Genomic DNA, 51,252 nt, shown 5'->3' on the forward strand with positions numbered 1-51,252 from the left:
CTCCTCCCCTCCCGGGCGCGCGCGCGAACGAGCGAGCGCGGGGGCCGCGGCTGTTGGGGGCGCGCGCGCGACGGTTGGGCGGGGCGGGGCGGCGCGAGGGGAGCGGGCACCTGCCGCCGCGCCGACTCCCGCGGGGAGGCGGCGGCGGCGGCGGCGGCGGGGCGGGAAGCCGCCGGCTGGAGGAGGGAGGTGGCGGCGGCGGCGGCGAGGGCACGGCGGGCGCCCCGCGGCGAGAGCCCTCCCTGGCCCGGGGCCGCCGGTGCCTGTCAGCGGGAGGCTGCGGCGAGAGAGAGCCCCCCGCTCGGCGGGTCTGTGCCTGTCGGAGGAGGCTCGGGTCCCCGAGGTTCGTGCCCGTGAGCTTTCGGAGGGGTGGCTCTTAGCGGGGATCTCCCTCCGAAGGAAAACCGTCCTCTCGTCCTCTTTCTGTTTGTCTGTCTGAAGCACGGAGACAGTGGAGAACGAGTAAGTCTGGGTTAAGAGTACTGAGAAAAGTTTCAGTCGGGACGCTGGCGAGGACTGGTTTGAATGATGCGTCTGTGCTCGAGGGGTTTCCTCCTGGTGAAGCGTCCTCCCTGCTGGGGGCAGCGAGGCGCGCTGCGAAAGCCCTGCCTGCCCGTGCCTTGCGGCGTTCGAGCGCGGAAATAACGTTAGGAAACTTTGCAGGCCGGCCCGAGCTGTATGGCTTTCCGCTAATGCTTCGGTGTATTCCTTGTTTTAAGCATTCCTGGCACTACAGGTCGCCTAAAGTATCCTTAGCTGTAGGAATGACAGTCTTTGCCATAAGCCGAAGACTGCATTACGGCTTTAACCTTTATATCCTAGTGCCTGTTGTCTTCTTTAATGAAGTGAGTTAATCCTCATGACTGTTCTTTATAGTATAATTTAGGATGTTATATATAAGGATAGGATGTATAGGGTTAGGGTGTATAATAATGTTATGCTGTTTTAACTCTGTTACTTTGCTTTGATGTTTTTCCTGAACAGCCCCCCCAACTCGTGTTTTTTTTTTTTATTGAAATTTCCTCTTTTGAGTCAGCCTTTCAATCTGACTTCCCATATTATTGTGAATTTTCTTCCTTGCCGCTCTTTTTGCCCAGCTATAATAGATACTGTGTTAATTTCTCTTAAACGAATGTTATCGTCATAAGTTCAATTCAGCTATTTCAGATAAATGGACTTGTAAGACTCTTAAGAAGAACCTTAATAATGAAGTCAGATTCTTGATTAAGAATTTGGGTTTATTACTTAAATAAGAAAGTAGAGAAAAAGGCCGCAACAACAATTCTCGCTTTTTTTTTTTTTTTGAAATTTCTCTTGAAAATATTAGTCTTGGAACACACCTGCAGACCAAGCTACATTTTTAGTATACCCATGGATTCTTTTTTTCAGTCGGTAGCTTTAATATCAAGTGGAGACTTGTCTTAATGCGTGGCTTCCTCACATCACTGGGTACGTCCAAAGAAATACAAACTTTGAGTGTGTGTTTTTCTTTCTTTTTGGTGGGTGAGCGCTACCCTCTCTCCCTCTTTGGAGGGTGTCCTCTCAAGCCTTCTTCTCCAAGGACTAGGTCTCTGAAACAATGCAAGGAGAAAGATGGTAGTGCCCAGCGTGATTGCTCTGTATTGCCCACTGCATGTGTGTGTGTGTGCCAATGCATGTGTTTAATGACGTCCCCTCTTTCTGTAAGTCTGTGACCTGGAGTTAAACTGGCAGTCTTGTAGAAGTGGGTGTGGTAGAGGTTGTTCCAGGATCAGTAAATGAAACTCATTTGCTCTGTGAGAGCAGGAAGTGCTGGGTTAGAGGAGATGAATCCGTTTCTGTTCCCGTGCTGTGTTAATGCAGAGCTGTGGGTCTTCCCAGAGTGGTGTGGGAGTTTCCAAGCTGACAGTGAGACTTTGGGTGATGGATTGGAGTGGAAAAATGCCATCCCTGGAAACGCAGGTTGAGCTTTGTTGTAGAAGTCATTATGCTGAAATTTCTGAGACCTTTTGGGCCAAAGAGCTTGCGTATAGCAGCTTGCTGAACTGTGCCCATGAAAACCCCTGTATCAGACAGTGCTGTATGTAGGTATGTGTGTAGGTATGTGTATTTGTCCATGCCTATATAAATACCATTCTGTCTATGTCCCTGCAGACATGCCCAGGTTGCTAAACTGCTGCATGTCTGTAAAGTGAGTGTGCTGCAGAAGCTGCTGTAGAATTTGCGGGAGAAGGACTGACTTAGTCCTGCCTCTTCTGCCAAGCTGCTGGTCTTGCTAAAACCGATTGCCTGTGGTTTAGTTTTGAGCTGCCTTGAGAGGCACAAGTAGCAGTCTGCAGACATAGGACTCTTCCAGCCTGGGAGGGTCTGGTGGCTGGTGTGAGTGTTGGTGCTGCGTGCTGCTGCTCTGTGAGGTGCTTTTGGCCTTTGGGAGCAGCACTGGGACGAGTGTCTTTGGTGTGTGTTCTGCTTGGTGGGAAGATGGGGTCCAAGGAAGACGGCTGCTTCGACCTTTATCTGTGGGCAGATATGGACTGGTGCTCAGGAGCGGGAGAGCTTGATCAACACTGAGTCAGTGTTGAGTGTGTTCTTACAGGGAGATCTTTGGACTGCTTCTTCAGAGAGCAGCATGGACTGACTTTGTCTGGCCTGTAGCACCTACCTTTGAACCTCTTTGGTATTTTACACCTGGAGCTGGCTTAACCAAAGAGCTTCATTAAACCCCCAGCATGCCCAAGCCTGTAAGTTCCCATGGGTAGGAGATGTGTAGTTATTTTTAAAACCTGATTTGAACAGGTTGGTAAACTACCCAGCTGTGCAGGGAGAAAGTTCTTGCTACTAGGTAAGGCAGAACTTTGGCACGTCCTGATGCAATGTGAGAGTTGCTGTCAGCTGAAGCAGTGGCCTGGGCGAACCTTTGAACAGCTTTGCTGTGGTGTTTGTTTCTCTGGCCAGGATTAGGGCCGAACAGTGAGGCTGAATTTTCTGGGCTTTGGTTTGTTTGTTCTGCTGCTGCGTGAGGATCCCGGCGCTCAGTAAGCAGGGTTAGGCTCTGCTGGGTTTGCTCTGTGAAGAGCCGAGTGTGGAGGCTGGGCACTGCGGGGTAAGCTGTGGTGTGAGCTTGGCTCCTGGAGCTGAGGTGCAGAGCTGTTGGCATGTGGTACTGCAAGAGAGCTTCCCTTGAGGGCTGAGCTGCCTTGCCGGAGGGTGTTTGCTGCATGGTGGGAGCGTGCGAGGGGAGAGGGTAGTTGTGGTGGTGGAGCGAATGGGTCTTGGTGCCTGGTGAGGTGCTTGCCAGTGCTGCTGAGTGTGGAAAAAGGTGAGTCACCGAGCAGTGGGTTCCTTGCTGGTTTGGGTAGGCAGGCCGGGTATTAAAGCAGGCGCTGTTTGTCTGTGTGTGTAAAAATACTTCTTTCTCTTGTTTTGGGGTGCAGGGGGTGTAGGTGAAGATGCTGGAGGCCGACCTTGTTGCAAAAATGCTGCGAGCTGTTCTTCACTCCCATAAAAATGGTGTACCCTTGGCCCAGCTTCAGGGCGAATACAAGTCGCTGACTGGTGACTGGATTCCCTTCCAGCACCTAGGGCATCGCACACTGGAAAGCTACTTGGAGAGCATCCCAGGAGTGGTCCGAATTGAAGAGAATAAAGTGGGAGAGGTAAGAAGGTGTGAGCCTCAAGGCAAGTGTGGCAGGCTGGAAGGAGTAGTGGCTTCAGCACGAAAGCTTTTGTGTTTGTGAAGTGTGCAAGGTTTGTCCCCTTTACTCTGCCTGTGCCATGGGTTTTTGTGAAGTGGTGCTGTTGTGTGTGTGTGAGGCCCTAATGCAGGGAGCGGGGGTGTAGCCCAAGCACCCATTGCTTTCCTGCCGGCAGAGTGGAGCGTGGCATTTGGAAAGAGTGGATTGTTGGAAGGCATTGTCCCCGAAAGAGAATGCCTGGTTGGAAAGAGCAGTTTGTGTGACAGTGGAGCTGTGTTACCTGTCTCAGCTTTTCTCCCTCTGTGGGGATATTGCAGGGTTTGTCCTGGGAACTGACAGAAGGTGAAGCCTTGTGAGTGTGTCTTGACTGTGTCTTCAGGGTGGGCTTAGGCTTCTTTTCTTTGGCCGCAAGGGGAGCGTGGTGGACGCTTTTGCCTAGCAGTGTGCCAACGCATGCTTGGGGCTTGCTTCCAAGCAAGGGGTTCCTGTGCTGCATTGCTGCAACTTCACAGGCTTGGCCTTTTGCAGCAGGTAAGCAAGCTTGTGAGTGGGGACTTTGCTTGCTTGCTCCAAGCCTGTGTGGGCTGCAGCCGCATCAGTAGTGTGAATGCAGATTGCTCTGGAAAAGGTTTGTGCTGGTGCTGTTGAGTGTGTCCTGATGGTTGCTCTTTCAAGTAGCCCTTGTTGTCTAAGTTGGGCCTTTCAGGATGCAAAGGGAAAGGAATCCTCTTTTTGCCTTGAGAGCCTTGTTGGTCACATCCTGTGGTGCGATGTGTGCCCTGCAGGGCATGTGTGGCTCTTGAAGCTGGGGCTGACTGGAGAGGGAGAGGAACCCATGCTGCGAGGTAGTGGAGGAGCAGTTTGGCAAGCGAGGTGTGTGGCAACAGCAGGGAGCATGTTGTTAAGTGAAGAGGGCTGCAGGGGACGCCTCACAGGCGTATTCCCTTTAGACAGGGAAGTGCCAGCTAGGCAGAACTGTGGGAAAGCTCTCCTAGCCCTTCTGGGAAATCAGCCCAGCTGGGTGCCTCTCTGCCGTGCCTGTATGCTAGCGCACGCAGCTTGGAAAACAAACAAGAGGAATTAGAGGTCTGCGTGCAGTTGCTGAGTTAGGATCTCATTGGGATCGTGGATATGTGGCGGCATAGCCCACGCAACTGGAGTGCTGCCGTTGATGGCTACAGGCTGTTCTGGAAGGAGAGGCCGGTCAGGCAAGGCGGGGGAGTTGCCCTTTATGTGAGAGAGCAGGGGGACTGCGTGGAGCTCTTCCTGGAGACGGACGATGAGTCAGTGGAGAGGTTATGGGTGAGGATTATAAGTATGTCGGGTGATGTTTTTGTGGGTGTCTGCTAGAGTCTGCCTGCTCAGGGAGTAGTAGTAGCTGAGGCTTCCTTCAGACAACTGCGGGAAGTGTCCCGCTGCAAGCCCTGGTTGTCACAGGGGACTTGAGCCACCCGGGTATCTGCTGGAGGGACAAGACAGTAGGGCAGAAGCAAGGCAGGAGGTTCCTGGACTGCATTGATGGTAATTTCTTGACTGAGGTGCCTGAAGAGTGGGCAAAGGGGGGTGCTGTGCTGGGCCTGATACCAGTGTAGGTGGAGGAAGGGACAAGTGACTGGGGGACTGCAGAGCCACTGTGTAGACATGGGGAGATGGGGTTAGGAAAGCCAGCATGCCCATGAAGTTGAATGTGGTGAGGGATGTGAAGGGCAACAAGAAAAGCTGCCGCAGGTGTATCAGCAGGCAAAGGAAGGCTAGGGAAAACATGGGGCCACTGCTGAATGGGAATGGCTGTGCAGTCATAACAGACCTGCAGAAGGCTGAGGTACTGCCTTTCTCCCTTGCCTCAGTGTTTCTTGGAAAGGCTAGTCTTCAGCAATCCCAGGTCTCTGAAACCAGTGGGAAGGTGCAGGATAAGGTAGACTTGCCTCCTCGGTGGAGGAGGGTCAGGTTAGGGAACACTAAACAAAATGGGACCTACCTAAGTCCATGGATCCTGATGGGATGCACCCAGGAGTGCTGAGGGAGCTGGCCGATGCTGATGGCCCTGCGAGGTGACCCTCCTTTATCCTTGGAAGGTCGTGGTGATGGGGGCTGTTGCCAAGGAGTGGAGGGAAGCAAATGCCACTGCTGTCTTCAAGAGGGGCAAGAAGGAGGACCTAGGGAAGTACAGGCAAGTCAGCATCACCTTGATCGCTGTGAAGTTGATGGAGTAAATCCTCCTGGAAACCGTTTCCAAACAGGTGAAGGACAAGAAGGTGACTGGGGGTTGTGAGCCTGGCTTTATGAAAGGGAAATCCTGTGTGAACAACTGCTAGGCTTCTGCAGTGAGCTGACTGGCTGATGGGAGAGCCATGGATGTTGTTTCTCTTGACTTCAGTAAGGCTTTTGAGACTGTCTCCCAACAGTACCTAGTTGACAAACTGATGAAGTAGAGACTAGATGAGTGGAGAGTGAGGTGGACTGAGAGCTGTTTGATCTGCTGGGCTCCAAGGGTTGTGATTAGTGGCACAAAGTCCAGGTGCAGGCCAGTGATGGGTGGTGCCCCCGGGGTGAGTGCTGGGTGCAGTAGTGTTTAAGCTTCTCATGAATCACCTCGGGGGTGGAACAGAGTGGCCCCTCTGCAAGTTTGCAGCTGATACAAAACCAGGCAGAGTGATTGATGCACCCAGTGATTATGCTGCCGTTCAGAGGGACCTTGTGAGGCTGGGGAAATGGACTGAGAGGAACCTTGTAGAGTTCCTCAGAGGGAAATACTCAGTGGTGCCCCTGGGGAGGAATCACACCTTGCATCAGGTGTAGAAGCTGTGGGCCAACCAGCTGGAGAGCAGTGTGGCCGAAAGGGCCCTGGAAGTCCTGGTGGGCAACAAGTTGACCCTGAGGCAGCAGTGCACCCTTGCAGTGAAGCATGCCAATGGCACCCTGGGATTAGGGAGAGAACAGGCAGGAGGTGAGGGGAGGTAATGCTTGCCCCCTGCTCATCACTGGAGAGACCACGTGTGGATTGCTGTGTCTAGTGCTGGGCTTGCCAGTATGGGGAGGACATGGGCATAGCGGAGCGAGTCTGGAAAGGGCCACAAAGATGAGGAAGGGATTGGAGCATCTGTCATCAGAGAAGATGCTGAGAGAGCTGGAACTGTTCATGCTGGAGAAGAGAAGGCTGTGGGGGGGCATCTCCTCACTGTGAGTAAATTCTTGATGGTGGTTTGGGAGTGAAGAAGATGGAGCCAGCCTCTTCTGTGATGCCCAGTGACAGGACAAGAGGCCATGGGTGCAAACCAAACTATAGGAGGCTGCATTTAAAGAGAGGAAGCAATCCGTTTCTGGTGAGGGTGGTGGAACGCTGGACCAGGTTTCCCAGAGGAGTTGTGGAATCTCTATCCATGGAGCTAGTCAAAACCAACTGGGCTATATCCTGAGCAACCTGCTATGGTTGACCCTGTGTTTAGCGATGGGGTTGGACTAGATGATGTACAGAGGTTGCTTCTAGCCTCAGCTCTTGTGTGACTCTTTGCATATAAGCACTGTGCTGGTGAGGCTGTGTGTGGAGAGGTTGCCAGCCCAAGCTCTGTCACTGGTGGGTATGCTTTTTGTGTTGGGGGTGACTGTGCAGCAGGTTTGCTGTGTGATTTCTAAGCAGGAGCTCCTCAGATGGGAAGAGCCTTTCTTCTGAAGGATCTGAGACAGACCCCCAGCATCTGCAGGTGTTGGGAGTGTGAGTTGAGCCAGGCAGCTGCAGGTGCTGGGGCTGAGCAGTGGAGGAAGAAGAAGGGAGGGAAGATGCGCTGGAGTGCCCCGTTGCAAGTCAAGAGCGTTGCCTTGTTCTGAGTGGTGTCCTGCCATGTCTGTATTTCCATAGGGCTTTTGGTTCTGGCTGAGACTCTGAGGAGAGCTTCTGAGGTCTTGAGCAGGGTGTTGCTGCTGAGCGATGACTTGCTTTCTGTGTTTGGTGATTGCTTTTTCTCCTTCTGTCCTCCTCCTGCTTCTTCTGTTAGAAAAGCTGTTTTCTCTTTTCTTGAGCATCTCTCAGCTAAATTTCAGAGGTGTCTACAAAGTTCTTGAGGGAGTCCTTTTGTCCCCTGCTCTTGAGCTCTGTTTTCAGTGCCTGTGCTTGCTTGGGAGCATGGTGTTGTGCGTGCGGGTTGTGCCTGTGGCGAAGGTTGGACCTCAGCGGCAGTTTGCTCTTGTCTCTTTGGTGCCCTGAGCAGGTCACTTGCCATGCTGTTGCTTGCACCGAGACAGTGCGGATTGCTCAACTGGTAGCCCGGCAGAGGAGTTCCAAGAGGAAAGTGGGACGACAAGTGAACTGCCAGATGAGGCTGAAGAACACGGCTCCTGTCACGTTAGTAGGTAAGAGCCAGCAAGCTGTGCAAGGGCTGCCTGCATCAAATGGATGTGTAGTTGCTGTGGCGAAAGTCTTTGTTCTGAGCAAGTGGCGCTGATTGCCCCCAACTGTGTGGTTCTGCTAAGAGTAGTTGTTATGGCAGAGTGTTGCTGTCAGGGGTAGATGTGCATAGAGGGTAATGTGTGTGAGGAAGCCCTTCTCAAGGGTGTACCTGAGCTGTAAATGACAACTGGCTTTTCTTGTGGCTGCCCTTTCGTTTGGTGGGGGTGGAATTTAAGATTTGGATGAGATGGGTAGCTGTGAGTTTGTGGGTGTTTAGAGGAGGAAGAGCAGGGACACTGGTGGATGGCAGGGATGAGCCTTGCCCTCCTGGGGAGATAGGGGCACCCCCCCCCATCCTCCTCCTGTGTTCACCTTGTCTGTTTTAGCAGCTCTCGCTGCTGTTGCACATGCAGCTGTGCCCTGGCATTGCTGGTGCCTAGGGCCTGCTCTTTGCAGCTCGGTACCCTTTCACCTGAGTGGCCGTGGCAGTATTTTTCCAGAGCCTCTGGGACAATCCTCCCTCATGTTCCTGGGCTGTTCTGTTGCTGTTCATGTCCAGGCCTTGCACCAGCAAAGCCTGATATTGGTGTTATGGTGATGTGTCAGGGAAGCAAGTAGCACTGGCCTGACAGTTGGGTCTCTTCCCCATGGTGTGTTTCGTAGATGTTGGTTTCAGCTGGAGAAGACCCAGGCCAGTGCACAACACAGCATGTAGGAGTCTTTAACTACTTGAGAAAGACTACCAAAGAATACGTGTGCGCAGAACCTCCCTAGGCAGTGCTGCCACCCGATTAGCATGGTCCAAGCAGGGCTGATAGTGTCCCAAGGAGGGATGCTGCACAGGGAATTGGAAGAGGTCCCAGTGCAAGGATGTAGTGCTTGGGAAAAGGCATGTTGAAAATAATCATCTTCGTCTTCACTGTCATCAGTGGTTGCACTGGAGAGAGCCCCAGCAGAGTGCAGGAGGCGGCGCTTTCCTGGTGCACTGTGGCTGCTCCTGCAGGGTGACTGGTGGGGAGTTTTCCCCTTCTCTTCTCTGTCTCTGTTTCTCTCCCTGTTTTTCCACAGAACTGTTTTCACTGTTAGTTGGTGTACGCCATCAGGAACGGACCTCCCCCAATAAATGTCTGTGCATATGCAACCCTGTCTCAGGCTGCCCTGTGCCCTGCTGCCTCTCCGTGCCCACTTCCTCCCTGGCAGCACCAGCATATGGGAAGTGCCTGGCAGAGGAAGGCAAGCAACGATTCCTTGCAGTCCTAGCTAGAGCTGCATGTGCTGGGGAGGCTGGTGATGCTCCTGCAGTGACCTCCTTGCCTTTTCGTTTCCAAGTGTGCCAGGGAAAATGCTGTGGCTGCCAAGGTAGCTTTTGGGAGAGGGAAGAGGAGCTGCAGCTGGTTTTGTTGCCCCTGAAAGCAATAGCGCTGGACATGCAAAGAGCGTCCTGGGACAACCTGCGCTGTTTGCTTTGACTGAAGGGAAGCTGTGGGCTCCCTGGCTGGCCTTGTGATTGCTGCTGCTGCCACCTTTTATGCAAGCTGGAGAGCATGTGTGCCATTGCTTCGCTTTTGATTTTGAGCAGCTCCTGGCGTGGAAGGATTTGGAGGTGCTTGCATGTCTTGAAGCTGGGAGAGGGGCTCTTCTGCACCATCTGAGGAGAGACAGGTGCCATGTAGGGTAGCAAAGGCCAGAGATGGACTAGCAACTTTGTCTCTCTCTGGAGAGGTGGCTAAGTGTCTTCCTGGCTGGGGGCCTTTGGAGTCCCCTGGTTGCACGGCGTGGTGTCTGCTGGGGCCGCAAGGTTCCCTGCTCGGCTGCAATGGGTGCCGAGGTGGTGATGTTGTCCAGGGCCAGCAGCTGTGCAGTTCCTCTGTGCCCCTTGAGCTCTTCCCTTTCTTCTGCCAGTGTTCGCTGCTGCTGCTGGTCTTCCTGCTGGGAGGTCTGTGGAGTCAAGGCTTGCTTGCTTGGGGCCAGAAGGCTTTTGGTGTCCGGGCTTGGGAGCCTAGTTTAGGTAGTGTGAATGCCTGTGTCTTGCTGGAGGCAGGAGTGGAGGCTTGCCAGGCTGGCAGCTCTTCTGGACAGATGACAGTAGGGTGGGAGGAGGCATCATGAGGTACCCTCTCCAGGTGCGAGGGAGCCTGCGCAGAAGCTTTCTCTTTCATGAACCTGGCTAATAGCTTCCTCTTCTGGATCTTCCTGCCCCCACTCTCATCTTGTCACACAGGTGGATATCTTGTTAGGAGGAAGAGAGGTGCTTTTTTCTTCTGCAGCAGAACTTTTTGTGTCTGCCGAGGCTCAAACCTGCCTAAGGAACTTTGGCCTTGGCCCACGAGGGCAGTGGTATTTGAGACTTGAATTAGTGATTGAGAGTCATAGGAAAATCTTAGAGATGGACCCTGTCTTCTCCTGGATGTCTGAAATGACCTATAGGGCTGTGACTGCATGGTGGGACACAGCTTATGCAGGAATGACAGTTCCTGATTTCCACTCCTGCTGGTTTGGAGTCTGCAGCCCTGCCACAAGGACAGCTCAGCCACTTTCCCCACTGGTTACTGCTCTGAGCTACCAGGTAGTCCGAGCTTGGTGCTGGTCAGCCTTACTTTCCCAGATATCAGTCAGCAGTTCAGCAGCTGCTTTGCTGGGAGCTGAGCTGCCTTGTTAGGAAGGGAAGTGACTCTGCCTTTCCCAGGCAAGGCCCTGCTGCTTGTGAGTCTGGAGCAACAGTGAATTCTGCAGTAAGGTAGTGAGTTTCTCTGCTGTTGAAAGGAACACATCCAGCCCTGTCATCCAGCTTTCAACTGGTGTATCAAGCTTTAAACTTCAGGAGCCCTTGTTCTGCACACATTTCACTACAACCCCTTTGAGTCTCTCTGATATTTTCTGTACTGAAGATTTTGTTTTTTCTTGTTTTCCAATGATGTACCAGCAGTCCACCCTTTGTTTGAGTACCTGAACTGGTGACTCATATCCTAGTTTAATGAAAATGATTGTAAACCTGTGCTTGTTCACTATATTGCATGGGAATACTCCTCTGAAGTATATTCTAGTTGGTCTGGTACAAGGAGCAGATAAACAGTGAAGTGACCAAAAACTTGTTTAGCAAAATCTGACCTAAAGGATAGCGTGTTATGTTCCTATTGTGTGGCGGGAGTTTGGGAGGAGGCAAAAAAGAGGAAGCCCTCAGAGGCGGTTGTTCAGGAGCTGTCTCAGGAAGGTGGAGTTAACCTGAATGCACTACCTGTCTGAAAGACCTTGCTGCTGTTGGGTTGCTGGCAGTGCTGCCAGTGGTGGTAAAGTGCAGCCTGGAAGATGGGTAATCAGCCAGGACTTGTTTTGGTATCTTACAAGCTGCATGGTTTCTCATGACTGTAGTGAGACACAGGTCTCATATGTCTTGCATGTTGCCATATGGAGATACGAATTGTGGTTTTGCTGGTCCTTGGGTGTTGTTGACATCAGGCTGTAGCAAAGAGATCAAAGCTTGTGGCTGAAAGTGTCATTCCTGAATCTCTTTTGCAAAAGTATGGATTCCCTAGAGCGAGCTCTGTGCTGTGCTTGAAGACTCTTTGGGTTGGGTGGAGGAACCTTTTGTGTCAAGAAAGTGGGACAGCATTACTCATGGCTACATCTGCAAACTCTTTAGGAAAGCCAAAAGGAACTTTGCGGCAACCCAAGTTTATGAGTACCCCAGAAGAAGGCAGCAAGAGGCCTGTCCCTCGCCTGCAAAGAGGCAGAGGCATGACGTATGGAGTGGTGAAACCCACTGCAGAGAGTGCCCTGCCTGCCTTGCCCCCAGCCGCTGGAAGTGGACCATCTAAAGAAATTCCCATGCAGAGGCATGTCACTGTGATAAACAGGTCAGTGTGTGTGTGTGAGAGAGACAAAATGGCATGGGGTGGAGAGAACTGGCTTTTAATGGGGTGAGGAGGTGGGGGTTGTGGCAGTGCTCAGGAAGCAGGTAGGTGTACGTGGCAGAGGTTCAACACTCCTGCTGCTAGTCTTATGCACAAGCGCTGTTGTGGGGTTTGGGAGAGCGGGAAGGACTTTGGGCTTTGCTTGCTTTTAGCTTGTCAGTGAAACCTGCGGTGCTTCCAGTCTGGAAGGAGCTTGAAGGCTGCCTGGAGGGCTCAGTGCTCCTGCTGCCGTCGCACTAGCAAAACCGGGTGGAGGAAAGTGTGTGTTTGGGAGCAGCAGCATGTCGTGTTCGATTGCCTTCCAGCAGCGTGAGTGAATGCACGTGCTCGCTGCACTTGGGCTGTGTGGATTGTAGTGGAAGCCTGCTGATCCTTGGCATGTCAGCGGTGCGTTTTGGGACGTGGGAGTCTGGGCTGTTGCTCTTTCGGAAAGTAATCTTTGAATGTGGGTAGGTGCGTGGGAAGCAGCAGGGCGACCCTTTGCCTTTTTGGATGTTGCCGAAGCCACCGGCTGTGCTTGGCCTGCTGGCGCCTGTTTTGGCGAGCGCTTTGCGCAAACCCATCAGGAAAGCTGTGTGTGGCAGGGTAGTTGTTTGCTAGAGCGGAGAGATGAGTTGTTGCAGTCAGCGGTCCGGAAAGCAGAAGGGTTTCTGAGCAGGTTGTCAGCGATGCAGAGTGCTGCAGAGGGTAATTCTTGCCTGCAGCTGGCTCCTTGTTGCCTCTTAGCCGCCTTATTTCCAGCAGCGTTAGTCTTTTTGTGCTGTTCTCCGAATGCTCGAAGGCAGCGGCCGCCTGGTGAGGTTTGGATGAATTTGGAGCAGGGCCAGAGGGCCAGCGCGGCTGTTTTGCTGGGTTAGCATTGCACGCTGGTTTTCAGCTCTGCTTTGAGCACCTCTAATCCGCCTCGGCTTACACAACTGCTGCCCCATCGTTTCTCTTTCTGTGCTGTTTACGGCTGCCCGGGGTCATCGGATGCTGGTGCGGGGAATGTGCTCGTCGTGGCCTCATTGTGGCTGCGCCGAGCGTCCTGTAGCTGCGATTGTGTTGGTAATCCTCGCCGGGCCCCGGGCTCGGCTGTAGCGCAGGCTCGCTTTGAAGCGAACGGCGAGTGGAATGCCGCTTGCAAGCGGGCAGAGCCGTGAAGAGCACGGAGCAGGGGGCCAGCTTAATGCTGCGGCGGTGCCTGCTTTCTGTGGACGCCCGGAGAAAGAGCGAGAGGGTTTTGCCACCTCGCTTGGGCGAGTGCTGTGTGTGCCAGAGGGTGGGGAGCAGGCAGGGGAAGCGAGGAGCAGCTCACGTTGGTCGTGAGAGAAGCAGCTGCTTCGGCTTCTGCGCTGAGCCTAGCTTTGTCATGAAGGTCAAGGCTAGTGCCTCTTCGCGTTCCCGACGCTTTGCGAGAGGCCCTTCCTTACAGCCGTGTGCTGCGCTGGCAGTACTGGGGCCAGAGCTTCTTGTGCAGGCGCCTGTCCGCGGGCTGCGTTCTTCCAAAGCTTGCTCCTGCTGCTGGAGGGGCAGGTGCCCAGGGAAGGGGCAGGCAGTCTTTGCGGATGCTCATCAGGTTGGTTGTGAGCTGGCTTTGGGGAAGGGCTTTCCTGCAGGCCCGGAGGCAATACTTGTGCCTGGGCAGTCCGGCTGTGGCCGTAGGGGCAAGTGTTTGGGAATGTCGAGGCCCCAGTTAGGAGCTGCAGCCGGCATCCTTTTGCGCCGAGTGTTTCCCGGCTGTCCTTGCTCCTGCTGCACGCACTTGCGTTTGCTGTGGGAGCGAGGGAGCTGTCTGCTCTGGATTTGCTGTTGAGCTGGCTGCTGCATGTTGTGGCCAGACTGCGGCACCAGGAAGCAGGACGGCTTTCTTGCCTGCTCCGTGCCCGGCAGCGTTGGGAGCGCTGTGTGGGGAGCGTCATTGTGCCCCCTCAGCCGTGCTGGCAGCCCTGGGGAGAAAGGAGCAGGAGTAGAGCGGGCAAGGCAAGAGGTAGGTGAGCAGGTGTGTTCTGGGCTGGCGAGGAGTCGTGGGCAGAGGATGGCTGCTGAGGAGCTGAGAGGAGAGTGGTGACAGCAGCAGGAGGGAAAGGTTGGGAGCAAGGGGTCTGGGAAGCTGCAGCTGGTGGGAAGAGGAGAGCGCTGGCCTGAGCAGGGAGGAAGGAGGAGGAGGTGGGAGCGGCTGTGCAAGGGGACGAGGGTCTGGGAGGAGGCCAGGACTTGCTGCAGGAGGCAAAGGAGAGAGAGGCTGGGGCCAGGGAGAATCGAGGTCGGCTGCTCCGTCTGCCTCGTGATGGTGAAGCACATTGAGCGTTGGCTGAGCTAAACGCTGCTGGTGCTTGCTCCTGGCCGAGGTCGGTGGCAGCCCAGTAGGAGAAGTGTCTGCTGCCCTGATGGAGTCTGCTCTGCCTCTGTGCTGCAGTGGGACCGAAGGAGGCTCTCCCGCCTGTGGCGTTTCCTAGCCCAAGCCTACTTTCCCAGGCTTAGAAAGGCGTAGTGCCTGTGGTGTGACAGGCCGAGCAAAAAGCCCTCACTGCCCTGGTCAGGTAGGTCTTTGGAAGGCCAGAAAGCCTTCCGTAATGCTCAAAAGTGAACCTGGCTAGGTGGCAGCTTTCTGCAGGCTCTCTAAGGGAGCTTGCTGCTTCTTGTGGTGTTGTCTCTGATCCTCTCCGGCAGGTTCCCCTCAGCTTGTTTTAGGGAGCAGCGTTCTCCTGCTTTGATTTCCAGTGTCAGTCCCCACGCTGCTTGTTTGGAGAAGGCGGCGGAAAAGGCTGCTTTGGCCGAGGTATCTCTGGAGTAGAAGACACGTTGTGCCCCCAGGAGGAGTCCCAGTGCAGTCCCGTTAGCACGGGGGCTGCTAGGGGGGTGTTTGTGGAGGAGGGGCCCATGCTGTGGACAGAAGCTTGTGCGTGGCACATCTGGGTCTGGTGTGGCTGTGTTAATTCTCCTCTCTTGGCCAATCTGAAGGAGGAACGGCCAGGTCGCCGGTGGACACGATGGCTGCTGGGGATGCCTGGGAGCCTGGAGCTGCTGGAGCGGCTTGCTTGGGTTTTTGGACTTTTAGGGGAGCAAGTTGCCTGGAGTGGTTGGGCCCTGAGCGGGAAGAGTTTGCAAGTGAGTGGCCGTGTTAGCAGTGTCTGCAGAAATGCTTGGCTTGTCGCAGCCTCCCGGGCGCCAGCCCAGAGTCGGGGCAGCGTTCTCACAGAAGAGCCAGTCCTGGCCTGTGACCCTGGCAGAGCATTTGCAGCACAGGTTTACTGAGAGAAGCCCTGAAAGCGGGAGGATTCCCACTGTTTCCACAGGAGGCAGAGCTTGTCTGTGCCCCCCATCCTGCGCGGGGATGGTGTGCCGTCCTTGTGCTGTTTCTCTGGGTTTTTTTCCCAGCCCAGGCGCTTCCTGACCTCGTAACAGAGCACATGCACGGTGTCAGAGGTGCCCTAGCTGCCTCTAGGATTCTGCTGCCCTCAGGAGCTTCTGTGGTGATATGGTAGATCCCTGCTGTTTGTCTTGGCAGGGCGTCTTCCGAGCGCCAGGCTCAGGGCTGCACGCTGCCCTGTCTTGGTGCTCCAGCGGGCCCTCGTCAGGGCATTGGCTCGCCAGGCTCTGCAGCAAGGTTGCAGATGCCAGTGTCCTTGTGGCGGCTTCCAGAGTCTGTCTGCCCCGTCTCCGGTGGCCTTCAAAGGTCTGTGGTGCCTTGCTGTGAGATCTGCCTGGCTGTAGCTTCTGGGTCTTGCTGGTGCTTGGGCTTGGGTGGAGGGGGACAGGCTGTGTCTGCTATGTGCTCTGTGACCCCGAAAGGCTGAGGTGGAAATGCTGAGGGTAGCTGTGGTGCTGTCAGGTTGCCCTAAGCTGCTGCCCTCACAGGCTTGCGTGCAGCTGGCGCTGCAGGGTCTGAGAGGCTGCCTTTATAGGGAGTTGCCTGCCACCAGGTTGTCAGCATGTGTTCCCACACTGCCTTGTTCTGAGGGTGTTGCTGTGGACCTGCAAGGCCACAGAAAGCAGGACAGACCTTGCTCATAGTGCAAACATCAGAGATCCTCAAAGGTGGAAAGCAGCAGCATGGATGAGAACAGGCTGAGCTGCTCAGTAACCCTCTTGTTTGGACCAGCAGGCAGCATTCACAACCTATGCTGCTGGGATTGGTCTTCCAGCCCATGGATAGTGCTGAGGTGGATGTTGTGAGCCTTGCCAAGTACTGTCATGGGCAGGGAGAGGTCTGCCTTCCCTCCTCTCCGAAACAGTGGGCTGTGGGAGAGCAATGCAACTAGCTGTTCAGCTACAGCTATGCATAGGGGTTCTGCAGGGCTGTGTGGCTGGTCAGGCATTTTTGAAGTGCCATCCTGCAGATGTCTTCTCTTGTGATCAATGGTTACTGCTGCAGCTGGGAGGTCGTCTGCTGGAAGTACTCTCCAGCAGCTGAGGAACACAAGGCCTTCCAGAGATCTGAGTTTGCCATGTCTGTGTGCTGGGGAGAACTTTGTTGGCCCTGCTGCTCTCTGACTCCATGCCAATCCATCTTTGGAGAAATAAGATGTTCACCATGGTCCATATCAACAAGCAGCATGTCACAGGATCCTTGCCCCATTGCAGGGCTTGAGGCTGACCATAGCACCTGCTCTGTTCCATGGGAAGCTGTTGAGCCACAGCAGAGGAAGCTCAGGAAGATATCCCATGTTGTCTCTGAATACTAAGAAGATTTGAAATTAAATTTGCTTTCATGTGTCTCAACACAAGGGCAGCACCAGTCCTCTGTTCCAGGGCTCTTTTCTGACACATTCCCAAAGGCATGGTTAAAGAGGGTAACAGCTGCCCTTCTCCTGGCTTCGCAGGGAGAATCCTTCTCGGGTTAAGAAGGGAGGTGACTGCAGGTGTTGTCTGGCTGTTGCCAGAAAGATGGGCTTGATTCTAGACTTTCCTTCAAGCCTTAGTGCAGATCACTGAAACCTTGCTCCTGTTGCCACAGGCTTACCTTGCAATTGCATCATCCACATCACCTGAAGTGTGGCTTGTGGTGGTGTTGATGGTGTGTGGTGCTGAGGGCCAAAATGCTACTGATCCATACTGAGAGGCAGCAGTAGCATGATAGTTTGTTACTGATGTGACTGAGTGCGTGGGATTGTTTTGCTTGCCATGTAGCAATGGTGATAGTGTTCTTGGAGTCTGCTTCCCTTGAGGGAAATGTTTCCTCAGGTGTGTGTTCAGCTTGGAGTTGTCCATGGTGGTAAACATATGTACAGAGAGGTGTTTGAAGGAGAAAGGGACCAGACTTCCTTGTTGTGACTGCTGTTGGTCCTTCTGAGTTTGGCATGGATGACCTTTGTCTTAGTACTGTTGAGTCTCATACCACATGTGTTTCCCAGATGTGCTTGCAGTTGGTCTGCTGCTGAGCACTGCTAGGGCATTCTCTCTGGCTTGGGTAAGATGCTGTCCTGGACTAGCAATGCTTTGGACCCTTTCCTAGGACAGAATTATTATTTTTTGTTCAAGTGACACCTCATAGCTGATTGGGGAGGAGTTATGCCGTCTTAGGGGGATAGCAAAAAAGTAGGGGAGAAGGGGTCCTGTTAAATCTAGAGGATGCTGCTTAGAAGTGGTCTGAATGTGGGAGGCCATTTTCATATTTGTGGTTGTGCTGTGTCATTGTGAAGAAATGTAGGGCTATGTTAATGGTGTGCTAGCTTTGGCTTCCTATTGCTGTTGATATTAATCTCAGTGCAATATTTGACTGCTGTCCTAACATCAGTATGTGCAAAACACTGAGGTGTTTAGTAATGATCAAGAGTTCACCACTTACAAGAGCCCAGGTGAAGCTGCAAAAATCCCCCTTTATTTTTTTGTGACTGGTGAAGTTTGTGTTTTCCTCTAAAGATGTCCAGAGACGCCAGAGGTGGCTGGCCTCCTCACTAGCCCCTTGCTGAAGGACCATCGGCAGAGTGTGCTCAGTGCATGTGCAGTGGTCTTCTGTGCCCTTCCAGGAGCTGTCTGGCGTTGACAATGACAAGCTGTGTTTCCATGGAAAGCTGCTTTGGTGCATTTGCCACCTTGACTGCTGCAATGCAGTTTTTTATTGGGTGTATGTCTTTGGGAAGCACTTGCTCCTGGCCTTTGAGGTCCTTTCCCCAGCTGTTACTATCTGTCTTGCGTGCAGTGTAAGTGGTGTGCTGTGCACTGCTGTAATGTCTCCACTGTCAGAAGCTCATTGTGCTGAATGTGCTCCCAGTATAAGGTACTGCTTTCAGAAGGAGCATGGAAGAACATGTGCAAGCATGACTCCTGTGTCCTTTCTGTTGGAAAGTGCTTCTGAGAGCAACGCATTAAATGGTGTAGCAACAGTGTTTGCAGAAAGGCTTTGAATTCCTGTCTTTAGGTTTTCTGAAGCCTAACACTTCTAGTAGACTTGGACATGGCCACCAAGAAGGTGAGCGCAAGCGTACTTGCTGAAAAGACTGAGAAGCCAGTGAGATGAAAGACTGAATTGTCAGGCTGTCCGTGTCAAACATTAAGACTGTCGGTTGTGGATTTGGGCATAGATGCTGTCCCTTTTGCTACTGCCTTTTTACTGAATTTTGTGTCTCACAATAATCTGGTTAGCAGGCTGAACAAGAAACCACCTGTTGATCTGTCTTGCTACTGCCGATCAGGCTGTCTTCCAAGCCAGGACAGTGTCAATTTTGGTCTTGTGCAGAGTGCCAGCTAGAAGTATGTGGAATGTATTTTATTTTAAGTATAGGTCTTGTAAGCAAATGGGATGGTATTTAGAGCCTAGGAGCTGAGTTGAAGCAATTTTCTTTTTTCTTTCAGGCCTGAGAAGAGACTGACTATTCCACCACGGTTTCAGAAGGAGCTGCAGGTTCACCTATCCAGAAGCTCTTCTGTGGATCTAAATGGTAAATTTGCTTGTGAGGAGGTATTTTTGTCCATATTGCTGGTGTTGGACTGGGTGTTCTACTAAGTAGAACCCAGCTTGACTCAGTTTGAATGAAGATCATTTTGAGTGAGAACCAAATTCTGTGAATGAACTTCCTCACTCTGATGTCATGGTTCATGGGGAAACTTAAATAGTTGCTTGTCTGCCACTATTTATCAGTCTTTCAGAAAAATCCTTGTGCAGTAAATGTCAAAGCCCATTTTGTAGTGAGTAGCTTGGAAACAGAAGGAGTATGCTTAACTTCACTGTGAGGGTGTGGATCTGACCGAGGATGGTGAAATCCTGGCTTTCAGGAGTAAGCAGTCACATGAATACAAGCACACAAACCTACTTCTCCAGAAGAAGACCTTCTGCCTGTTTGCTTCCCAGCAGTTAAGCTTTGACAAGCTTGTCAAATGATGTTAGCTTTTTTTTGAGCCAGGCTGAGCTGTGAAGCTACAGGTCTGGTAGCAAATACACTTCTCTGGGAGGCGAAAGGAGTAGAGATGAGGGAGCAGATGAGCTAGTGGTATGAACCTCCCATTTGCCTGATGACTGCCTTTCTTCTGCTTATGGACTGTGTGAAACTAGCATGGACAGTTACTGTTTCCTTCTTTGCTTTGTTGGAGAGGTTCTTTGGAGTGCAGTAGCACAGAGCAAACAGACCAAATCCTTGGTGCATTTTATACTACTCTCTGAATTGAGGAAAATATTCTTGGATGTTTTGCTGCAGCTTTGCTGTTGTGCTTGTACTCAAAGAAACTATCTTGCATGCCTCTTGGGATGTTGCCTCAATGTAGCCTCTCAGCAGCAGAGGGCTTTCCTCATCTCTTCATGTGCTTGAGGCAGCATGGCTGAGGATTTTGGCATATCTGCACTGTCTGCCCGGATCCTTTCTGAAGAAACATTAGCAACTCCTAATGAAAATAACTGTAGTGGTGAAAATTCAGCTGAAGATCAATAGCTTACTAAATGTATGAGGCTTCCATGTCTCGTTCCAATAGAAAGTGAATGAAAAGGTTCTGCTGTGCACAAGAGCAGCATTTTAGAGTTGGTGTTATACTGGCAGCTCTCATGTTTCACTTTTTGTCATGTGTGCCTTCAACTGTCTTTCTCCCTGCTGTTGAGATGACTATTTCCTTCAAGGCTGTGTTTCTGTTTAAACAGATAACTTGAATGCATCTGTTCTGGAGACGCATAGTGTTCCCTCTGGCCCTTCTGCTCCTCACCTCAGTGAAGTTCAAAGTCGCATTAAGGAGATTCTGAGCAGGTACAGCAATGGTATCTGGCTGTCAAAAATGCCGCAGGTTTACCAGCAAATGTACCAGGAGGAACTTAGCACAGCAGTGCTCTATCAGCTTGAATATTGGCCTCATGTGTGCACGGTAAGTGTTGAATGTCCTTTTCGTGGAAGATGTCACTACCGTTCAGATTCCTGAGCGTTTATTTGCCATACTTTGTTTTAGGTAGTCCTACGTTTTCTTTCAGGATATGTAGCAGTGACAAATTGAAACAATGCCTTTGAAACAACAGCCAAAGAGCCCTTTTGGCTAGTGTGGCATTGCTTTGGAGGAGAAGAGTTGGCCTCTGTGGCTTGCTGGAGTGAATGCTCAGTACTGCTAAGCTACCACTTTTGACTGACTCCAGCACTGACAGTTCAACCAATTGCTGATGACCCTTCCCCTCTATGCCATGCTTTTTTTTCCCTTGGTTTTATGCTTTTCCATGTTGGGAAGTGTTTTCCTCTTGAATCCCTGAGCTACCAACAATCCAGGTCGTAGCAGTCTTAGGCCTGTCTGTCATTTTATATTTCTGTAGACTTCTCCACAGCTCTTTCTCACATCTTAAATCAAGGTTACATAACTCTGCTGTGTAGGTTAGGCTTGTGATGCAGTAGCAGATGAATGCTAAGTGTGATAATGCTGGGGGGGGGAAGGGGTTACAGCTCACCCCTTTCTGCCCCCTGCTGAGAGCTGTTATCTTTTTGATAATCAGAGGCATCCTTGTCCTTCATGTTAGGATCTGGTGTCAGGCTGGGGGTCCACTTACAGCTCTATCTTGTGAGTTGCCATCACAGCTGGGTTAAGGGTCTTCAGTCACAATGCTTTTACTTTCACTCCAGTCTTTTTTTCTGCTGCCATGGTTCATTCAGGGTATAATGCTGCTTTACACCAAGGCTTTGTTTACCTAATGGACCATTCGTATTAATGAACACTTTCAACTTCATGAACGTGTGTCAAATCTAGACACCCAAAGGGTACTGAAGTAGTGAGGTTCTCTGCCTGCCTGAAGTGACTTTTCATATATTTTATCATATAAAAACTTTAAATACAAAAAAGTGTTTCACTGATATTAAACACTTACTCTTCAGAGATAGCATTTGTGTATGGTGTTCTAATGCACACATAAATTGCATTTGTCCCATCTTACTGCACACATCAGTAACTTGTGCAAATAGCAGAGGTTTGTTACAAAGTTGAAGATGAACGCCTATGTTATCCAGAGAGCAAGCTGTTCTGAGTTACTTAATTTGTGTAGCAAACTTTAATCTTATCTTTTTCTTAGGTAATGTTTCAAACAAAATGCCACTCTTCATCAGGGATCATTGTCCATTTGCTTGTTGTCTGTTGGGTGTATCTCTTCTGTCTAGCAAGTAAAGGAATTCATTTTCAGCATGTCATTAAATCTGTGGAAGCATACAGGCTGTATAGTACAACAGCAATCAAAACCACCAGGTTCTCTTGGCACAGTCAGTCTTATTGCAGAGAACTATTAACAAGCCTGTAAAGCTGCCCTGAGAGTTTACTGACTTACCTAAACCATAGTTAAGACTCTGGCATGGAGAAGCTTGAACTAGGATTCAGGCCTTCCTATATGAAGACTACCACTTATTGCATATATATATGTATGTGATATATGGGAGGATATATATACATGTGTATGTATGCACACACGTGTGTGTATATGTATACATATGGGTGTGTGTATATATACATATATATGTACATGTATATATACATACGTGTGTGTATATATATAAAAACGTTATTCTCATCAGTTTTATTCTTGTGATCTGCAGGTAAACAGCTGTGTAGGTCAACAGCTGTGTAGGTCCTATGAAGTGCCATGGGGCAGACGTTAGTATTAGTAAAGATGGTTCCCTCACTAGTTCCTAAACGACTTGGACCTGGCTTGGTATGTAAATAGAGAGGGTCTGCTGGCCTCAAAAGAACAGGAAAATGCCTGGTGTTTCTCTCAGCACCTTCTTAAAGAGACAGCGCATACTCTAATAGAATGTATGCTGATAAATAGTAGTTTAGTTACAAACCAGGAAACAATAAACCCTGTAACATTAGTTCAGTGACACTGAAAGAATCACTTCAGACCTCTGCCATGGACAGCATCAATTTTGAATAAATCACGTGGCTAAACTTTCCTCTGAAAGAAAGGAATTTCCTTTTTTCCTTCTAGGAAATAATCATTTTTGTGTTCAGGTTACAACCACCAGTAACAAATTTCCTAGCTAGAGAACTGAAGTCCCCATAAAGTACCATAAATTACAGACTGACAATCTTGCTTTCAGCCCCCATCTTTCAGTCAAAAAGAACTACTGCAAAGAATTGAGGCTGCCAACATTCTTCACCAATTTGTTACTGCCACTAAGTTAATTTGCTTGAATGTATTTATCTTGCTTGCAGCATCACATTTTGTACAGCTAAATGCAAAGTATGAAGTAATTATTTAGTGGCTAGCATTCATATATAATAGTCAAGCTTTAATTAGCAATTGTGCTAGGAATATGTATGTTCTTATACCACCCTTATACAACATCCAAAAAGTCTTTGCTGGTCAAGCAGGCCTCAGTTAGGAGGAGAAGGATCTGCTTCGACAGCTCCCTGGGACAGGTCCTCGAGGCTCCCAAGTTGTCCTCTTCCATCTACAGCAAGACTAATAATCTGGAGGGGAAAAAAAAAAGACCCATCTGACTGCTGGTGACTAATCCACTTTTTTCTTTCCTTTTAGAATTTTATACCTTCCTGTTTTGATGGATTTTTTTTTTTTTTTGTCCCACATCTTTGAGCTGTTAATTGATTTCCACTTCAGCAATCCAACCTCTTTTTTAATCTTTCTCATATCTTTTCTCACAAATTCACAATTTCCTTTAGAATTCTGAGTAGAAGTTATGTAACTGTACTGTGTTTGGGCTTAGCCTTGGATCCTTGGGATGCAGGCAGCTGAACCACCGAGAGAGTACATTATGGAAGTGTTTAGAGAGGAGGGGTTACAGGCTTGTAAACAAAAAAGTTCATTGTTTTTGGAAGTCACAAATAACCAGAAGTTAATAGTAAATATTTTTAGTACTGGTAGCATGCCATGGTTCCTTTTGCAGTCTAGCTATAAACTGCCTTAGTGAATGTATGCTTTTGGGGCTTTTTCTTATATTTGCTTAACTCTCCCAAACTTCATGAACATCTCTCGGAGCCGCCAAGTTTATGGAGATTCAGGAGAAGATTAAATTCCTGCATCTCTTATCAGAACTTCTACTTGAATTTCCAGAGTTCTTTCCCAAAAGCTTTTAGAGAGACTGGGCAGTCCTAGGGTAATAGGAAAGGTCCTAGCATGGTTATATAACTGGATAAAAGTTTGGGAATGGCATAAGACAATATAATAGCATGGGACCATAGCAAGGGTTAAAAGCTTGGTCTTCAGAAAGGCAGAAAGTCATGGTGGAGCTCCACAAGGGACACATGCTGGTCAATATGGTCATAAGTGACCTGGGAAAGGGCTCAAATACAAGATGAGTTTGCTGATGATACAAGAATATTCAGGACAGTAAAGAGCAGGGCTCCTGAAGAATTGCAGAACTCTCAGATACTGGGTGGCTGGCCCGTAAAATCACAGCTGAGGCTTAACTTCAACAATGGATGTGAAGGATTCAAACATTATATTAAAAAATGATGGGCTCTGTGCAGACTGTCAGACTTGGGAAATGAGGTCTTGGGGTTATAATAATGTTTTGGAAATGCTGGCATTGTAGGAAAAAAAGCAAACAATAGGAAATGCTAGAAAAGGAATAGAGAACAAAATAGCAAACACTGTGCTGCTGGGGAAATCTGTTGTGTAAGCAAGCATATGTCAAATACAGTTGTGCTCCTCTCATCCCCGCCTAGCAAACATGGAAACAAAAACTCAGAGGTATAGCAGAGTGAATGGGTGATTCAGAAGGGTAAGAAGGGTACGGAACAGTTAAGTTAGATGATGTAGGTGGGAAATGATGAAGATATGGGCTATAAAATAAGTGACCTGGAGGAGGTAAATAAGGGAAATGATTGCCTTCATGGATTCAAAAGCAACTGAATATACTCTGAGACCAGGGATCATCAGTTATGAATTATTTAATTCCAAAGAAATGGTCTCTGACTGATAGCCCCTGAGTTGTGAGGTGTCTGAAATGGGAGGAAGATGTATCACTACGCTTATCCTATTTCCTATGCTGCTGTTGCTGCTGTTGAACAGAATGTTAGGCAAGGAAAATTTTTGTTTTGATCCAGTACAGCTGTTCTAGTCTGCTGGTTCAAGCCTGCCTATGCTTAATTACTTCTGATTCTTTCAAGAACGGTGTTGGTGCCAGCTTCTTTCTGATAGTGGCTTTTTTGGTGTTCAGACATCAAACTGAGAAGATAACAAAATGTCAGTCTCCTGAAATGCTTGTCGGGTGAAGCCATCCTCCGTCATCTTTCCTAATCTGTCTTCCCAAATTCTTTCGTGCAGTTAGAGAGAAGATAGAGCAGATAGTAGCAGCAATCTTTTAATTGTTAGAAGGAGAGGATGCCTTCTCCTCTTATCTCTGCTTTTTCTGTAGCAAGGCCTGCCTTAATTTTTCTGTCTGGGATCTTTAGGATCTTGTGCAAAAATAACCTCAGTGTTATGAATTTGGAAATTCTATTTGTGCTGGAGAAGATGCACTTGCTTTTCAGTATTTATAAAACAAATGTTTCCTTTTTCTTGTAACATGCTACTGGCCCTGGCTACCTACCAGCGTAATCATTAATCTGTTGTCATCAGATGGCAGTTTAAACTCGGGCGACTATGCTTCCTCAGTCAGTTGTCTGTCTTCTTTTTTAATAAGTCTATGGCTGAAGAATGTGCAATATCTGAGCATATTCTTTAGTGAACTTAATGACTATGGTGTTGAATAGCTGGCTGGTGTTCGTGCACGTGCTTCTCAGACTGGGGAGTGTTTGGTTGGCTACTTGTTCTAAGCTGGAGGTTTTGCCCCAAAAGGGAAAACTTACTGTTCTTTGTTTTGTCTGTCAAAAGTCTAGGATGGTGCTGAGCAGGTCCTAAAGGCTATCTGACTTCTTGCAGGGACAGAACTGGAAAAATTTTGGAGGAAAGAAGGGAGGGAGTGTTGGTTGCTTTTTTTTTTTTTTTTTAATCAACTTATCCTGCTGTCTTATTAAGCCTTTGACTTTGCTATCAAGGAATGTTCACAACTTTTATAAACTTCATATGATGAGAAAAATTCCAAGGACTAAATGGTGACAGAAAAGGGAAGAGAACTACTTCTAAATATCTATTCCTGGGCTGTATCCTCTCCCCGAATGAACCTGATACTGTGCCCTACTTGGTCTGGCAGCTGAATGTTTACTGAGCTGTTCAGAATTAATTGCACAAGACAGCTCAGAGGAGAGGAGGTTACCATAGTAACCAGTTGTATTCCTTGAGCTACTTTAGTTCTGTCAGGTTTTTACTTTCCAGGACGGAATTTCTGTACCGCGATTCAGCAAAGCGATGCAAAAGACATCATTCTCAAAGAAATGGATTTGAGAGTATTAAAAAGTAAGCTCTAATTACATTTAATGCATAGTGTGTGTTTACAAGCTGAAGCATACTTTGCATTTGGAGCAGAAGGTGGAGTGGGTTATCAAGGCTGGTAGTATGAATGACTGCCAGGTTGCAGAATTTTGTGCTAGCCCTACACACTGTCTGCTGCAGATGAGCTCTAGCATTGTAATAGGTGATTTTCTTTGCCTTGCTCACTGAAGAGGTCAGTCCTTGGTCTGGCACTTCAGGTGGCCTTTTAATGGGTGTCTCAGTGCTATACATAGAGCCACTAGTCGCTGGGGACGGAGTTCAGGAAACGGAAGTGTTCTGTCTGGAAGGCCCCTAGATGTGCTGTGTATATGCCACCAGGGCAAAATACAGTTTGTATCTGCCTCGCTGAGTAGATCGTATTTCATAGGACATGTGGAAATGGGGATGGAGAATGAGCCAGTGAAGGACATAAGATCCAAAATAACTTTGTGCACGCACAGTGCTCCAGGAGGCTGTGACCAAATGTTCCTGAAGCTCAGTTTCACTGAGCAGTTAGACAAGGTACTGAGCCACCAAATGAAGTCAGTCTGTTTGATATCACCATCCCTGTTCCTGCTTCTGACCACATACTCTTGCTACTTTGTGTGTGTGAACCTTGCACTTCCCTGACCCCCTTCAGAAGATTTCACTGGGTTACTGAGATGAAAATTAATCCAGACAAAAACATTTGTGGGTGAATTAGCTGGCAAAGGTGTCTGCTGGTCCTCGAGGCTGACACAAGGGTGTGAGTGGTAAGGACTGCACTCAGCCGTAGGGAGTTGTTAGATTGGCTCGGCTGGCTTACTGAATCGTACAGTTTGACTTCTTGCAATTGTGTGTTTGTAGAAGCCAGAGCCTCAAAAGCATGAGGGACTATGAAGAGTAGTTATCCTCCTTGTGATGTGCAAGTTAGTGAACAGGGTGGGAGAAGGAGGAGAGAAGGAGGTAACCTTAAGACACTCTTGAATTTTGCAGATCTTACCACCCTGTTGACCAGGCCTGAGCACTGGCTGAACCTAAACAAGGATATGTTAGCAGTAACAGAAAGCAGACTTTCTTTGGTCTCACAACAAAAGAAAGTATAGACGTATGCCTAGTGTGACATGTGTTTTAGTGCTACAGCTAAAATAAATAGGGAAGCAATGAGTACTAGAAATAGGCTTCAGAGTAATTGCGGCATCTGAAATGTGTTGTAACAGGCCTGAAATTTTGGAAGGCAATTCTTAGATACTGATAACTGAAATTCAAAACTGAACCAGTTCTTCGAACACTGCATAAACATCTCCCAGTTGACATGTGGTTTGGTTGAAGACAGGTTTTTTAAAGTGTCCTCATGGCATTTAGAGCAAGATGTTTGGTATTGACACTTCCCATGCAAAGCAATTGACTGGATATTAGACTAGGACCTGAAAAGGCTGGAGTAGATCCCAAGGATATATTATGTCTGGATGATTTAAGGGGCTTTCACAGTCTTGTAAGAGAAGTTGTTGCAGCTCCACAGTTTCTAATGAGTGAGAAGTTTCCACCCTTTCTGTGGAGAAGGAAATGCTATTTATGCAGGAAGTGTCAGATGTTTGCCTGCTTTTCCTAGATTTACAATATGAAGCACAAACTGTTATCCAGAGTTGGCTGCCATAAATAGGGATGATATTAGTCTGCCAGAACAGAAAAATAGTAAGGGTAAGGAAGACAGATTTTTATTTCTGTAAAGCATGTAAATCCTTATAATTAGCTACTGTGAACTTTGAGCTGGAAACTTCAACCAGGCAATAGTCAAATAGTACTGGAGTTGGTTAAAAGCTTTATAGAGCAGTTATGTAAAATGTCAGGGGGATATTGGCTCTCATTTCAATTTCTGTTAAATTCACAGGGCACTGCATGTTGTGATGCTGTTCACCATCTGAAGTTCTAGGTGGTAAAAGTGAATAGTTCCTTACTTGGAATTTGGAATAGGATGGTGGGCAGAGAAGAAAGATGGTTTCTCTCTCAACCAGATGTATCTTGGAGACTGAAATAACAGACAACATAGGCATGCAGCAGACTAAGAAAAGTTGTGGGGGCTTGGTAGCATATTTCAGGTTGTAGTTTGATTTATGATCTTTGGGGTGCCAGCAGCTTGAAGAACATTTGTCAAATAGTAGCAATATGTTTGGGGATGGGAAGGCAATGTTCCTTTATATCTTTGTTAGGCTGGATGGGATGAGTGAAGGGAAAAGTTCTTTATAAAGTCTGCTGCCTTATGCAGTGGGGATTGACAGCCTTTCAGGAATGGTGCATGAGACCATTTTCTTTCCCTAAATTTTTTTTTTTGCATGTATATGAAGCAGTGTAATAGGTTAAACAGCTGCAAGCTCAGGCTGTTGCTTTCAGAGGCAGCTGCTTAGAAGAGCAGGGAATACCTGAGGAACTGAGGGTTAATTTTGAAGCAGCATTTCTCTACTGCTTGGAAGAGCTGTACTAAAGAATGACTGGAAGAAACAGTGGGACCTGGAGTTGTAGTGGCTGCTTTTGACAAAGAAAAGATGCTGCCAGCCAGAGGTATGGATGCAAGGCCAGGAATACCTTCCTCAATGCTTTGAGCTCCAGCTTGCTAGGTACCAGAACTTCATGCACTCTTAAGGAAAGTCAGGTGGAGATAAGAGCTGTCTTCACACTGAAGCATTGGTTTCAGGTGCCTTTCAGCAAAATGTGTCTCTATGCAGTCTTTGGCATGTATGCCCTAGCTGTCAACTTGTGTATTATACCCTTAAACATGGTCTGAAAGAATCTATGAATCACACTTCCGATGAATTAGTCTCTCTGAATCAGTGTGAAGGTTCTGATTGTTGTGTCTTAGAACAGTCTTTAAGGATCTATTTGATACCAAACATAATGGAGCCAGATTTTACTGTCTGCCACAAAATGATACTAACAGTAGTTAGTAAGTAGTAGTAGTAGTATCAGTTATCTGCCACAACTGATACTAAACACCAGCTTCCACTGTGCATTTCATTTCTCTGCTTTGTAGAAGAGTGGCAGAAAAAAGCTGCTTAAGATAATCGTGAATAGAACCTTGGGAAAAAAGTCACAGAAGGACACTTTTTCCTGACTAAAAACTCTCAGTTCAAGGAAATTTTTTTCCCCAGTTCCTATTGGGAAGTATGCTGATGCTCTAGGGAGGTTGCCAGTGTACCTGCTCTTCGATCACCACTATGCTCAATAGTTAGATAAGGCTGTAAAGCTCATCTTGATCATCCTGGCATAACAAAGTGGATCCTTTCTTTTGATCATATATATTGATGTAGTAGTTTAGTTGCACATTTGCAAGCACACTTGTAAAAAAAGCTTTTGTCTTAGAAGCCCATACAGGAGCGTGACTGCCCCCATCCCTCTATATGTATATGTGAAAAGGAATGGACTTGCTCTTCCCTTCCATTTTCCTCAGATTACTCAATTCTTTGGTTTGCAGCATCAGTGTTTATTTTGGGACTTTTTTTTAATTCGAAGCCGCATTATTATTTTGGGATCCTGATTTTAATTTTTCAGAGCTCCCTCTGTTACTCTGTTTATTTCTGTTATTCAGACCCAGGACAAACATGTCTGTCCTTATTTTTCTTCTGTGTAGTATGGCTTCAACCTGTTTGGTCTTAAACAGTGTTGCCCCAATAACACATTCTGACAGGCATTGTCACTGCTCTCTGGAGAGATGACAGCAGGTATTTTGCACTTGCAAAGCCAGCCTGCGAGCCGTACTTACGGGCAGCACCGTACTGCCAAATCTATAGATGCCACTGGAAACCAAGATGAGATTTGCCCTGAAGAAAGGGTAGCTGATACAAAGTCTGTCACTCACAAGCAAAACTGCTTACAGTTAAAAGCTTCTGTACTATTAGGCATCGCTGAAGATCTCTTGGCCATAGCAGTGACTGGAAGAGTCTGTTGTATCTTGACTGTTAGCTTCAATGCAAGGAGTAGTAGCCTAAGGACATCCACCCGAGTCTACTTACTGAAGTAAGCTGAAATAGCAGTGTTTTCCTGCCTCTCAATGTTTGGCTGTGTCAGCATCCACAGTCTCTTCAGAAGAGAGATTTGATGCCTATAAAACCTCAGAGCTATTATTGGAGTTAAGAGGCTTAAAAGTCTCTAAGGATCTTCTCTCTTCAGTCTGCTGCCAGTCTCCAGGGTGTGAGGTTTAGAAGTCCAGTCAGCTAAAACTCATTCATCCCTATTGCAGCACCAATTTAGAAAGAGCTGGCCAAGAGAAAAGATGCATAAAGGTAGACTCTTGCTTCTGGCTTTTTCAGGATAATCTGCCATACATCCTAACACGGTCTATTCATACAGATTATGGTCCTAGTAATGCCAAGTATTTTATGGAGCTAAAAGAATAATAGTTTCCTTGGCTTGTCTTTTAAACAAATCCCTCAATCTTGTGCACAGCCATTTTGGATATCCTTAACTTGTTTTCTGTGTCTAGGATGTTATTACCTGCCAAGGAGTGTGTCCTGATATCCTCTGGGCCATTTGCTGTACTTTGACCTATTGACTCTGTTTTTCAGGGGAGTGTGCAGGGATGTTATCCCTTGCAAGTATTTAATACCTTTTTTTTAACCAAACTCCTTTCTTTGACTGTGATTCAAGGAACACAGTAAGATATCTGCTACCAGATGTTACAAATGCTTCTTCTGGTGAAGGAAGAATGTCATTTTGTATTGTTAACAATCTCGTCATCAAAAAGGTCCTTGATAGCTTCCATGAATTACTGCCGCAGCGATTTTTGCAGAGGCTCCTAAGTAGCAGCAAAAGACATGGAAGAGGTCATGGTACTCACTGCCTTGTCTGCCTTGGTTTCTACTGGTGAGATTTGCCCTCAGACCTTCTTGGTACCTAAACCTAGGAACATAATCTCTGGGAGCAAAGTGTTACCCACAGTTAAGGAAGATCAAGTTGGGAACTGAAGCCATCTGGGTGTCGGTGCTGAGGGAGCTGGCTGATGTCATTGCAAGGCCATTCTCTAGCATGTTGCAAGATTGGGACAACTGGAACATGCCAGAGAATCTAGTTCTTGAGGTCTGAAAAAAAAAATCAGACATTGCATACATTTTCCAAAAGGGCAAGGAGAAGGATCTGGGGAACTCCAACCTAGTCACTTACTTCCAGGCCTGGGAAGATTCCAGGAGCAACTCCTTCTCCTGAAGCATGTGAAGGACAAGGGTGTTGAGAAAGATTGACAGGTATTTGCTAAGAACAGCTCATGTCTGATCACTCAGACTGCCTCCTCTGAAGGGATGGGCTCTGTGGATAAGAGGAGAGCAGTGCATGGTGTTTCCTTTGACTTCTCTATAAAGGCCTTTGACACATTTTCTCATAGTCTTGTTTGCACCTAAGTGGTAGTGTAACATATGGGTTTGATCGGTGGCCTAAAAGGTGGGGTGGAAAACTGGCCAAACTACTGGGCTTCAAGGGTTGTCATCAGCAGTATGAGGTCCAGTGGGCAGCTGGTTACTAGGGGCATGCCTCGGGGGTTGATGCTGAGGCCAGTCTGTTTCTTAATAAACTGAATGAGGGGATGGAGTGCATCTTGGGAAAGTCTGAGGATGATACCATATTGGGAAGACTGATATGCTGGAGGGGAGGGCTGCTCTTCAGAAGGACCTTAACAGGCTGGGACTAACAGGAACCTCCTCTCTCTAAAGGCTCTTGGGAGTCTTGGTGGGCAGCAAATCAGACTGGAATCAGCTGGGGGGCCTTGCAGCCTCTGTCTGGACTGTCTTAACAAGGGTGTGGGTAGCTGGTAGAGGAAAGGGATTCCTTCTGTTTTGTCGGTACCTCTGAGCCTGATGCACCTGGAGTCCTGTGTCTGGTTTGGAGCTCCCCGGGGTAGAACAAGGCAGACATTAACTGAACAGTGTAAATTCAGCAGAAGCCACCTAGATGAAGAGGGGAGCTAGAGAACAGCACATATTAGGAAAGGTGGCAAGAAATACCTTTGTTCAGCCTAAGGAAGAGAAGGCAAAGGCAAGCTCTTCTGGCTGTCTTCCCCTCCCTCGTGGAAAGGCATAGAGAATACAGAGCCAGGCTGCTCTTGGAGGTGCACACTGGTAGGACAGCAGGCAGCAGATAAGTTGCAACACAAGGCAATCCCAGAAGATCAGAGGAGCCCTTTTTTCCTTGGAGGGGTGCTCAACCTCTGGAAGAGGAACCCAGTGAAGCTGTGGGATCTACAATTTTGAAATCTTCCCAATTCAGCTGCACAAGACCCGGAGCAACCTGATCTAGTTGGTTCTGCTTTGAGCAAGTAGTTGGACTGTGTGGCCTCCAGAGGTCCCCCCAACTGAAATTTTTTGTTAGTGTTTACTGAAGGTCCTCTAGGTTCTGCAAATCACTTGATGCTTGACCTATCCTCCCTTCTTAGGAGTGATTGTATGGCAGTACCTGTAGTTAGATTCTGTTGTGGAATAACTCCCTTTGGAGAAGAAAAACTTACTTGGTGTATACATTCATATAATGCTGCTCTTGTTGAAGGAGCTCTGTAATTACCAAGGGAACTTAAGATGAGCAGAGGACATGACTTCACTGGCTACCATCCTTCTCTAGCTGAACTTCATTAAGCACAAATAAGAGCCTGTATACTTTTCACAGGCCTCTCAATGTCAGATCCCACTTTGACTTTACCGTGTTGGATCTTCAGGTCCTGGTATTAGCCTTAATTTGTTTGGGATGAGTGTCTTTACAGTAACTATTTCCTCATAATAAAGAATAAAGGTAGGAGACATAGACCTAAGATTTTTACACAATCTGTACTTACCTATACTCATTCCTCTCATTTGACATTCTTGGGTCAGGTAACAGGAACCTTTCAGACAAAGGCATTTTGTTTGTGCATTTGTAGTTATCCATCCATTCAATTTGTTCTTCACTGATCTAGCTCTGGAAAGGGCTTAGGTGTGATGTTTGTCTGGGAAACCGAATGTGTCTTTCCTCTAGGGAAGGAATGTAAAAGTGGAGCTCTATAAACCTTAAGTTTTATTTACTGCAAGAGTTGTTCTTGCTTGAGGATTATGGTGAAAGCAGTGATACTTTGGTTGTCTGAAATCTACACAGACATTTGTTCTATGCTATGGTTAGGCCGATCTTGGTTGAAATTCTGTAGATTTAACAATGTGGAATTTTATTGTGAGTTTGTTCTTACAGTTCTCACAAATATTGCTTTCATGGCCGTGACTTCAGACTGTCCAAGATGCTTATTACTGGATATGGGGAAGGGGAGAGGCATATGGACTTGCAAAGAATCTAGATCTGGAGGGAAATTATAGGTGTGTGGTCAAACTTAAAATGATCCAGAATTTTCTTCCTTAATTTCAGAACTTGTCTAAATAAAAGCATTCCCTGTATGTGACAGCAGATATTGTTTATAGTAGTGTCTGGCGGATGACCTCTCATATCTGAAGTATACCATCAAATCCCTTTTCCCTCAGTGAATTGAGATGGAGTCTTTTGTTTATAATTGGCTGGTGGAAGAGATCTTATGTTCAAGCAGTGTATCATTATCTTCTGCTTCTGCTAGGAGATAAAAGATATTTACTCTTTTGGAAGCAAGTCTTAATTGTAATACATAGGTTTCATATTTGCTCTCTACTGATTTAGTCATGTTTGTTCAGTAACCCAAATAAATGGAGGAGGAGGAGACATGAAAAGAAATGACTGCTCTGCAGTAATTGCCTCAAGCTGAGTTCCCCGTGGACGTCCACCTTGAAGTTTGTATAAAATGCATGTTATAAAATTTATCAAAATGGTTTAGATTGGGACATAACTGATTCTTGATTCTACTTTTTATTTTCTAAGGTGGAAAAAGTATGCACAGGTGATCATATGGACGGACTCCTTTATCCTGCTAAGAGGATACCACCCTTAGTGAAGAGTGATATAGAGCAAGGAAAAGCAGCTCAAAATGTTCCTTCTTCAAAAGTGGACCCTTTGTTAAAATCAAGCATGGAAACCACATCTGCTTCACTTAGCAGTGACTTCAAGCAGAAAGTTGTCAACATCTTGCTGAAGTATTCCAGTGGTCTTTGGGCTAATGCACTTCCCAAGCTGTATCAAGACATTTACCAACTAAAATTTCCAGAGGGCGTTCTAAATAATCTAGAGTTGCTCTCAGATGTATGCACAGTGGACCACATATCTGACAATCCAAAAAAGGCCATCCTCTATGCTAAACCCCAAAGATATCTTGATGAGAATCTGAATGTCCCTGAGAAAGTCCAGATGCATGATGATGTGAAGGCCACAGCTGAACAGCAGTATAAAGAATCCAAAGAGCAGTATCCAGAGAGCCTGACTGTCCCTCCTCTAGTCACTCCTGCAGAAGGATCCCTCTCTGTCTTGGTAGTAGAACTGAACAACACTAATGAGGTCATAATTAGGCAAGTTCTTACTTCAGAATCACTTTCTTTTTTAGCTATATTTATAAATCTGCTTATTCTTATTGTAAAGCTCTGCCATAAGATAACAGGTGAACAGGAAGGTGCAGGTCTGTGTTATTTGCTAATGCTCTTAATGAAACTTAAGAATCCTTTTGTCTGTGTGTTTGAATAGAAGTTTGCTGAGATTGCTGAGCTGATCAGTTTTATCATTATCTTGTCTGAGAACCAAAGCAAGCTTGAACTGTTAGAAGGCCAAGTTAAATAACCCTTATGTAGCTCATAACATTGTTCAGATATTGCCTTGCCTCAATATACATCAAAGTATTTTTTTTTAACTTCTAAAACTGACTTACCACTACCTGGATATGACTTGAGTATGCAGTTTCTACTTTTGGGGGTAGATGAGCTTCCATCCAACAGTGAGCTACAAGTGCTTCTTGGTTTTGGTGGTTGTTAATCTGTCCAGCTTTAGGGGATACTCTAAAAGGTGGATTGTAGTTGCTACGTTATGTATATGTTATGGTGCTGTGTCAGGAAATACCATGATAAGCTTAGTATACTTCACTGTTGGTATAAAACATAGAAATCCCAACAGTTCTTTAAAAGCTATGACTTTCTGAAGAATATTTTATTCTGAATTATTGCAAATTGACCTAAATCTTAAACAGTTTTATGTCACCCAAAAAAATGAATTGAACTGCTGTTTGGTAATATACTGTATCATCGGTCTTTTTTTTTTCCCCATCAGTTTCTGCAGTTTCAGCTTATGTTAGTTCACTCATTCTCAAAGGTCTTGATTAGCATCTAAATAAGTGCGTGTGCAGTTTACTTAGATCTTCTAATCATGAAACACAAACCTGGTTCCTTATTACTGGTTAGCAATATTCAACATTAACTGTAAGGTTGAAATTTAAATACATTTTTTTTCTCCTCTAGCCAACAGCAGTGTATTGGAATACTTAACCTGGAACTTTCTTTAAGTTTCAGCCCATCAGTTTAGTTCTCTGAACTCATGGAACTGTAATGGCTGGTAATTCTTAGAGGAAAATCCATACTTGGGGATTATGAAAGAAATTCTTATATAAGAATGTTGTCATCTTTGTTTTAGATGCTAGTACCATTTTATACTGTGCTTTTTCTCAGACAAAGTGTTTTATGTTGTACATTTTCGTGGCCACAGGTGTAACAGTAGGGAGCATGCTTATAAACTTGTTTTGTGTACTAGTCTTATGACAAAACTTAAATTAAGGTAAGACCCTTTAACTATCATTAACATCTATACTTTCGCTGAGTGGACAAGTCACTCATTCTAATGAAGACAAGATTGCCAGAATTTGGGAGTGAGCTTAAGTTTAAAACAACAAAAAAAAAAAGTAGGAGGAAAAATTACATGAAAGAAAAGAGCTTTGATGTTTTTGGGTGCTCCTGTGAAAGCTGTGTTTAAGTTTAGTCTGAAACAGGAAGGACAATGATGAAAGATGAATTAGTGCCAGCAGAAATAGCGAATATAAAAACAAGTAATCTGTACCTAGGATTACTGAAACAGTTGGACATAATGCTTATTGCATGTTTTGTGTTAGGAAAGGCGGAACAAACTCTCCATCTCTACTTCCATCTTGCTGAGTGAGACACCTGCACAAAACACTCTCCTTCTCACTGTACACCTTTTAACTCTGACAGTATTCATAACTTGCTGAATATGTGGAGTTACACACTTTAGCTTTCTCATCTGTTATTTTAAGGAGGTTTTCAGGAATTACTTGGGGAGAACTGTTCTTGATGAAGGTTTATTTTCATATGGGTTGGCTCCAATGCAGGGTTAACCCTTCAAAACTGAGCTGTGCCTCCTTTGGCAGTATTGTCCCATTTGGATGGGTTCAGAGCATGCTTTGTGTTTGGCTTAATCCATGTTGACCTGATGGTCAATTTTGCCTTTGATATTAGGAATATAAAATCAGCTCCGCTAGTTCAGAATAGTGGTGTCTTTTTAGTTGGTTTGAAGTGACATGACCCAAGAAGAAGAAGAAAATCACTTTCCTACAGCTACTGGCTGAGTTCCTCTTGGTACAGCCCAGGATACTGTTGCCTTTCTTTGCTGGCAAGGCACATTGCTGGCTTGTGCTGGGCTTGCTGTCTATCAAGATTCTTGAAGCCTTTTCTGCAGAGCTATTCCCAAGCCACTCCATCCCCACCTCTGTCATTGCCAGGGTTTCTTCCTCGCCAGGCGCAGGACATGACACTTATCCTTGTGGAGTATCATGAGGAATGGGCTGACAGGAACCTCCAGCCTGTCCAGTCCTCCCTGGGTGGCAGGCCTGCCCTCAAGTGTATCAGCTTCACCCTCCACCCTCACCCTCAATTTGGTGTCATGTGCAAACTCTGAGTGAGCACTCCAGTGCCACCTCCAGGTCACTGACAAGTTAAACAGGACAGGTCCCAGGATAGACCTTGTATGGTATTCCACTTGTCGTCAGTCTCCAGGTAAAGTATGTCCCATTAATCACTATGCTCTGAGCTGATCATCTAAACAGTTTTTAATCTATCTAGTTGTCCCCACATCAGGACTGTAATATCTGAACTTGGATACAAGAATATTGTGGGAGATAGTGTCAAAAGACTTGCTAAAGTTGAGGTAAATGACATCCACTGCTTTCCCCTCTTACAGAAGTGTACTCATCTTACCACAGAAGGCAATCAGGTTGGTCGGGCATGATTTACCCTTGGCAAATCATAGTGATTTACTGGCTATTCCCCATCACCACCTTCATATGCCCAGAAATGCATTCTAAGAGAAGTCACTCTGATTTTTCCCAGGGACCAAAGTGAGGCTGATCTGCCTGTAGTTCCCCAGATTGATCTTTTGGGCTTTCCTAAAGATAGCAGCAACACTTAGTGTTGTCTGGTAATTGGAATCTTCCCCCATCTTCATGACCTTTCAAAGATGATAGATGACTGATGTCCTTGCAAGGCTCTCTTAGCACCCTCGTGTGCATCCTGTCTGATCCCATGGGCTTGTATGGTTCAAGTCTTCTCACATAATCCCTGACTTGATCCTCAGCTCCTGCTGGTATGACTGAGTATCCACCCATTAACTTGTGTTCAAAATGTTAAGTTGCTTTTGTGGCTTATGCAACAAATACCTCCTGTGAAACATTTGTGATCATTTTCCTTCAAATATCCTTCTGAGATTTTAGCCTGCATGGTTTTATTTTTCTAATACATAGTCAGTTCCAGTTGCTCAGATGATACTCATGCATACTGCAGGTCATCCTGGAAGGCTTTGTATGTAAATGATGAACTCTATCAGATGTGAGATAGAAGAGAAATTGCAAAGGATGTCCCCAGTACATTCTGTTTTTTCTGAGATGAAACAGTGCTTTTCCCAGCTGTTGAAGAGAACTAAAGATAGCTATCTTAAATGATTTCAGCATCCTTCCAAATGTTTACTGTAATTTTTTTTTCCTTTTTCCTAGTAGCAGCAAGATTAATGCGGGTGGTTTTTTTGCTTTACAGTTTTTAATCAACCATGGAAAAGAAGCTTCAATTCTTAGGTTTTTACCCCTATCCTGAAAAGGAGGTATCATCTCATCCAACACATTTTCCCCAGTCTGGCCACAGACTACAGCAGGCAGAGATCAGGACTTTAGTCACCAACATAATGGAAAGATACAGTTAAAAAGAATTTTCAGCTCCCTAATTTCAAAACACCTTCTACTGGTGGCTGTATCTTCCTCCCTAACTTACAGGTAGGGAAGTGGAGGACCACATGTCTTTCTGTAGGTGAAACAGGTCTGTGGCACAACAAGAGCTACTGTCTGACTTCTAGTCCTGCTTACAGAATGCAGCCTTGCTGTTGCCTCCAATACTGGCCCAGTGAGGGGAAGGAATTCAGCTTGGCTAGTAAACAGTATTTCTGTCTTACTCCAGAATGAAGTGGATAGTGGATCACTGATGATAGTAACTGTGCTCTGGCTCAGTGTCTCATTTGACAAGAGTGTCTGTAAGCAATAACGTAGCATGCTGCATCCATGTGAGCTGGAACAGCCTGCCTTATGACGTTCTGAGTTGAGGCTGCTTTGTTAAAAATTTCCTCTAAAGTGGCAGTTCCCGAATTTTAGACCATGGTTCTCGGACAATATTAAGCAATAAATTTCGTGAACTTGTTGTTCTGTGTAGGTATATGGTGTTGATTACACTTTCATGGACAAAGTCACTCATCTTCAAGATCAAACAGGTCTTGAAAGAAATAGTTTTTTTGGCCATGGAAAAAAAATGTTTGTATGGACATACAAGAAGGAAACAATGCATGGACTCAGTTTTCCTTTGCATGTCCTAGCAGTCACTTTCACTCCTTCTATTTAAGGACGGTATAGAGGCTACCAGTTGATGCTGGTTTTGGCAGCATTAGTAAAATCAAGATTCCCCTTTGTGTCTTGCTTGAGCAATATCTCTTTACTTTCTTGGCATATGACTAAGTGTTGCTTGGCTGAAGCCTTTGTATTGGAGTACTAATTAAGACAAAATTCAAAAGTTTTGAGCTATTTCAAATTTGACACTGTGGACAGTTCTTTAAGAGTTCTGTTGTAGGCAGAATGAAAGTGAGATGATGCAAATGTTCTCAGATATTCTCTATACACCTACAACAGTGCGAAGGCAGAGATGATATGCTAGGTCCTACAATGGAATTCTTGCAAGAAATAATTGTCACTTTTATCTTCAACTACTTTGTGTTTCCCAGCTAGAGGTCTGGTACTTTTTTCCCCACTTTTAACCCTTAGAATAGACAAAATATTACAGTTTTTTTTCCACTACGAGAACATAACTACTCTGTTCCTTTCACAATGAAGCAGCAAGCTTGACATGTGAATTAGTTCCAGTTGAGAATGGTGCTGAATGCGTAGCAGATGACTTGCAAAGTCTGACCACCTGCATGTAGATTAGCAGACGCTCTTGAAAAATTATTGTTCCAGATTCTTTTAACAAAAAAAAACTTGGAAAGCAATCTCAATCATCTTTGATCAGCCAAAAAGCTTTTTAATGCAATTTTTACCTATTCCCTGAAAATAGTGAGGCAAGAAGTTCTGAAAAATTCAAGATACTTCTACTTTCTGTTAAGTATCTTTAAGAAACAAATGTTAAGAAGTAAACTTTTGAGTAGCATATACCCATCTACCTGTCTCCACTCCAAGTTCCTTATGAATTATGTGAATTTTTGCATAGAAACAAAAGAGCTGTTAAGCTTGAAAACAATATATAATTGAATGATATGGTAATAGAAAACCCTCATTTGCATAAAGACAGTCTGGGAAATAATCAGATGCAAGTTAATCATTTTAACAAAGTTAGCACAGTATGTCATAGTACAATAACTGCACTAATCCTGGATGTATATCCAATTTTCATAATAAACTTATCTTTTTATAGCACGATATACCAAACATTATGGTAGAAATAACAGTATTAATCATTTTGCAAACAATTTTAATGTAGTTAAAAGTAGCTGCTAACATAACTTTGGAAATAAGTTTTTCTTCTGTCTTTTCTAATCTGACTTGTTCCTAAAATGTTTAGAATGTCCTATTTGGATCTTTCACTAAGTTTATGTGACAGACTGCTTTGGTATGAGCAAGGTCAGCAGTCTAATATCAAAATCATTTTTAAGGCTAAGAAGAGAGTAAACAGGAGATGGTTTGACAGATGATCTCTAAAGCTATTTTAAGTGCCTTGTGCTTTGATCAGCTTTCATGAAAACCTGATTGATTAAGCTGGTGCTCCTAATGGCAGAGGAACTTCAGAGATGACATACTAGTTCTGTATTGTACCTGGTCCCTGACGCTACTCTGCTCTTCTGGTCAAGTTCCTCTACATTGTTGTAATAAACAAGTAACAGCTTTTACTAGAAATCTAGTTGAGCATGTTAGACTTTATGCTGCTGGACCATATTCAGCTCTGGATGGTACCAATTTTTGTAAGAATTGCTACTTTTCTATAGCCCTCTTAATCAAAAAAGAGTTTCAATGCTGATGTGCTTAGAAACTATATTTATTTATAATTTATTCACACTTGAATATTCATATGAGCATTCCTTTGTTTTCGCTAAGCCTTTTGTACTCATATCCTGACTCTTGCATTTTGTTTTTTCTGAAATACTGTAGGTATGTGGGTAAAGATTATTCTTCTGCCCAGGAACAAATGGAAGATGAGATGAAAGAATACTATAGTCAGAATCCTACAGTGTCACTGGTTCAGTCTGTAAGTGTTGGGCAAATTGTTGCTGTACGTGTTGAGGAAGATGCGTGGTTGCGTGCTCAGATAACTTCTGTGGAAGACAACAGAATAAAGGCAAGCAGCTATTTGTTCTGGTGCTTGAAAAAAAACCTTGAAACAGTTCTCTTTTTTAGATAAGCAGTCAGTTCTTAAACATGCTACAATAGCATTCTCTCCTTCCCTGTCTGGAAATATTTCTTTTTTCAGTTACATGAAAAACTAAGAACTCTTTTGAAGTTGCATGATTGTCTAAATTAAATGATCTTTCAGTCCCATCCCCATTCCCCCACCCCATAAATACTTTGTTTTGGGGGTTGTTGGTTTGGTTTGTATGGGGCTGGGCACTGTAGCACTTCTGTGCTGGTAAAAGTACCTTTGATAGTCTTGTGAAGAATAGGTGTAGTAGTGCTGTTTTGGAGTGGGGCATGGGAAGGGAAAGCGAAGAGAGAAATGTGAATAGGCTAAAGACCTATGACCCATATCTAGCCTGAAGTCTTGCACCAAAATATCCATCACATTCATTAAACAGCAAGACAGTGGGAAGAATATACTAGTGTTTCAACTTCTTTGCTCACCTAACTAGATCCAGTATTCTAGGAGTTACCTGATCTGCTTGTTAGTTAAACACTTTTATCTGAGATTATTTAACTCCTCTGTTAAACCTTTCCTGAGCCAAACAGACTCTTCTTGTTCATCTGCTACAAAGCTAGAACATAACTGAATTGTAAAAACAATTTCAAACTTTTCAGTTATTCCTTACTTAATGAAACATTATGTTTTTATTTTTTTTCTTTCCCTAGTTAGGTGACTTTTCACCAAGATCTGCTTAACATACTTCTAATGTTGATCCATTTCATAAATGTTTAAATAGTACATGTATTAGAATTAATCATTCAGAAAGCTAGTGTGATACCCTTCAGCTGAAATTTGAAGGGTAAAGTGTCAATTTTGTAAAACATTAATGTTGATTTCAGAGAAATGGAAAGGATAGTGATAGCAAATATGCCTCTGACGTCTCTCAAGCCTGAATAGCAGCAGAAAGAAGGCCACTGCTGCACTGCAGCGTTTGCAATCATCCTCAGACCTCCCTTTTGCAAGTTTGGTATGCAGACACTTTGCATGTTAAAGTTTAGAAAACTGCTATAAAAGGCCCTGTCAAAGACTTGTTTCTCTCGCCTTAGCCCTGATTACCTTTTGCTAATCAGCAGTTTCCCTACTGATTTCCTTTAATACCTGTGGTATTTGTAGCGAAGTTATTAGAAGCATACATCAAAACGATCCTCTTAAAGCTATAAGTACAAAAGGCAAACTGTAGAATGGCACTGAAATGGTACTTGAGTTTTCAACACTTTCAAACTTTAAAATTCAAAATTGCCAATTTATTACTTTTTTTTTCATGCAACTTCAGGTAGTGTGTGCTGAGTCTTTCCAGCACTCTTTCTGTGAAGAACAGACTTTCTGTGGAATGGTTGGAGAGGATAGTTTTAGGGATCTTGAAGAAGGCTTTCCTTGATAACTCTGAACATCGAAGCAGTGAAACAAACATAAGGCTAATAGCAATATATAATACTAAATTACTGAGCAGTGGCTTGCCTATTCAGTGGATGCACAGAGAATGGGATAACTGAATATATTTTCCCTAGACTCAGGAACATATTCTTAAAAAGATATTAATGAACTTGTTTTTATTTCCTTTTCCATTATCAGGTGTGCTATGTTGATTATGGCTTCAGTGAGGTTATTGAAAAGAACTATGTGTACAAGCTAGGCAAACAGTTCTATTCACTTCCATTTCAGGCTGCAAAATGTAAACTGGCAGGTAAGAGAAAGCCACTGTTGACTCTACAGCTTGCTGTTGTGTGACTTATGGATTGAAGCATCTCAACCTGGGTGTTGGGATCCTTGTTAATAACAACTCTGTTAGATTCTGTCCAAGACAGTTTAGTTTAAGCAGATGCAAGTAGGTGTGGAAGGAAGGAAAAGGAGAGCAAAAGAAGCAAGGAAGGTCCTTCCCCTCTCAGTACTTGCAGAATTCCTAGACTGTGCAGGAAACTTACCTTCCCCAAACTGGCCATTTCTAACTTTTACAAATTGTATTTCAAATGTATAGAATTGCCAGAAATGAGCTTTATTTTTTTTTACTTTTGATGCACTCTTTTTCCTTTACCCTTTTGCCTTGATTCTTTATGAAAAAGGTGGGGGGGGTTGTTTTTTCTTTTTTGGAGGGTTTTTTTTAGATGACTTTCTATGTTAAGGAGGGAGAAATTAAGCAGAGTACAAGTAGGGATGCAATATGACTTTCCAACTACATCCTGATTCTTGGAAAGACTACTGTTGCAAACACAAACCTGATTATTATATTTTCCTTCAAATAAAGTGATATGTGAAAAGTATGGCTTGTCTTACAGGGCTGGAATTCTTCTGTGATGATCCTGTTTTAGTAAAGACTGTGGAATTGCAAACTTGCAGCAAGATATTTGCTGTGGAAATATTGGAAAAGAGTGATATTCCTCTTCTTGTTCTCTATGACACATCTGGAGAAGAGGATATCAACATCAATGCTACCTGTCGGAAGGCGTTGTATGACAAGTCCCTTGAACTGCACCTACAGGTACCATCTTCCTGTTTCTTTCTTAATTCATTAAAAAGTACTCAGGTCTTGGATGTGTAAAAAACAATATGCAGAAATTTGCTGAGTTTTTGTGTATGTGCTTTTCCCTTTCTTGTCAAAATCTTACCATTGCAGGTAGATGCGATATATACCAATGTCAGAGTAACCAGCGTTTCTTCTGATGGAAGTCTGTATTGCCAAGTACCATCTAAAGGCTTGTCCAGGCTTTCTGAAATCTTGCAGAAGCTAGAAGACTACTTCCATTACAAGGTAGGTCTGTGATGAGGAGGGAAGTGGTGGGATAATGTGATATTTCTTCAGTTTATCAATCCTTTTTCTCACACAAGTTCAAGTTTCTGAGGTAGCTATAGACCATATTCAAAATGGCTCCAAATTCTGAACTTAGTCTTTGAGAGACAAACTTCAGAGTGAAAGTTTCTTTTGATTCTCTCTTGTTCAGATGTTGTCTCTGATGCTGTCACTGTCAGTAACTGCTTATAACATTTCTTGAGTAGTTTGTATAGTAACAGAATGGCTCTTAAGGGGAACTTCAGGTGGAAACTTCAGAGGAAGCACTGCTTCAGACTAATTAAAAAATCTGTGTGTAGCTACTACCATATACTGTTCTCTGGAGATCTGACTCATATGATGGAGTTAAGGTGCATGAACCACCTGGCCCATAGCACAGTGTGTGCAAAATGTCAAAGAGCAGTGTAACCAAAATCTGTTCTTTTTAGCCTGGCTTCCTTGTGGGTTGTATGGTCTTGATCTGGTGTGCTTGCATACCTGGTCCCTGTACCCTGTAGTTTTTGAACATACTGACCAGTTTCAACCAGACTGATATATAGGCAATGTTCTCAAAAGAATTAAGTTGCCTTTAAGTAGGCTGTGGGCCCAGATGTCTGTATGCAGGCATATACACCAAACCTAATTAAACGTTAAAGAATTTATGCAAAAGAGGAACATTCTAAGAGAACCTAAGTTGTGCAACATCCAGCTGAAGCATTAGAGAATCAAAACATGAAATGCAGATCCTTGAAAAGTCTGGCACTGTTAGCTCCACTGCTTGTGAAATGCACAACACTTCACACTTCAAAATGTTTCAACATTTCAGCATTTTTCAAAATGTTTTTAGGTGTACAAGTTGAGCCTTAGACCTGTTGAGACAAAAACTCTGGAAATTATCTTGAGCATATATCAGTTATTGAGATTCAGTTTCAAGCAGGCTGAACACTGAAGGAAAGAGCACAAAGCCCTGAATGGTTTAGCCACATCAAGACAGCCAGCCAGTCAGATATTTAAAAGGTCCATATTTTCTGGGCATAATGTATGTGAGGTGATTATTGCTATCAAAGATGGAACTTGAGATTCAGAATCTTTCAATATCTGTGTGTGTATGGGCATGAAAGAAGCAGTATTAACTTTACAGCCTATCTTCAGGGGGGTTTTTTGCCTGTAAATTTCAACTAACTAAGGTGTCCTTGAGTTCTCTTGTGCTTTGTTATGTATTTAGGGTCATCGTGATTCCCATGAAGCCTTCATTTGAGGCAGTAGTAAATTTGGGTCATTAGATGTCTTGATTGAATGATGTATTCTTGAATATAAGACAGGAACTTCACCAGTTGTCTATCACAACTCTGCACTGCTCTTGCTTTTCAGAATATCAATAATAATAGTCAGTGAAGTTTATATTCTGAACTTCCAAAAGCAGAGGGAGGGTCTGTGGTTTTTTGTTTTGTCCTGGTAATTTACATCCTTTCAGCTCACTTATAAGAAGTGTTACTAAGAATTAAAGCTTTACTGGTTGGGGAAGCTTAAACAATGTGTGACACAAGATGCTTCTGAGGCTGGAAAGAAGCTTTGTGTTTGAAACTGAGCTGCTTCTCAGAATTGTGTGTTCCATGTGTGGCTTTTGTAATGATTAGTTCTGTGCCAGACAGTAATGGCTCTATGCATTATAACTTCTGTTTTTATATTTGCAGACATCTGAGTTTAATGTATCATTACCTTTCTGTGGCAAAATCTGCTTGTTTCCTTATAAAGGAAAATGGGCACGTGTAGAGGTAAGAAGTATGCAAAGAATAGCAACAGTTTCTCTGCATAGAACTGGCTTTTCCTTTTTGTTTAGCTAAATCTGGATCCTTGTTTTCCCTGAAGCTTGTTATAGTGCATGTGTCTCTGTTGTGTGGGCTAACTTATCTAAGGTTTGTCCTAAAATGTAGACTGATTCTCTGAAACAAGTGTTTGTGCAAATTTGCACAACACTGGTTCACCATTATGCTTCCCTTTTTTCCTTACCTTAATTTTTAACCTTAAAATGACACTATTCCTTTCTCATTTCAGATAACAATTGTTCACAGTAGTAGGGCACTTGATGTGCAGTTCATGGATACTGGAACAGTTGCATCTGTAAAAGTATCAGAGCTTAGAGAGATCCCATCACAATTCTTGAGAGAAGTAATTGCAATACCTCCTCAGGTATAAAGACATGTTAAAGCTAATCTATACTAGATCTTTTACCAGTGTTTGTGGTGCTGCTCCTTCTACATTTAAGTAATGAAATTATTTTTGTTCAATAGCATTCAACATTGGAGTGTATTTCGTTGTGTATCTCTGCTTGAATTAATTCATAATTTAGTCTTGTGTTTTGAGAAGATGTTGCAGTAGTGGTGTGCAAGTAATGATAGTGGTTATGCATGTTCCTCTGTGTCTGTTTGTAATACATTATCAAATCTATCTGCATTAATAAAGTTTCTGTAAATGGGAAGTTGAGTAGTAAAATGGCTGTTAGGGTTCCACATTGTTAAATTTTACCCTCTTTACTTAATTCTGTTCTTAGGCTATAAAATGTTGCCTGGCGGATCTGCCTCTCAACACTGGAATGTGGACTCCAGATGCTGTACTGTGGCTGAGAGATACTGTATTGAATTGCTCTGATTTTAGCATGAAGGTAAACAGTCAAAATGATTCTGTCACTTGAAATTTACTGACCTGTGGAAAAAACTCTGGAAGCTTAACCATTCATCAATACTTCTTTTTATAGATATGACATATAAAATATATATATAAATATATAATATTATACATATTTATATATAAAAAGTTTGTAACCAGCAGCATGAATGCAGTGTGAAGTCCTCTTCTTGCAACATTTGACATAAAACATACTTGCTTAAGGCTGTCAGAAGGTGCTTTTTCTTCTCAAGAATTTGGGAACTGACTTTTCTTTCACATTTTCCTGTGCCAATCCAAATAGAAGCTAGAATTATTTTACCAACAGATGAGGAAAAAGCCCAGTTGTTCATGTTTCCCCAGGTAAAAGGATATAAGTGTTAGGAAACTCCTGAGTTCTTTTTATGCCTCTTAAGTGAGGATAACTTTCTCTTTCTGGTCTTGGAAAGCAGCTATTTTTGTTTGCTTTTTTTTTTTTTCTAGTCTAGTATGACTTAGCATATATTACTGTATACTTAAAGTTTCTGTTCTCTTGGAACTAAAATTATTTCCAATTGCAATGTGTCACATCTAGTTCAGTTAGCTGAAAACACCTTTCTAAACGAAATCTTTTTTCCTAGATAGTGACTAAACAAAGCTGATTTCCTCTTAAAAATCTAATTACGGATACTGTCAGAGCTCTCAGGGGTACACTTTGATAAGTTTGGTAGCTTTCCTTACCTTTTGGCTTGCTTTAGCATAAAAGACCATGCACTTATAATATTGTTCCTCTAGTCTGAGACTTGACTGTTACAACTGGCTTTTCTGAACATCCTCCTCCAACACGGTTTGAATTTGGTACTGACTTTCACTTGCTTAAGTAGTAGAAGACATGTCCGTTTTAACTGTGGAAAGTTTTTATTCTTGTCTCCTATCTGCTGGCTAGAAGTAGTAATGTCTTGTGTGAATTAGTGTAGAAAGGCTAGGAAAATCTACCAGTACCTGTAAACAAACATTATATACTTTGTGAAACTAAAATTTCCATGCCTTTTTATCAAGAATGCTATCATATTTAGCATAAATAAGAAAAAATAAATGAGAAAATATTTTTATGCCAGTGCTTGAAAATTATGCGTAATACAAACCTGGAAACTTCTTTTTTTCCCCCCATCATTAATACAATAGGCTTCATCTCCCATAATAAGGAAGAGAATTCTGAAGGTTTAGGGGTTAATCTTTAACAGCATTATTTAATTGTTCAGAACTATATGGACACTAGCTAAAGTTGTCATTGAAAACTAGAATCATACACATCATCGAAAAGCAATGGTGTAGTTGAACCTGTTGGGTGGAGCAGAACTCAATTCAAGCTTTGTATTTGCTCCTTGCTAGTGGAACAGCTGTAACTGCTCTTTTCAGCTGCTGTGTTGCTTACTGTCCAACAACCATTAACACACTTGGGATAAACTCAAACACTTTTGTGCACATAGTGCAATGAACTGTCGCTGTGTTTCTGTTAAAGGCCTTAATCTTCTGTACAAAACCAGATCTGCATTTAATATTCATTAGTTAGAAGTTAAACAGCATTTTCTTTTTGAAGGTGACTAAACTGGATGGCTCAAAGGGAACTGCACACGTTTACTTGTTTACTCCAGAGAATTTCCCAGATGTGGATCATAGCATCAATCGGCAGATCATAAATGCAGACCTGTGGAAACATCAGAAAGATGTTTTCTTGAGTGTTACATCTGGCAGAACTAGCTCCACAAAGGTGACAAGTGAAACTGTTTCAGCTCTGGAGTTAACTAGTCTAGGTCCTGAGAAGAGTTTCAGTGATTCGGTCAAGCCCGCTTTAGAGCGCAGTGGTGCAGTGCCTACCATTGATATGCCTCCACTTCTACCATTGTCAAAGCTTGGTGAGCCCATGGATGTCTACATCTCGGTTGCCTGCCATCCAGGTCGCTTTGTTGTCCAGCCTTGGCAAGAGCTACATAATCTGGAAGTCCTTATGGAAGAAATGATGCTGTACTACAGCATGGCAGAGGAGAGGCCTGTGAACATAGAAAAAAACAAGCTGTATGCAGCTAAAGTTGAAAACAAGTAAGTAGATATTTGTTGAAAATGAATTCTTTGAAGGCAAGCTTTTACCTACAGCAATACTTAAATCTTGGTAAATCATCGTCCCTAGCTCTGTTGGAGTTAGTGACACATTTCTCATTATGCATTTCTCATTAAAGCTCAGCCTTGATACAGTTTCTTTGGGAAATGCTTTATGTCTGCATTGTTGACAAGGTGGCAGATGTCTGATGATATCTGAGAGATTAAGGGAGTAAATGAGGTTGCAGTCTCTTCGTGCTTCCAGATCACAGTTGGAAGAGTCGATGTCTATTCAGACTGCACCAGATCTGGGAAGCTTGAGACAGGCCTGTAATGATATTTATTATTATTATTTTGCCATAGGTAGCTTATTCTGGTGCCTTGGCTGTGTGTGAATATTAATTCAAATCCTCTACTCTTATTCTCCCTCTTTTTAGGTGGTACAGGGTGATAATAAAAGGAATTCTTACAAATGGGTTGTTGTCGATTTATGAGCTGGACTATGGTAAACATGAGCTTGTCAGCATGAAGAAAGTACAGCCACTCGTGGATGCATTTAGAAAACTACCTTTCCAAGCTATAATAGCTCAGCTTGCCGGTAGGTAGTAAGGATTTGCAATTTTTTTTACTAAAGTCATACAGCAGTAGGGCTACCAAACGAGTAGAGATGTTAAGGTGACAAAGACAAAGGCTGGTGGCATAATTGTTTTTCTCTAAAATAAGTGTGTACCTGCTTAGAGAAACCTACATAATGCATGCATACTTATGTCAACAAAGTAGCTCTGCTTTTCTTCTTTATATAGGTACTGATGGTTCTGTTTTGTTAGTCATATTTTAATGCAATGGCTATAATACATTTAATTAGTTCATACTTGAAATCCGGAGTTGCCAGAAGGGGCAGTCTGGGGGGTGAGGGAGGCAGGGCAGGGAGGCTTTCACCAAATTTAAGCAAAATACTTGGACTAAGAAAATTGGGCATAGAGAGTGTGCCTACATCAGATAGAATTAAAAAAAAAAACAAAAAACAAAACGAAAAACCCACCTAAAAGTTGGCCTCTGCTTGCTGTCTTTTTTTTCTTTTCCAAATTTCTCTGTCACTTCTGCATTGCTTTCAAAAGTATTTGTTCTTATTTAGCTGCTGCTTTTCACCTCTCTTTTTTTGGTAAATACTAATCTAGACTTCAGTTACAAAATGTGCTTGTATGAAGTGCCAGGCCATAAAGTTGGTGCTCTGATCATAGGTTGCTTTCTGTGGATCTGCTTTCCTGAATAGCCTCTGTGTGACCTTAGGGTTTGATTTAAATTAGTCAAGTTGGCTGTGTTCCCACTAGGTTGGGGTCCTAGGAGGGCAGTGCTGAAATGAAACTGATTTCTAGTTGTGTCTGTCTACTGGGGTAGTACAAGATCCAGCTGAGCAAACCAGTAAGTCATCCAATTTTCCTGCTTCAGAGAATCCAGAGTAGTTAAGCTGGCCTCTGAACTGCGTCATTATTGCCAAAGCAGTCCAATAAAGCCAAGGCAACCAGTAACTATTTGCTTGCTGTTCTTCCACTTTTGCTCCCTTTTTCATGTCTGTTTGCTCTCATGCTCTATTTTCTTGTACAATCTCTTTTGCTTCCCCACTATAGCCTTTCCTCATTTGGATTACTCTTTTTCAACTGCTGACTTCTCATTCCTTCTGTAACCTGCAGGAGCTGAGTATCTGTACTGTATTGTCCTATCAGTAGCAAGCTGCTGCTAGTAGCTAAAGTCAAGTGCCATCGCTTTGGTACTTTGCTTCTTTTATCCGTAACTTGCTGCTTGGATATTCACATACAGTGTTTGAGCCCCTTGTGTCCAGATGCTGCACACCAGCTGTGGTCTGGGAAGACCAGGTCTGCAGCAGTCACTTCTTTCTTGGTGGGTGACAGCCACATTCAAAAACCCGTTTGGATTCTAGTGTCACATCTCTGAGCAGACCTGCCTTGTGGGATGCTGATGTCAAAGAATAACAGGAGTTGGGAGGCATTTCTCTTCAGTTCCGCTCTCTGCGGATGTAGCTTGGGACTTGCAGATTTGGCAGATATTTTAGTAGCTGGTATTGTTTTGAGATGAAGAAAACTTAATCTAAAACAAGCCTCTCGATATAAATCATTTCAGCAACATCAGGCAGAATAAGCAAGCACCAGTTTCTTTCGAAAAGATCTTTGCTGGTATCTGATTTGTCTGGGTAACATGGCTTGATTGTACATGGTAGCTACTACAATTTGAAATGCACATTGCCTTTCACTTCCTCAAACTTATCTGTATCTTAAGACTTCAAGAAGAGATAAATAGCCTATTCTCTCTAATTAACCTTGTATGCATGGGAGATGAGTGAGCCTGCATTTTTCTAGAGGTAAGCTGCTTTCAGTAGCACTTCCTTGAAATGTCTGTTTTCTCAAGTATTTAAACTTGCCCCTGTTCTTTATAAACTAGATGATTCAGATTAGTCTAGTCTAAAATGACCTTCTGTTTTGCATTATATTTGTCCTAGGAGTGAAAAACCAGCAGTGGTCGGAAGAGGCATCAGTAGTGTTTCGGAATCGTGTAGAGAAGAAACCCTTGGTGGCACTGATACAGGCAGTTAATGAAAGTACTAACTCTTGGGATCGAAAAATAGTGACTTATTTAGTGGACACGGCTCTTCCAGATACCGATATATGGATTCATGATTTTGTGTCTCAAGATCTTGTGGAGTTTTCAAAGGTTAATTAATCATAACTTCTGAAATGTAGCAACTCAGATTCTTTAGCAATAAAAGAAGTAACAAGCTTTTGAAGAGAAATTTAACTGTTCTTACATGGCCTTGAAGATATGAAAGTGATAAATTTGAAAAATCTGCTTGTGTTCTGTGAAACATTTTATTTAACAAGTTTGGGTTCTCTTGACTTCAAGTTGACTTTCTGAAAACTTGCACTTTGTTTACCACTGTAACACTAGACTATTTGGGTGAAAATATTAAAAAAGTTATTTATCAGTAAAACATTGACTTTTTTTTCTTGTGATCTTTTCCTCATTTGGGGGGCTTCTTCAGTAAAAACTCACAGCCATTATTGGACACTCCTCCCTTGTTTTTAACTTGTATCTGTATTACTTGTGAAACAAGGAAGCAGTTGTCATTATTTCTGAACTTAGTGTCTGAGATGTACATTATTGGTGAGGGAGTTTTCCCCACTCTTAACTTGCTAAATGTTGAATAGGTGAAAATGC

At 44.7% G+C, this 51,252-nt stretch overlaps 1 protein-coding gene across 2 annotated transcripts; it reads left to right on the forward strand.

Annotated features, from left to right (window-relative positions):
- Positions 1–279: 279 nt before the first annotated feature.
- TDRD7 (tudor domain containing 7) lies at positions 280–51,019 on the forward strand. 2 transcript variants are annotated; one of them, XM_067315346.1, is made up of 17 exons: positions 280–462; positions 3,414–3,635; positions 7,880–8,021; positions 11,699–11,912; positions 18,747–18,832; positions 20,020–20,237; positions 33,535–34,115; positions 40,271–40,457; positions 42,090–42,201; positions 42,791–42,993; positions 43,129–43,263; positions 44,976–45,056; positions 45,337–45,471; positions 45,833–45,943; positions 47,525–48,024; positions 48,459–48,619; positions 50,537–51,019. In XM_067315346.1, the coding sequence occupies exons 2-17, from the start codon at positions 3,429–3,431 to the stop codon at positions 50,755–50,757; spliced, it is 3,294 nt and encodes a 1,097-aa protein (XP_067171447.1). In that variant the 5' UTR covers positions 280–462; positions 3,414–3,428; the 3' UTR covers positions 50,758–51,019. The 2 variants fall into 2 exon arrangements, with proteins under 2 accessions (XP_067171447.1, XP_067171448.1); XM_067315347.1 differs by having other exon boundaries at positions 329–343.
- The last annotated feature ends 233 nt before the right edge of the window (positions 51,020–51,252 follow it).

The sequence above is a fragment of the Apteryx mantelli genome, chromosome Z, assembly GCF_036417845.1.
Source record: "Apteryx mantelli isolate bAptMan1 chromosome Z, bAptMan1.hap1, whole genome shotgun sequence".
In the NCBI taxonomy this organism is placed as follows: Eukaryota; Metazoa; Chordata; class Aves; order Apterygiformes; family Apterygidae; genus Apteryx; species Apteryx mantelli.

What these genes read in the sequence shown, in the direction of transcription:
- TDRD7 (XM_067315346.1), top strand. Translation starts at nt 3,429, where the DNA reads ATGCTGGAGGCCGACCTTGTTGCAAAAATGCTGCGAGCTGTTCTTCAC. An exon ending in GGCTCCTGTCACGTTAGTAG is followed by an intron (nt 8,022 to 11,698) that starts GTAAGAGCCAGC and finishes CAAACTCTTTAG; the next exon opens with GAAAGCCAAAAGGAACTTTG. An exon ending in ATTGGCCTCATGTGTGCACG is followed by an intron (nt 20,238 to 33,534) that starts GTAAGTGTTGAA and finishes TTATTTTCTAAG; the next exon opens with GTGGAAAAAGTATGCACAGG.